We start from the raw sequence: 72089 nt of genomic DNA, 5'->3' as shown, positions 1-72089 counted from the left end.
TTCGTGGAATGTCAGAAGTCTATACCGCCCAGGAAGCGCACAAATACTAATAAACGAACTAGGAAAATACAAGATACAACTGGTAGCGCTCCAAGAAATAAGATGGCAGGGAACGGGATCAATGAAAATAGGACACGGGACAATAATGTATGGAGATTGCGGTCAGCGCCATGAATTTGGAACGGGCTTTTACATTCATAAAACAGCAATTGACACAATAAAGGAATTCAAATCAATTAATAACCGAATATCACACATTACAATTCAGGCTCAGTGGTTTGATATTACATTTATAAATGTTCATGCACCCACAGAAGATAAGGAAGATGACATGAAAGAAGAATTTTATAGTCAACTGGAACAGACATATAATTCAATAAGTAGACATAATGTAACAATAGTGTTAGGAGACTTTAATGCCAAAGTAGGAAAAGAAGAAATCTACAAACCAACCATTGGGAATTACAGCTTACATGATGAAAGTTCAGAGAATGGTGTGCGACTCATAAACTTTGCAATGGCAAATGGTCTCACATTAAGCAGCACAAAATTCCAACACAAACGCATTCATTTAGGGACATGGATATCACCAGATGGAAAAGTAGTGAACCAGATTGACCATGTCGCCATCCAAAGACGATTTCAAAACAGTATTAAAGACGTTAGAACTTTTAGGGGAGCAGATTGTGAGACAGATCATATGTTAATCATAGCTCAAATGAAAATAAAGCTAAAAAAGAAACAAAGTACAAATAGGGTTGAAATTAAAAGGTACGATGTAGAAAATCTGGCAGAAGAAAAAATAAAAGAAAACTTTAGGAAAGAAATGGAAATTAACCTATCGGAATCTAGACTGACACATAGTGACCAGCAAGACGTGGAAAGTAGATGGAGACACCTCAGAAACAGTATTCAAGATGTAGCTTCCAAAACTATAGGTAAAAGAAAACTAGCTAACAAAATCTGGTTTAATATAAAGTGCCAAGAAAGAGTACTGGAGAGGCAAAATGCGAGGAAGGCATGGTTACAAGACATGGACAATATTACACTAAAGGAGAGATACTATAAAATCCGCAAGGAAACACAACGAACTCTAAGACAAGAGAAGAGAAAACACTACAACAACATGGTAAGAGAAGTGGAGGATGATTTCAAGCATCACAGAGCAAGGCAGATGTACCAGAATATAAAAAAGTCCTTGGAAAAATTCACTAAAAGGGAACAGTTTATAAAGGACCATAATGGGAAAATACTTACAAACAAGAATGACATACAAGAAACATGGAAGACATACTTTACACAGCTGCTCAACTGCAATGATCCACAATATTACTTTACATTTGAAGAACCAGATACAGTTGATATACAAGTCACCACACCATCAGTAAATGAAATAAGACAAACAATAAAGAAATTAAAGAACAACAAGGCCTGTGGGGAAGACCAGGTATATGCTGAGCTTTTAAAAAATGGAGGACCACAATTGGAAATAGAACTACATTCCTTAATTGAAACAATTTGGGAGACAGAAAACATACCGGCCGATTGGAAAACTGCAATTATATGCCCCATCTTTAAGAAGAATGATCCCCTTGTCTGTGATAACTACAGAGGAATTGCCCTACTCGATGTCACATATAAAATTTTGTCGATGTGTATACTATACAGACTGATTCCCATAACCGAAGAACTGATTGGGGACTACCAATGTGGTTTCCGCACTAACAGATCCACTTTGGATCACTTATTCACATTGAGACAAATAACTGAGAAGGCATGGGAATTTAATTTAGATATCCATATTCTATTTATAGACTTCAAGAAGGCCTATGATAGCATACACCGACAGACACTCTTAAACACCATGAAAGAATTTGAAATACCATTAAAATTAATCAAATTAGTTAAAATGTGTTTGGAAGAAACCATATGCAAAGTTAAGACACCTGCAGGAGAGACTGAAAATTTTAAGGTGTACACTGGACTGAGACAAGGGGATGCCATCTCACCTATTCTATTTAATATTATCTTAGAGAAGATTGATAGAGAATTCACCAAAACTAATCCACAAGGGATCCAACTGCAGGGACAGAACATTACTAGACTTGCCTATGCAGATGATGTAGCCTTAATAAGCACTTCAAAAGCTGAATTAATCAGGATGATGCAAAATTATTACAAAATAGCTGAGAAAGCTGGACTTCATGTGAATGAAGAAAAGACAGAATATCTAGTCATAAGTAAAAAACTCCAAAAGAATACACCACTGACCGTAAATGGTCTCACTTTCAAGGCAGTTGACCACTTCAAGTACTTAGGGAGTCTTTTTAGCAGAGACAATAGAGCAGAAATAGAAATAGTCGCCCGTCTAGCAGCAGCTAATAGAACATTTTACAGCTGTATCAAAATTTTAAGGATGAGATCACTTATTCAAAATCCGTTTTTATCAGTCAACTATTGTACCAGTAGCATTATATGGATGTGAAGCTATTACATTCAGGAAAAAAGATGAAGAAAAACTGTTGATATTTGAAAGAAAAATACTAAGAAAAATATTTGGACCAATCTTCGATGAAAATGTCATGGAGTGGAGGGTAAGGAAAAATGAAGAACTACGGGAGCTGTACAAACATAGTACCATTGTGGAAATGTTAAGAAGAGAAGACTGAACTGGGCTGGTCATGTAGCAAGGATGCCGGAGAACAGACTACCCAAAATAGCATTCACTAAGAAATTAGAAGGAAAGAGAAGAAGAGGAAGACCTCGAATTAGGTGGATGGAGAATATCCGGGAAGATGCAGCTAGGATGGGCATCAACTCTGATTGGACAACAATTTCCCTGGATAGAAATAATTGGAAGAGGCTCGTAGAGCAGGTGTATGGTCGATAAGGCCTTAGCCACGTGTAAAGTAAAGTAAAGTATCTACAAGATCAGTTTGCCACAAGTCATCCAGCCCTTAAATCATAACATGCCTGCGAGGGTATGTTCTGCGTGCTGCGTTGTGCAGTTCTCGAGCTACGGTGTCCATACTTATTCTATGATACCTCTCTTTCGAAGCTCAGAGATTATCAAAAGAACCTCATTCGAATGAGCTGTATTGCCCACAGCAGCCGAAGCCATCAACAGTCGAAGTCTGTCTATTAGTTCATCTGGTTCATCGTAATATATATACTGCAGGACTTGATTGCTCACTCCTTTATGCTGGAACTCTACACTCTTACCAATGCTTTTAGGTTGTTCATTCAGTAAAGGTTGTATAATGGTTGTGTATTTAGAGTTTTCCGGCTTTCTCAATGTTCCATCAGGATTTTTATACAGATCAGTCAGGTGAAGTATTTCACAATAGACTTTGCGATCATGGGCAGTGTATTTTAATTTTTTTGATGGCCTTAGGAAGATTAGGTTCATTAAGCCTGGCGTTCTTTTAAACTCTGTATCCCCAATGCGTACTGTGCTATCAGATAAACTTATAGTTTGATAGCCTAGCATGTACGGTCTCTCCCTGCTGACACCAAATGTTCTATCTATCTTAACGGGAGGATACTGGTTGGTGAATTCTGCTATTGGATCATTGTCACGTGAAGCCATCTGGTGATAGATTCGGTAACAGGTTTAAAAGTTTCTTTTAGTGTTTGCTATTGATTGATATGTCCCAACTTAAGCAAACGTAATTTATGTCTTACTGCTTTGTCCACCTGAATGACTTTATGCTTTGTCAACATCTCGAAGGATACTAATCAGAGCTCTGAATATCACGTGGTTTTATATATGCTTTGTTGTTCTTCTTTTTCTTGTTTCCTACACTACCTTCTTCAATAACAACAGCCTCGGCTTCTATCTGCCACTCTATTGCGCTAATTCTGTTCTCTATCCGGTTTTGTTTAATCGCAAGAAGTTTCTGAGTGTCCTTTAATTCCCTTGCAACCTTAACGAGTGTCGCCTCAAGATTGTTAAATTTGATATCGGTGTACATGCGAGCATTCTGTCCCTGCACACCTAAAAATCATACTGCGCGTGTGCCATGCGTGCGAATTTGTGCATGCTGTAGTGTCAACTGACGCACTAAACTATTTTGCACGTTTATATATGGAGAAAGTCTTGGAAATTCCGGCTATTCCTACCGTCATTCAGTTTGCGAGTTTTATCAATAATGAGAAACCCGTATTGTGAGTGGTTCCAACAATCAGCGCATATCTTTACAAATTCATTGTATGACATGTTGGTCCCTACGTGAGCCTGGTAAATGTGCTTTAAATTGAGATTGTCTTGTCTGAATGCTATAATGACGTTGGCGATATCCCTCACCAACTGTTTTGGGATCCTGGAATACATCTGACTCAGATAAAATACATCAACACCCATATGATGACCGAAGCAGAAATAGTTACGGATTTGATCTTGCTTCTCAACAGCGACATCATCAAATATTAAGACAGTGTTAGGCTTTACCTCTTCAGGTGGTGGGAACGTCGTCGCTTTCACTGAATACTCTGTACGTTACACCATCTACTCCATCTAATATTTTCTTCAGTAACTGGTACTTGGGCTGAAAGAGTGCTTTGGAGAAGACGAAAAGGTGCTCGAAGCGGACTTCATCCACGTGCGCTAACAGAGCCATGGGGACATGTGTCTTACCACAGTTGGGAGGGCCTACAATTATCGCTCGTTTGCTGTCAGGAAGGAGTGGTTCATTCTTATTGATCTTCTGGTCTTCATCATCATCACAGGACCAGTCACCTACAACAAAGTCCCTGCGGCGACGTTGTTTCACCCACCCTGCCATGATACCTACTGTGCTAGGGCCTGGCATGCAGTAGGCTTTCATATGATAAACAATATGTATGTGTGTAGCCACTACAGTGCAGTCACCTTACCAACTGAGCTACAACGGCTACACAATAGAATGAACTCCAAGCAGTATATTTAAAGGGAAGGGTGTCATATAGATTAACGTAGGTGACATTTTGTCTTAACAAATAAAAACACAAAGACAAATTTAATATTGTAAATATATTTCTTTATTAAAATATTTACAAATATAATCAACATGAGAAAAAATTACTTGATTCTTTTTCAAACGGTGCAGCAGAAGCACATTATTTGGAAAATAACTGCTTTTTGTACGCTTCAAATTCAGTACGTATATCTCGTAATGTTATTGGTGCATTGCAATAGTCTGGTATTCCATCAGTAAATTTGACTTCAACTTTGTCAACACCTATTCGAGGAATAGCACAAGACTTGGGAACTGGTGTTATACAGGTACTAAAACAATGTTTTATATCTTCTATGTGGATGCTCCATGTATGAAGCCAGTTAATGATATCACTGTATACTGCTTGAAAATATGGACACCATCTATTTAGTCTCTCTATCGTACTAGTTACAGCCATGTCTACATTGAACAAGTTATCACAAATCGAGTGCTGCATGGAAATGCTATAACCGTCCACACTTTTAATTCTTACTATAGCATCATCATACATTGATAGAATACTCACAGTTAGAGTGCCGCAGTACATGTCCTGGTAGGATTAAGATAGATAATATTCGGTAGTCATATGTTCTTGATCTGTGTTTTTACATGACACAGTTCATGCCACTCATAGTCAGAACATTTCACTTTAATATTTTTGAGCACATTTTCCAGCACTAAAACAGTTGAAAGGTTACCGTATTGTGAAACTTCAAGTCCTAAATGAAGAGGTTTTGAAGTACTAGCTGTTAACACATAGCTTGAGGCGAATAGTAAAGGTTGAGGTGCACTGGCGGTCGGTATCTTCTCATCGATGACATCCCCACCATCACGGTTAGCCTGCTGTTCCTGCACTGTTGGCGACAAGTCTCTTGGGCGATAATCAATGGATGGTGTGTATGAAGGAGCCCAGTACTGTGAATCTCCATCAAGCGTAGCCTGCGGCACCAACATTAACACTTTGCTATCCTGCTCCAGCATGCTGAGAAGCTGCGCTACAGGATCCTGCGTGGACAATTCCGAGGTCTTCACGTGTGTGGACCAGGGCAGGTTGGAACCTGCTGATGCTGATGTCACGGGTGCAGCTACAGGACAGGACCGGGACAGGTTGGAACCTGCTGATGGTCACATCACGGGTGCAGCTACAGGACAAAGACGAATATTCATAAGAATAATATGCTGTTGGCACAGATATAATAATAATAATAATTTTGGGACTTACTTGTCTGCTGCTTCTTCCTCCTATTCTGCTGCGGCGAGTGACGCTTCATCTTGTCTAACTGACTGGAACAGAGGTCGAGGAGCTGCTGAGTCCTCCTTATATACAAGCCACCTACCTCATCATGATGCTGTGCTCCTATTGGCTAAATGATGTGACCACGTGACCTATCGAAATGTACTCTAGCAGTGAGCTCGTGAACTAGATCAGTTCTTCGCTCTGCTGGATGAGAGGCAGTCGTCTCTTCTGGGCTGGGAGCTTATATGTAGGCGTTAGAAAAGGCAAGCAGTTCCAACAGTACAGATGTTTCCATGAGATGGGTAATACATTTTTATAGCATCTTGCTGCAAAGAAGACACTACTTTTGTTAATATGTTCGAGCATCAATCAGCCCTTCCATTCCACATGTAGGAGGCTATGGAGGAAGTCGTCGACTGTATGCTTGCAACGGTACTTGAGTGGATGTGGCCCAATCGGCTTTCTTCCCGCCAAAATCCGCCATCTTGAATGACGTCATGGCGGCGCTCCCTAGTGGCTGAGATATGAACTAAGCCAGATGGACTGCGTACACATGTGCATGATATGAATAATAGTAAATAATAATAAATTATAATAAATGATAATGAATAATAATGAATAATAATACAGACAAGTACAGTTTTGCATACATTATCCTGTTGGAATTTGAATTTCGCGCCAATGTTTTCTGGAGGGTTAGGTTAGTGGGCATAGCCCAATTGACCTATTTTCCCGCCAAAATTCAAAATACCCGTAATTTTTATGAGGGTTAGGTTAGTGGACATAGCCCAATTGATCTATTTTCCAGCCAAAATCCGCCATCTTGAATGACATCATGCACTGTTGTCAAGTCTACATGCCGCCATCTTGGATTACTTCATCGCTGCCATCTTGAATAAATCTGGCAACAATGCAGAGTGTTCCCATACACAGGTAGTCCCACTATTGATTACTGCTTGTTTAGGACAGCTCTGAGCACAGCTCTCAATTTACCAGATTTCTGGAGGGGAAACCCTAGATGGCAAAAACGACCCAATTCAAGTAGGGTAGGGCTACAGCAAAGTCAGGACTTACAGCTGATGTAATTGTGCCTGTCATTTAAGGTTACTCTCAGGGAGGGAGAGAGGAGAGTAGAAGGGTAGGACGATAAGTGGGAAGGGAGGGCCAACTACAATACTTCAACGTCATGATGCTCTCAGCAAATCCTCACTCACTGCATTTGGTCAATAAGGATTATTTGAGGTCTGTGTTCTGTAATGAAACGATCGTCCCAAAGTGCTGTCAGCAAAGACCAGGCAAAAAGGAGAAGAAGACTGAAAGTAAGTATTCATCCTGCGATGCTACTACCTGAATTTACTGTATTATTATTAGACCATGCGGTATCAGATTTCCGAAAAGTGGCTCTTGAGTGTAATAGGTTTGAATAGACACCCTATGGTGATCAAACTACTACACGGAATTTTTGGAATAAATAATGATAATGACGCGTAACCAACTTATTTTTACGTCTATATTTGATTATTAGTAGCACTGATATTCACTTTGAAGTGACTGAACAGGGAGCACTTAATTCTGTATGTTTGATATTGCCTAACAGGAAGACATTATTCATTTAAAACAATACCACAGCCTGAAATCGTTTCACAATACATAAACACACATGATAAACACTTGAACTTGTTTTAGTTTAATGTAAACTACACAAATTGTAATTATTGAATTTAATGTTATTGAGTTGCATTGTGCTGAAGGCACAATGTGTACTGTGGTGGCAGCAGTTTCCTTTAACGCTTAATTAAAGAACAATATAGATCTGCTTGTCAATATAGTTACTGAAAACACTAATTAAGAATTATGTTGCTCGCCCGGAACCGAGTAATTTTTTACTATGGCAATGTCCTGAAGTGCCACCACATCGTGCTGGATAGTAAGTAAGGTGTCACAGTACCTGGCATCTTCCATCCGTTGCATCAAGCGGCGTCTGCTGGCAATTTCGGCGTTAATTCCGACTATTTTCTCTTGCAATATAGCTATGCCGATACGCACCATAACTTTTTTCTGATGTTGCAGCGCATAGAAATCACTGCATATGGGGTAATAATGAGGTATTTCTTCATATAACTGATTACACTCTGGGAATGGAATGTAAACCACAAAATTATTATTGCCTCCAAACTTTACACACTGTAGAGAACTTGATTTGACTATTACACAAACTGATTCACAGAATATAAATGTACTGGTAATGGCGTCGGTATAACCACCACTGTTCATAATAATATTCCTGTAAGATAACTTCTAGTTCGTTGCTACCGAAGTGAGCTCACCAATGGACCTCATCAGTTATTGAGATCACAATACGCCGTTGGATGCGGTTACTGGTCGCTTCACACCTTGCCATTGGCACAAGTAACTCGTCGCAATTAACGTGGCATTGCACCATGCAGTACCATGTACTCCAGAGCGGTGCCATGTACCTCAGAGCAGGAAACCGTACTATTTTGCCGCTCACAGTCCATCTCCGTCGAAATACCGCGTCTCGCATGCCTTAGTGTCCATTAACTTGTAGCCATACGATAAACGAAGTCCATATCTGTTTTCAGCACACTTCTAAATGGTCTGTTAGCAACGTTACCATAGCACACACCAGCAGTCACTTTTACGCCACTTAACACTTGTTCTGCCTCAGAGCTACGCCACCTTACTTCTACTGCCAATATTACACGCCAACCTGTACACCGTTCTCATTCTCGGGGATCCCCCCACACCTGCCTCAGAGCTACGCCACCTTACTTCTACTGCCAATATTACACGCCAACCTGTACACCGTTCTCATTCTCGGGGATCCCCCCACACCTAAACATTATTTTACATTACGCCACGTTCTCTATTTTCGAATTAAATATACCATAGCATTACAATATTCAATTACAGTCATTTTCATATATTAAAGTAATATTACACTTATATTTTTACTACATGCAACAGTATTATTTAGTTTAATTCTTTTGTTATTTCGCTGTCAGAGTGCAGCACAAGCCAGACACTGTCTCCCGCATAGCGTTTTTAATTTAGCTGTCAACAGGCGAGGTGGAAGCACTTCCGTTTTGCATTCGCTTCTGGCCCACAGATGGCATAAGCGTCCACTTTTTCTACCATTGCACGTTGACTATGCCTAAATGGCATGTTGTCACATTAAATATGCCCCTCTATTTCATCTCGGGTCGATTATACAATGTCGGGATGAAATACCAGCAACCCTCCTATCATTGTTACTATTGCTTGAAGCAGTTAGTTCAATGTGCTAAATTATTGTTGTAATTTGTCTTGGAAAGACAACATTTTATATGACACATACAATAATACTATAGTTAAACAATGATGATTAATGACTAATAAACAACATGATAATTTTCAGTTCAATTTGCCTATTCTAAATCACACAGCAACATGTTAATTCCTTCATTAAATGCAGTCTTATATTACACATTTATCTTTTGTTTCTTTTTGCCGCACCACCACAGTATCATAATCTTCAATATTGTTATAGTCTTTATAAATTTTCACTAATACCTACTACATATATACAATAGCTTTTTTTTACTCCTGTATTCTCTTTCTATACAGCTTTAAGTCATCTGTGTTCCTTACACCATATTTTTTCTTTGATTTAGGAAAAATTAAATAGTATGCATTGGTATGAGGTATGTCACCACCTCAAAGGGACCTTTGTATACATGAAAAAACTTTGAAATCTCTGAAGTAATTTTTTTGGATTTCTCGTGGGATTTGACCAACACGAGGTCTCCTACTTTTACTTTAGCTAACTTTCCTTTCCCATCATGTGTTTTCTTCCTCAGCAACATATGTTTTTCCATACGATATTTAACTAGCTCTTTCTTTTCCTTTTCAGTCATCTCCTTTCTCGAAGGGCAGTTAATATTCTCTTCAACTATGTTAGCCTCTTTTACTCCCATTATTATTTAACTTGGGGTAAAGCCTTTACTTTCATGCCCCAGATTATTCAAAACATTTTCAATGTCAGGTACATATTTTCCCCATCAGCTATGTTTGTCATGGCAGAATGTTCTACAGAGTCTACCTATCTCTCTCATATAGCATTCGGCCTGTTGCCCACTGCATCGTATGGTGCTATGTATCTTAATTCTACTCCTTGTTCCTACATACTCGTCTTCCATTTCTTTGAAATGAATTGAGACCCATTATCTGACAGTATAGCACCTGGTTTGCCTATTTTTACAAGGTAGTCCTCAATCCTTTTGTCATACACTGCTTTTCTTGTGGCTTTTCTCAGAGGGTATAATTTTACAAATTTTGAAAATACATCTACTGCTACTAAAATATAACAAAACCCTCCTACAGTCTTAGGTAATGGAGCATAGAAATCCAAAGCCACGATTTCTGAGGTATCTTAGGGTAATATGGATTGCATCTGACCCCTACTCTTCTGATTTGTTACCTTTTCCTTCTGGCAGAGGTCAAACGTCTTCAATCTCACATGGATCCTCCTTGCCATATTGTTAAAATATTCTGATTCTGTTAATTTCTCTAAACATTTCTTTGTCCCTCAATGGCCATAACTTAAATGTATGCAATCAATTAATGCTACTACACGTTTGTCTGGCCAGCGTACTCTCCACTCATCTGACATTTCCTCTCTCCTTCTGAACAATAGTCCATCAAAAACACAATAATACTTTAGCATTTTATCATTACCCATTTTTCTAAGTTCTGTTTTCACCAGTAGCAAAAATGCATCATTTTTTTTTTGTTCCCTTCTTAAATTCTTCCATATACTCTTGATTTCTTTCTGATTTTTCATTCCTTTTACGTAGTGGATTCTCTTGTAACCCTCTGCTCCTAATACTCCTTCTTCTCATTCCTATAGGTAGCCTGGACAAAGCATCTGATGCTATGTTCTGTTCACCTTTTTATATTTTATTTTGATATCAAACTGTTGTAAATACAATACCCATTGTGTCAATCTGATATGTACTAACTTACATTTGTTAATAAATGTCAATGCCTGATGATCGGTATATATTATTACTTTATGTTGCCCACAAAAGTTATAAAAATTTTTAAATGCCTAAATTATTGCTAGAGCTTCTTTTTCTGAAATGGTATAGTTACGTTCACATTTACTCAATGTCCTGCTTGCAAATGCTATAGATTTTATTTCCTCCTGCCCCTCCACACTGACTACCTGGAATAAGTGTGTACCTAATCCATATCCACTGCTGTCAGTTTCTAAGCAAAAGGGCAGACCTAAGTCTGGATGACTTAACATACTATCATCACAGTGTTTTTCTTTCAGATCTTCAAATGCCTCCTGATACTCTTTTGACCAAATAAAAGCTTTACTTTTCTTCAGTAACTCATTGAGCGCTGGACTATTAAATGCCTGATCTGACACATATTTTCTGTAGAAACCACATAATCCTAGAAAAGCTTTCAAATGTCTCCTACTCTTTGGCACAGGGAATTCCTTTATTGCTTTAATCTTCTCTAGATCTTTCTCAATTGCTTGACTACTAATTAGGTAACCTACAAACATAATCTCATTTTTCACAAATTCAGATTTCTTTAATCGTAATGTCATTCCTCCCTCATGCAAAGCATGAAACACTTCTCACAATATAGTACTATGTTCTTCCCAACTTTTGGTAGCTATGAGGATATCATCCACATACACTGTAATTTTGCTAGTCAGCTCCTTACCTAATACTTTGTCTAGAGCCTGTATAAATATGGATACTGAAATATTCAGACCAAATGGTACCACTCAATATTGGTAACATTTTCCTCCAAACAAGAAAGCCGTATATTTTCTATGCTCCTTTGCCAAGCCTATTTGCCAATATCCCACTGTTAAATCGAGACTACTTAAGTATTTAATCCCATTAAAATTTTGTATTATATCTTCTAAACTATCTGGTTTGTCACATTCTCTTTCAATTATTGAATTTAGCTTCCTGGCATCCAGTACTGCTCTGATCCCACCATCCTTTTTCTGTACACACATAATCGGATTACTATAATTGCCATTATTTCTTTCTATCACTCCCAGTCTTTCCATTCTGTCCAGTTCTGCGGCTACTGCCTTCCTCTTTGCCATTGCTATATCAAATGGTCTTCTATGAAAGGGTTCATGGAGTTTAATATGTAATTTACACTCAAAATTAATTACTCTTCCTGGTTCTTCAGAAAACGCCTGTTCATTTTCTACTAGCAGATTATATAGCTCCTCTTTATGTTGTTCATCAATACTGTCCACTGCACTCACCTTCTGATGGAACAACCTATTCTTGTTTAAACACAAATTCTCATTTTCACCAACATTTCCTTCCTCCCACTCTTCACAACATTCAACTACTGACCCTTCCACTATTTTAGACAACCTAGTGGTTCCTTATCATCCATGTGATGTCCTGCAAAATTCACTGTATATTCTATGCCTAAATACTTAAATATCTTCAGCCCTTGGTCACAATTAATTATTACTTGATTCTCCATCATCCAAACTGAACCTATGATCATATTTATACTTAAATTAGGAATCACTAAAACACACTTTCCATTTTACAATTACCAATTTTGAAAGACAAATACACTTGTTTCTTCATAGGTTTAATAACTTCCCTGTGGCACCTACTATCTTGGGTCCAGACACTGACATTACTGGAATCTCATATTCACTACTAATATGTCTCCACAAAGACTCAGAAATACAAGTTATCTCACTACCTGTACCTAATAATGCATATTCACTTACATCATACAACTGTACACTTATTAAGGGTTGGCCTAACCTAAGTGAGGATTCATCTTCCTCTTCTCTTAGCAAATCCTATTCAGTGGCTTCATTAGTCCAATCTGCTAACATTCCTTGAACTAATTTATCACTATACTTATCATGTGGTTCCTTCTTCCTCACTGGGACAAACTCTTTCTGGGGTATTTTCCTGTTCGTCTCTCCTACTGTGTTTTGACTCATTTCTAATGATGAACCTTCATTATCACCTTTCACACTATCATCCTCTTGGTTCTGTTCCCTTGTCTTTCAGCATGGGTGGGATACTCTCTTCACTTAGTTTGGCTCTTTGGGTACCATATCACCTCTCATGTTCTTGACTAGGTTCAACTACTATCACCATATCACATTTATCATTGAATACTTGCCCCTCTACACTACTAATTTCATTACCCATGTCTGTCAAGCAGTTACCTTCCTGGCCACTGCCGGCCAGGGTGGCCAAGCATTTCTAAGCGCTACAGTCTGCACCGTGCGATCGGTACGGTCGCAGGTTCGAATCCTGCCTCGGGCATGGATGTGTGTGATGTCCTTAGGTTAGTTAGGTTAAGTAGTTCTAAGTTCTAGAGGACTGATGACCTGAGAAGTTTAGTCCCATAGTGCTCAGAGCCATTCGAACCATTTTTTTTCCTGGCCACTATTTGAATTACTTCCTTTGAAACCCTCTCCTTGCAAACTATGCTCAATATGTGTACTCACACTATAGACTTCAATATTATCAATAGTAGCATTCCTTCCTATTACCTCCTCATCGCTCTCGTCACTACTAATTTCCTCATAACTATGACCACTGGTACTACTTCTCCTCCATTTCACTACCCAATTCTGGAATATCTTTTATATTCCCCTTTAATTCAATTCTACCCCTTTCTTCAACTTTCTTGTATCTACTACAAGTATCCTCTCCTAGCTCACTAACATACTCTAATATTCCTGTACCTAACTCATGTAAGCCATTTACCCAGTGATCATATACTTCCTCACCACTAGTATTATTGTGAGACTTACTCTCAATAACTACACTTCCTACTTCTTCTCTGGTACTACTACCAGAGAACTAATACCTTATCCTTTTTGGGTATCCCTTCTTTAACAGTGGTTATGTTATTACGTTCATTTTCTGGCAAGATATCAGCTATATCGACTTGATAGGCTTTTCTTAGCTTGTAATACCTATCTAGTTCCTTCTTTCTGCAAATTTCGGGTAAACCTTGTATGCATTTTAATTTAGAGTCCCATACTCTCTTCCCCCATTGCTTCATATCTATCTCACACCAAGCATGGTATTCCCTCTGTCCACTCTGATTGCAATAATTTAATTTCTGCCTATTGTATTGCCTATTGTAATTTTAATGCTTATTTTGGTGATAATGTTGGTTTCTATGATACTGTTGTTGGGACCTACCCCCATATTCCACTCCAGTTCAGCCCTCTACTGTGGCGGTTCTTCGTTTTCTGATTGATATTGTGGTCTACCATTGTAGTTACCTCTACCACCAAAACCTCTTCCACCTCTCATACCTCTATTAGTTCTCATTGCTCTCACCCCATATTCCTGCTTCTGTTCATTCCTGTTATTATTAGTGTTATTATGGTAATTACTATAATTGTGCCTGTTTTGGTTATTATGGTTGGACTTGTTTTTCATTGATTCTATTCCACACATCCTACCCTTCATAAGAAATCTTTCTGGTTGCTACTTGCTAAGCTAATGTAACCCTGTACATTCCAAGGTAATTTCCTATGCAACACATGTAGCAAGTGCTCCTCTGTTACCAAACCTCTTACATTATCTACTTTTCGACACAAGTCCTTACAGTATTCTCTCATGGTCTTGTTGCCACCTTGTTTGAATGGTGCAGCATCCAAGAAATCCTGGTACACTTTACTCTGTTTACTTTTGGACCAAAATTCCTCTTCAAATTTACTCAAAAACTCTTTTAAAGTTTCACAATCCTCTGCAGCCCTACTTGCCCAGTTCCTAGCTTCCCCAATCATCTTAGTTTCTGCTATCATTATTCTGTTTTTCTCAGGGAGTTCCCTGGCAATCAAAGTCCTACAAGCTTTCATAAAAGTTACAGGATGTATTTTACCTTTTGGGTCAAATTTTTCCAACTCAGCACCTACATGGTTGTGACATGCCCCTCCAAATGAATACATTATAGCTGACTTCTTCGCATTTTCCAAACTCTCAACGCTTTCAGCAATTTTAGAAGTTACTGTGATTAGCCCTTCTACCTCCTTCACTTTCAATTCAGAAATTTGTTGATGCACATAGTTAGCTAAGATTTTATTTTTACCATCTACATCTTGCTTTATTACTGCTACTGCATTAAAAATTTTGCCATCTACTGCCTCTTAAACTGCTTGAATTTTGGTTTCAGTGCTTGATTGCACTTGAGCAATTTTGGTATCTAATTTAGTAACGGATTCCTGTATTTCAGTTTTTATTTCCTGAGTTACGACCTCATGAGTTTCTTTCATCTGTTTAATTTCAAAGTTTACTAATTCTACACAATTTTCAAGTGCATTAACATGTCCTTCAAAGGTGTCTAGCCTCTCCTCCATTACTTTTAGTGATGCCTCCATATTTCTGTTTACAGTGTCTGTGTTTTCGCCCAGTGAGCCTATATTTTCATTCACTTCTTCTTTCAGTAAGCCTATATTTTCATTCACTTCCTCATTCATCAAGCCTATATTTCCATTAATTGTTCTTATGTTTCCATTCATTGTTTGCAACATGCCTACCAACATACTTAAATTCCAAGTGGGTTCCACTATGTGTTCCATTTTTACCTTTCCTACATGTACTGGGTATCCAGGTGCCCTTTTTGAACTACTTTTGTCACTACCTGTGACTTCCTGTTTTATGGTTTCGATCTTTACTTTCTCTGTCTTTTGTAAGTCCTCTCTGGACAACTCTCAAACATGTTCTGGTTTACTCTTAAATACTGTGCCATCTCTAGTTCAACTGTGCTATCTTCCCCATTGTTACTATTTGGAATTCCGCCATCTTGCTCTACCTTGTCCATCTCACTTAATAATTTTTGCTTGTAGGCATCTTGAAATTTCATACAAATTTAGAAATCGTGTTACTAAAAATACACCCAATTTTAAATGCAAAGTTCTGGACAGTACTTAAATTTACCGTCCCTATCGCCTACGGTCGCCACGTGTCGGTCAGATACCACGAAAATCTGGCTACTGTGACGAGTCCTGTCATGGCAAAGCCATATGCGATGCCACTACCCGAATTTACTGTATTATTATTAGATCATACGGCATCGGACATCTGGAAAGCGGCTCTCGCGTGTAATAGGTTTGAATAGACACCCTATGGTGATCCAACTATTACGCGGAATTTTTGGAATAAATAATGATAATGGCACGTAACCAACTTATTTTTACGTCTATATTTGATTATTAGTAGCATTGATAGTCTCTTTGATGTGACTGAACAGGGAGCGGCGTTAATTCCGACTATTTTCTCTTGCAATATAGCTATGCCGATACTCACGCACCATAACTTTTTTCTGATGTTGCAGCGCATGGAAATCACTGTATATGGGGTAATAATGAACTATTTTCTTTATATAATTGATTACACTCTGGGAATACAATTTAAACCACAGAATTATTATTCCCTCCGAACTTTACACACTGTAGAGAACTTGGTTTGACTATTACACAAACTGATTCACAGAATATAAATGTACTGGTAATGGCGTCGGTATAACCACCACTGTTCATAATAATATTCATGTAAGATAACTTCTAGTTCGTTGCTACCGAAGTGAGCTCACCAGTGGACCTCATCAGTTATTGAGATCACAATACGCCGTTGGATGCGGCTACTGGTCGCTTCACACCTTGCCGTTGGCACAAGTAACTCGTCGCAATTAACGCAGCATTGCACCATGCAGTACCATGTACCCTAGAGCGGTGCCATGTACCTCAGAGCAGGAAACCGTACTATTTTGCCGCTCACAGTCCATCTCCGTCGAAATACCGCGTCTTGCAAGCTTTAGTGTCCATTTAGCTTCTAGCCATACGATAAACGAAGTCCATATCTGTTTTCAGCTCACTTCTAAATGGTCTGTTAGCAACGTTACCATAGCACACACCAGCAGTCACTTTTACGCCACTTAACACTAGCTCTCCAGATGATGAAGAAATTGATGAAATGTGTGATGAGATAAAAGAAATTATTCAGGTAGTGAAGGGAGACGAAAATTTAAGTCATGGGTGACTGGAATTCGTCAGTAGGAAAAGGGAGAGGAGGAAACATAGTAGGTGAATATGGATTGGGGCTGAGAAATGAAAGAGGAAGCCGTCTGGTAGAATTTTGCGCAGAGCATAACTTAATCATAGCTAACACTTGGTTCAAGAATCATGAAAGAAAGTTGTATACGTGGATGAACCCTGGAGATACTAAAAGGTATCAGATAGATTATATAATGGTAAGACAGAGATTTAGGAACCAGGTTTTAAATTGTAAGACATTTCCAGGGACAGATGTGGACTCTGACCACAATCTATTGGTTATGAACTGTAGATTAAAACTGAAGAAACTGCAAAAAGGTGGGAATTTAAGGAGATGGGATCTGGATAAACTGAAAGAACCAGAGGTTGTACAGAGTTTCAGGGAGAGCATAAGGGAACAATTGACAGGAATGGGTAGCTTTGAGGGATGAAATAGTGAAGGCAGCAGAGGATCAAATAGGTAAAAAGACGAGGGCTAGTAGAAATCCTTGGGTAACAGAAGAAATATTGAATTAATTGATGAAAGGAGAAAATATAAAAATGCAGTAAATGAAGCAGGCAAAAAGGAATACAAATGTCTCAAAAATGAGATCGACAGGAACTGCAAAATGGCTAAGCAGGGATGGCTAGAGGACAAATGTAAGGATGTAGAGGCTTATCTCACTAGGGGTAAAATAGATACCGCTTACAGGAAAATTAAAGAGATCTTTCGAGAAAGGAGAACCACTTGCATGAATATCAAGACCTTTGATGGAAACCCAGTTCTAAGCAAAGAAGGGAAAGTAGAAAGGTGGAAGGAGTATATGGAGGGTCTATACAAGGGCGATGTACTTGAGGACAATATTATGGAAATGGAAGAGGATGTAGATGAAGATGAAATGGGAGATATGATACTACATAAAGAGTTTGACAGAGCACTGAAAGACCTGAGTCGAAACAAGGCCCCCGGAGTAGACAACATTCCATTAGAACTACTGACAGCCTTGGGAGAGCCAGTCCTCACAAACCTCTACCATCTGGTGAGCAAGATGTATGAGACAGGCGAAATACCCTCAGACTTCAAGAAGAATATAATAATTCCAATCCCAAAGAAAGCAGGTGTTGACAGATGTGAAAATTACCGAACAATCAGTTTAATACGTCACAGCTGCAAAATACTAACGTGAATTCTTTACAGACGAATGGAAAAACTGGTAGAAGCCGACCTCAGGGAAGATCAGTTTGGATTCCGTAGAAATGTTGGAACATGTGAGGCAATACTGACCCTACGACTTATCTTAGAAGAAAGATTAAGGAAAGGCGAACCTACGTTTCTAGCATTTGTAGACTTAGAGAAAGCTTTTGACAGTGTTGATTGGAATACTCTCTTTCAAATTCTGAAGGTGGTATGGGTAAAATACAGGGAGCGAAAGGCTATTTACAATTTGTACAGAAAGCAGATGGTAGTTATAAGAGTCAAGGGGCATGAAAGGGAAGCAGTGGTTGGGAAGGGAGTGAGACAGGGTTGTAGCCTATCCCTGATATTATTCAATCTGTATATTGAGCAAGCAATAAAGGAAACAAGAGAAAAGTTCAGAGTAGGTATTAAAATCCATGGAGAAGAAATAATAACTGTGAGGTTCGGCGATGACATTGTAATTCTGTCAGAGACAGCAAAGAACTTGGAAGAGCAGCTGAACAGAATGGACAGTGTCTTGAAAGGAGGGTATAAGATGAACATCAACTAAAGCAAAACGAGGATAATGGAATGTAGTCAAATTAAGTCGGGTGATGCTGAGGGAATTGGATTAGGAAATGAGAGACTTAAAGTAGTAAAGGAGTTTTGCTATTTGGGGAGCAAAATAACTGATGATGGTCGAAGTAGAGAGGATATAAAATGTAGACTGGCAATGGCAAGGAAAGCGTTTCTGAAGAAGAAAAATTTGTTAACATCGAGGATAGATTTAAGTGTCAGGAAGTCGTTTCTGAAAGTATTTGTATGGAGTGTAGCCATGTACAGAAGTGAAATGTGGACGATAAATAGTTTAGACAAGAAGAGAATAGAAGCTTTTGAAATGTGGTGCTACAGAAGAATGTTGAAGATTAGGTGGGTAGATCACGTAACTAATGAGGAGGTATTGAACAGAATTGGGGAGAAGAGGAGCTTGTGGCACAACTTGACTAGAAGAAGGGATCGGTTGGTAGGACATGTTCTGTGACACCGAGGGATCACCAATTTAGTATTGGAGGGCAGCGTGGAGGAAAAAAATCGTAGAGGGAGACCAAGAGATGAATACACTAAGCAGATTCAGAAGGACATAGGCTGCAGTAGGTTCTGGGAGATGAAGAAGCTTGCACAGGATAGAGTAGCATGGAGAGCTGCATCAAACCAATCTCAGGACTGAAGACCACAACAACAACAACAACACTTGTTCTGCCTCAGAGCTACGCCAACTTACTTCTACTGCCAATATTACACGCCAACCTGTACACCGTTCTCATTCTTGGGGATTCTCCCCCCCCCCCACACCTAAACATTATTTTACATTACGCCAGGTTCTCTATTTACAATTAAACATACCATAGCATTACAATATTCAATTACAGTCATTTTCATATATTAAAGTAATATTACATTTATATTTTTACTACACGTAGCAGTATTATTTAGTTTAATTCTTTTGTTGTTTCGCTGTCAGAGTGCAGCACAAGCCACACACTGTCTCCCGCATAGCATTCTTTAATTTAGCTGTCACCAGGACAGGTGGAAGCACTTCCGTTTTGCCTTCGCTTCTGGCCCACAGATGGCATAAAGTCCACTTTCTCTGCTGTTGCGCATTGACTATGCCTGGCCCTCACTAAATGGCACATTGTCACATTACAATCCATCAAGTAACACATAATATTGTTCCTATTATTTTTAATATATTCGAATATATTTATGTTTTGTTATTTTTTCCAGCAGCCCAGTGGGTCCCTGATCCAGTAGTAGTTGAAATACAGCAGTTCACAGATGATCTTTCAGATCTATCGGCCTGCTGTCATTTAACTAACAACAATTTCTAAATCCCTCTTCCTTTAGGGCAACTGCGAGTCAGGTCACTGTAATGAGCAGATCAGTACAACCAGTAGGGATCATTCGAGGACCGTAATTGATTTTGTCAATTGGCTTGCAGTTGTACCTGCCTGATGTGTTAAAGCATCCTTTCTTGTAGAAAAGATGCTTGCAGTACACATTCTAAATAATAAGTTGCTTAATGTTAAGATAACAAGTTAATTCCAACATTTGCTTTTACCACATGTCGTATGCACATCATACTGGTGTCGTGCCAATGTCATACTAAAGTCACATACATGTCGCCTCATGATACCCTATGCTGATGTGTAAATCCATCCATTCTTGTAGACAAGATACACACAATGCTCACATTAAAGAAACAGCTGCCTGATCTTAAGACAACAAATTAATTCAACTCTGCCTTTTGAGGCGCTGCATTTATACTCCACAGTGAAGCATTGAGTTCTTTCATAAATAGTAATAGTGGTGTATAACAAAATATTATGAGGTAAAACACTTTGGCATTATAAAATAATGATCTCGTAGCTTATTCTGCAAAATGGCGGTAAATATTACCATTAGACACACTGATGACGTCAGTAGGGGAGTAGGATATGTTCTGGTCCAAATCACTGATAGCATCATCCACTGCTCTGACAAACACACTTGCAGCATTTCGCAGACATTAGCATCAGCAATCCCAGAATTGATTATGTCAGCCTCAGCGTTCCCAAAATCCCCCCTTCCCTTCTCCCTCCTCTTTCCCCTTGTGGCCATCAGCATTACATGTTTGTGAGAGGACGAGGCTCCTCAGGGCACCAATGGTGTGCATGGTCAGTTCCTCATACTTCTAAGACTTTTAATCTTTATAATTCGATTGTGTGAATGCCATCTTTTCTTCACTGTGTGTACTTCATCCAATATAGAGCGCTACCAGCAGCGTCAGTAGCTTGGAAGAAGAGGAAGAAGACTATTAGTAATTATTTTATCTATTTATTTCTAATTATTATTATTTTTGTGTGTATCATTATACTTATAGCTCTGAAATTATTGTTACATATAAGGACACTCAGATATTCTTGCTCAAACTACAGCAGCAACAGCAGTCACTGTCCACAGTATGTTCTCCCAACATTTCCACAGTTATGAAGATGCTCTTGTTGGTCAGTAAAACATGTTAAAATAAAGAGAAAGCTACATGTGGCTGCTTCGCAATTTTAATTGTATTTCAAAGTACTTTGCAGAGCTGTGGATCATCAACAGTGTTTGTTCTTTCAGAGATGCACATAAATAGAAATTTGCTGGTTACCTGTTTACTTTGAAAATCAAGGAATAATTAGTTGATGGCTATATAGTTTTAGGAAAACCTTGTCAACTGTTGATGCTGTAGACTCTGTAGTTGAATACCTGCTTCAAGTGTCTGAGGATAAAGGCTTTGTTCAAGTCACTTTTTGTGGTCTAAGCAAAAACCCTTTGATTGTGTAGGGTATATACCACAACTAGAAAAGATGGACTTCAATGGCATTAAAGATAAACTATGAAAATCATATCTACAGAACCGTAAGAAAGTTGCATATGCTCATAAGGAAATGTCCAGTAAAGAACACATTAACATAGGTGTTCCACAGGGATTTGCAGTGGGCCCTTTCTTATTTCTGGTAATGATTAATGATCTGTTATCATTTATGAAGCCCATTACATTACTATGTGCAGGTGACAACTTATCTTCACTGTAGTAATGATTTCAGTAGCCTTAAACTTGTGTTGAAAGGACAGTTGCTCAAGCATTCTATTGGTTCAAAGCAGATGGATTACTGCTGAATGAAAGCAGAACACAGCAAATGGCTTTTGATAAAAAAAAAAAGACAATCATCCTTCAGATGATCCAAGTTATGTTAAGCTTTGGGGGGGGGGGGGGGAGGTATATTTAGATCAGGGCTTCTCAACCTTTTCAGCTGGCGGACCCCTTCTTCAGTTGAAAATCCATAGCGGACCCCTAGTCAGTCAAGAGCACAGTAACTTTAAATTTCAGAGCGAAACCCATGGGAACTGAAAGCTTCTTAATGCAAGTGCCATGTTCCCAATGACCCCCTCCCCCCCAAGTATCAATAGTATTTGATTTGGAGATGAATGAAAACAATTTGAAATTAACTATCCAATTTGAATCCCCACTGTATCCAGACACTTACTAGTGGATTTACTCCCTTTGTTCAACACACTATAGCCTGATTAAAATAACTTGGTAATTGACATTTCACCTAAGTTTAACTTCCACTAATGACAACACACACACACACACACCACACACACACACACACACATATCTGCTCAAGGGAAGACTCGAACCACCGGTGGGAGCGGCCGCGCAATCCACGATGACATGGCGCCCTAGACTGCGCGGCCATTCCCTGCAGCTGTGAAGAAAAGAGGCAGATCCCTGATTCGGGATACAAACACATCACGAAAGAAAAGAGGCCAAGGAATTGCCTTTAAAGGTCTATTGTTACATCTGTTGTGCAATGTGTGGGAATACATTCACCCAGTTTACATGCGTTTCCAAAACCGGATTTCGTAAGCCGATGCCCCAGTTCCACTTTTGGTTGGTCAGGTAAACACTTCAAAATCGATTCTGGAAATCTGCTTTTATAAAGCCGTTTTCCAGTTCCACAATCGATTTTCGTGCCCATGTAAACAGCTCGGAAAGTCTAGTTATTTTTACGTCTTTGCGTATCTGCTGAATGGCAGCTGTCATGCCATAGACGGCAGCTAGCAGGCGGCGTTGCAGCAGTGTACTGTCAGTTGGTAGCTGGCAACTGGCAGGCGGCGTGGCAACGGTTTAGCCACAGCTGACAACTTCAACTACTACTTGGACACTAGATCGTGGCAGTGAGCCTTGACTGTAAAGAAATTAGGAAAACAAACGAACAGACTCTGTTATTTCTTTATAAGAAGACAAACCATTTCACAGAACGTAAGACTTTTTGTCTCAAAGGAAACAATTCTGGCAGAGGAGGTTTACCTTTTACAAGGCGGCACATGAAAAGTCCTCATTTGTTTATGCATGTAGCCAGTTGCCATTATATAGTGTCAGAGTAATAGCAAGTAATTGTAATTGAAGTATAGGCAGGCCATGTTTTTAACTGAGAGGACGGAATATATTATAAAGAAAAGAAATTAACTTTAGAGATTATTTTAATTTTTGTAACAAAAATATCAATACCAACAGAATTCAATTAATAATTATTTTGTAAATGATAGAAGACAGAAACAAAATTCCTACAGAGCTATAGTTCAGGTGCGTTCACTGAGTATCTACAAATTAAATGCTGTTTTCTTTACTATAGATGAGTCTGTAGGAATAATAATGGAATCCTAATGTGATGGTTGAGGTGCTTCTGCTGATACAATTTTGAAAAGTTGGGTTCAGTTCTTGACAACTGGAGACGAATGTCTGATTCTGCATCTAGACAGCTTCGGTACTTAGTTTTGTGGCCAGCATAGATCGAGAATCCAGATTCACACATGTAAGTTGTGGCAAACGGAAGAAGTACACGTTTTGCCTTTTCAACAAGGGGGTAGTATTTCTTGTTATCCAAACGGATCCAAAAGTGTGAGTTACTGTCAATGTAAAAACTTGATTTCGAGGTAGGGTCTGTGGCAATTTCTATCAACAACTCATATTCATTTGATGATAGAATGTTCTGCTTTTGGATACAGTGAATAGGTTGACCACCATTCGTATTTCTGCAGCTTCTCATCTTCAGCTGTTGGTAAATTATGCTCCAGCAATGATATCAAGCTTCAGAGATGTTCCAGGATTTCATGAAAAAAATTCTTCCCAAGCGCCAATGTTTTGTTTTTCAAAAACTCCTTGAGAACAGGAAAACACTCGACCTCCCCCCTCCTCGACACTCTCTGCCCAAAAACTGATTTTCCTCTTGAATGCTCGAACTTTGTCGATAGCAGTGACCTTTGTTTCACTTTGCCCTTGGAGTGAAATATTCATTTCGTTCATTTTGGAGAAAATATCTGACAAATAGGCAAGTATACGCTGCCAATTTTCGTTATTAATAAGGTCTGCTAATTTGGTGTTATGCTCCAAAAGGAAAACCAAGACTTCCAATCTTAATTCGTACAACCAAGAGAGTGCATTCCCATGTGAAAGCCACCTCGCTTCTGTGTGGAGAAGCAGGGAACGATGAAGGCTTCCCACATCTTCACACAGTATTGTGAAAAGTCTTGATTTCACAACGGCCTTAATTTTATGTAGTTAATGATTTCAATGAATTAGTCTCAAACTTTCTTGAACGAAACAGGCATTTGTTTCGTAGCTAAAGCGTATCTGTGCAGAGGACAATGACTACTGCTGCAATTCTTGACGTTTTCTTTTATTTTCGTTATTGCTCCGACTGTAGGACCCGTCATAGCTTTTGCACCATCTGTGCACTCATCTATGCAAATAGACGATGAAACTTCGTTAGTCCTTAAAAAATCATGCAATAGACGGAATATTTCAGCACCTGTTGTGTTGGCAGGTAGTGGTCTGCACAATAAGAGGTCCTCATCAAAACATCCAGAATATTCATAACGGACAAAAGCCAATAAAATCGCTAATCCTGCAACATCAGTGGATTCATCTATCTGCAGAAAAAATGAATTGTGTTGTATGCGAGAAACAAGAGTGTCTTTCACATCATTTGACATGTCAACAATGCGTCTCTTCAAATGGCTCTGAGCACTATGGGACTTAACATCTGTGGTCATCAGTCAATGCGTCTCTTGACAGTATTGTTTGATAATGGCACTGAAGATACAAGCTTTACTGCCTTTTCGTCTAGCGTGCAAGAAACAATATCATTAACACATGGCTTTATGAGATTTTCTGCAATGGTATGAGCTTTGCCTGTTTTTGCCACTCGATAAATGACCAAGAAAGAAGTTTTTAATGAATTTTTATTAATTGTTTTTGCATGAGTTTTCATGCAATGCCGAGAAGCAGCTATTTCAGCACTCTCCCTTTTGAAAAAATCGTTATCTTTAGCCTGGAAATCCGGGTGAGTACTTTCAAAATGACGGAGCAATTTAACTGGAACCACTGAACTGTTCAGAAGGACTCGTTCACAATTACACACTGAGCTTTACCCTCCTTTGTCTCAATAAAGCCCATTTCTAAATAGCTTTCGTTGTACTTATGCTTCTTCCACAGGATATTGCAACCAGTGGTGTATTAGCAGCGTTTTCACATAATAAAGCCGGCTGTGGAATTTCTTGTGATTGTTCTTCCTTTGGTCGTCCTCCCTCCTCATTCATTTCAACTGGAAACTTCCCTTGTTGTGAATGCGATGGAGAAACTGCATCCTTCTTCAAAGATCCTGACTTCAGCCACCGATCCATGTTAGAAGTAATAAACTGGTCAAAAATCGACTTGTGAAATAGACAGTGCACTGAAAAAGCAAGTTTAACATTTAATTATGCCTGGGGCCGCATACATGCCAGCAAGCGCTGTGATTGGTCGACAAAGCTCGCTCCGCACATTTTTTATTTTTAGTCACCCAGAAGCACCCTGCCCCATACTGTATATCATCCTCTTGATCTTTTTCCAAGTTTTTTCTCTTTCTGGTCTCCTTAGTGGCCAATTGTGCTACATACTCTGCTTTATCAATGCAAACCTTGTCCCTCCATTCAAGTTCTCTGATGCAGTTTCCTCTAGGATTAATTCCCATATGCTCTAGCACTTTCACTCTACCAATGTTGCCATCATTAAAAGCAATAACAGCATCGCTGATCCCCCACTCTAGTGTCTTCATTCCAACAAAAACATTTTTTTGTAAGTGAGTCCATAGAAGATTATTGAACGACTCACTGAGATTTTGAGTCTGACCATGCAGACACTTCTTCAGTAATTCAGAATTTGCCAGGTCTCTGTAAATAGGTTTTATTACATCTACGACTGCTGCTGGACTGGAATGTTTATGGCTGTATGAACTGTTTGAGTACTGGGCATTGCAGTAATTGCACCTTGAATCAGGTCCAGAAGGGCAAAGGTGGTGTCCTGGTTTTTCATCAGTTGACAGTCTGTGGAAGAAGGTAGCCCATACTGCCTGCTTCATTTTCCACAAATCCTCAGTATTAATTCTGTGCTTCATTTTCAACAAATCCTCAGTATTATTTCTAATGGCCATTCCATAATATTACTGTAGTTCATCAATCATTTTGTCTATCAGCCTGCCTTTTAAGGTTTTACTATCAGAAAGTTTCTTGTCTCTCAAACTTTGTTTCAACTTCCTCAACCTCAACCATCTTCTTCTGGACATGACCTTTATAACACAGCAATCGACAGCCTTTTATATAAAAAATTATAGATTTTATTAGATCTTGAACTAATGCGCATAAAATTTTTTACATTTTCGACCGGTGTAGATTATATTTAAAAAATAAAATAAAATACTTCCCATGTGAGTATATATATATATATATATATATATATATATATATATATATATATATATTTATGGTTTTACAGTGTGTGTTATGTGAAGAACCAGTAATTACATTAATATATATATATATATATATATATATATATATATATATATATTTGTTAATGTAATTACTGGTTCTTCACATAACACACACTCTTTTGTGGACATATATATTGCAGTCATGGTTTTTGCTCACAAGAGAGTGGTTTACATGTGTGTTATGTGAATGTTTTAATATATATGAAGAAGAAGTAACCAGAACCAAAATGTAGAGAAAATCTACATTGTTACAACAGAAGAGACTATATATATACACTCCTGGAAATGGAAAAAAGAACACATTGACACCGGTGTGTCAGACCCACCATACTTGCTCTGGACACTGCGAGAGGGCTGTACAAGCAATGATCACACGCACGGCACAGCGGACACACCAGGAACCGCGGTGTTGGCCGCCGAATGGCGCTAGCTGCACAGCATTTGTGCACCGCCGCCGTCAGTGTCAGCCAGTTTGCCGTGGCATACGGAGCTCCATCGCAGTCTTCAACACTAGTAGCATGCCGCGACAGTGTGGACGTGAACCGTATGTGCAGTTGACGGACTTTGAGCGAGGGCGTATAGTGGGCATGCGGGAGGCCAGGTGGACGTACCGCTGAATTGCTCAACACGTGGGGCGTGAGGTCTCCACAGTACATTGATGTTGTCGCCAGTGGTCGGCGGAAGGTGCACGTGCCCGTCGACCTGGGACCGGACCGCAGCGACGCACGGATGCACGCCAAGACCGTAGGATCCTACGCAGTGCCGTAGGGGACCGCACCGCCACTTCCCAGCAAATTAGGGACACTGTTGCTCCTGGGGTATCGGCGAGGACCATTCGCAACCGTCTGCATGAAGCTGGGCTACAGTCCCGCACACCGTTAGGCCGTCTTCCGCTCACGCCCCAACATCGTGCAGCCCGCCTCCAGTGGTGTCGCGACAGGCGTGAATGGAGGGACGAATGGAGACGTGTCGTCTTCAGCGATGAGAGTCGCTTCTGCCTTGGTGCCAATGATGGTCGTATGCGTGTTTGGCGCCGTGCAGGTGAGCGCCACAATCAGGACTGCATACGACCGAGGCACACAGGGCCAACCCCGGCATCATGGTGTGGGGAGCGATCTCCTACACTGGCCGTACACCACTGGTGATAGTCGAGGGGACACTGAATAGTGCACGGTACATCCAAACCGTCATCGAACCCATCGTTCTACCATTCCTAGACCGGCAAGGGAACTTGCTGTTCCAACAGGACAATGCACGTCCGCATGTATCCCGTGCCACCCAACGTGCTCTAGAAGGTGTAAGTCAACTACCCTGGCCAGCAAGATCTCCGGATCTGTCCCCCATTGAGCTTGTTTGGGACTGGATGAAGCGTCGTGTCACGCGGTCTGCACGTCCAGCACGAACGCTGGTCCAACTGAGGCGCCAGGTGGAAATGGCATGGCAAGCCGTTCCACAGGACTACATCCAGCATCTCTACGATCGTCTCCATGGGAGAATAGCAGCCTGCATTGCTGCGAAAGGTGGATATACACTGTACTAGTGCCGACATTGTGCATGCTCTGTTGCCTGTGTCTATGTGCCTGTGGTTCTGTCAGTGTGATCATGTGATGTATCTGACCCCAGGAATGTGTCAATAAAGTTTCCCCTTCCTGGGACAATGAATTCACGGTGTTCTTATTTCAATTTCCAGGAGTGTATATATATATATATATATATGAACAAAGATGATGTGACTTACCAAACGAAAGTGCTGGCAGGTCGATAGACACACAAACATACACACAAAATTCAAGCATTCGCAACAAACGGTTACTTCATCAGGAAAAAGGGAAGGAGAGGGAAAGACGAAAGGATGTGGGTTTTAAGGGAGAAGGTAAGGAGTCATTCCAATCCCGGGAGCAGAAAGACTTACCTTAGGGGGAAAAAAGGACAGGTATACACTCGTAAACACACACATATCCATCCGCACATACACAGACACAAGCAGACATTTGTAAAGGCAAAGAGTTTGGGCAGAGACCTACTTACAAATTTCGAGCACCAGCCTTAAGTTATAAATCCAGGGATGTACTACAACCTCATACCTGTCGGTCCCATAGGAATAGCGCGGACAGAACATATTACAGAGTGCACAAAGGCATTTAAACAATCATTCTTCTGTTCTCCTCACGTGAACTGATGGGAAGAGCCCTATTAACTTGTACAGTGGGAAGTAGAGCCTACTCTCTACCATTGTGCTTTGTTGGTGCTGCACATTTTAAAGATTTTGATCGAGATAAACTCAGGCTGCAGTGTTCTTCTTCAGCACGCAAGTGTAGAAGAGTACACAGAATCAGCTAATTGAAAAACCCGTGCAATATGTATGTTTATTCATACATAAAAGCAGGCTTAGGAATTTTCCCTTATGTGAGACCGCGTGTGCCGATTTAAAGTTCTAGATTCGCATATTTTACTGTTCGCATCCTTTCTGCGTAATCTTTCATTGATTGTATCAATATCCATTTGTACTGTGATATATTGTGAAACGTCGAACATTCACGAGAGCCGCGATAAACTTTCTGTTATCTTCAATTGTAGGGTTAAACTTAATTCTGCTCTGTTAAAATTTTTGAGAACAGTAGACCAATCCTCTCTGAAAACAATGTTTTTTCCAATTTAATTGTACAATTACGTGAGAAATAGGTTATTCTGAAAATTTTCGGATGCTTACATTACTATACTTTCGCAAGTTACCAGTACGAGTATTTTGGATACGTAGTTCATTTCGTAGCATTTATGGTTCGCAGCTCTGCCAAAGAATACATCAGACTTGAACTTAATTGTACAACAACGCAAATAATCCCGCGTTTTTGAGAACTTTCGGAAGTTACCACTGTCCTTTGCATAATCTATGAGCAATCTGCAGCAAATCGGAGTTTGTGATTTGCTTAGTGTAGCAGATTTTCTGATTGACGTATTCGGTTACAACCTGTTCCCTTTTAAAGAAGAGAAGCCCTATATATTATCTGCATTTACGGTAAATTAACTCTGTTTTCGAGTTTGTTAACAACTGTAATAAACATCAGAACGTTTTAGGAAACTAGTAATGTTTACCACAGGTTTTTGTGTTGCCTTAATAGAACTCTCGTGTTTTGTATTTGATTCAATTCTTACAGGGAATTAGCAACTTTTTAGCACAACAGATTAATAGATAATCAATGGACTTAATTTAAAGTTATTTGTTCACTGTCTTGAAATACATTGCACCAGCCAAAATGGAGCCCCATTGTGAATGCTATTCTTGAACACGGGACAAGTTGGTTGACGTTTGTAAGCAGTTGGAAATCGCCCTAACTACTATCAAATGATTGCAAGATGCTGCGAATCGGTGTGTTGGAAGTGCTCCTGAGAATCGTTTACTTGTGATACTGCATCTGTGCCAGAGGTACCTCAAGTACTGTGCTCTCCTGTGGATCCTGTGTCCTCTAAAGAAAGTACAGGATCTGTCATCAGTTGTCCACTTGATTGGGAGTGGCATGTCAATGATAAATCTAGGCATCCTTTACAGGGTGGGTGGGTACCAGAGAGCATTCATCATGTTGTACCGATACCCCTAACCAACAAGTTCGAGGTGTTGTCTTTCCCTGAAACTAAGCCAGTGGAACTCACTTCACCTGTTTTGGGGAAACCTGTTTTGTCCACTGTCAGGAGGAGGTAAATGCAAAAGGGTAGGAGTCTAATAATAGTCGGCAGTTCAAACATATGATGTTACCCATTAGGTAAAGGGCAGGGACAGGAAAGGACACCAGGCCGCACTCAGTGTGTATGACTGGGGGCCTCATGTTAAAAAGGCTATTCCAGCAGCCACTGAAGGAACAGGGTGCAACCAACTGCAGATTAGGCGCACACTGGAACAAACGATACCTGTCGTTTGGGCTCCAAGGTCATTCATGGATCATTACAGCGACTGGTAGAGAAGGTTGAGAAGACGAGCCTTGTTCATGGAGTTTCAACGAAGCTCACACTTTGCAGCATTTCCCCAGAACTGATTGTGGCCCTTTGCTTCTGACTCAAGCGGAAGGACTGAACAAGAGACTTAAGAAGGTTCTGTGACATGCTAGGCTGCGACTTTCTGGACTTGCGCCATAGGACTGAGAACTGTAGGGTCCCCTTAAATGGGTCAGGTGGGCATTACACATCAGAGGCTGCTATTCAGGTAGCTGATTGTGTGTGGAATGCACACAAGGGTTTTTTAGATTAGGCAGCTCTCAATTAAATCCAGATAACGACAGCTGTAGGAAACCCAGAAGGATCAGTTTAAGTTCGAAAGAAATGCCTCCCACAGATGACAGTATTAAAATCCTATTGGTAAACTGTCGAAGCTTTCTCCATAAAGTGCCAGACCTTGATGTATTTGAAACTCACATAATACTAGCTACAGAAATCTTTTTCTAAACATGAAATTGATAGCAGTGAGATTTTCGGGGAAAATGTAAGTGTATATCAAATAACAGGCAAATGGGAAATGGAAGTGGTGTAGTTGATGCAGTAGACAAGAAACTCAAATCCACTGAGGTAGAAATTGAAGCTGCATGTGAGAACTTTTGGGCAAGACTCAGTATCAGGGGTGGACATAAAACGATAATTGTTTACTTCTATCACCCACCAAACTCATCTCCTGCTGTAACGAGAAACTTTACAAAAAAATCCAGGTCACTTGTATGTAAGTTTCCCAATCATACTGTAATTATCAGTGGAGACTTTAATCATCCAACAATTGTTTGGGAAAATTACAGTTTTGTTAGTGGTGTGAGTGATAAGACAAATTTAATAAACGCCTTCTCTGAAAACTACCTACAACAGTTAGCAAACCCACTCATGACGCAAATATATTGGAGCTAATGGTAACAAACAGATCTGACCTCTTTGAGGATGTTCACGTCGAAACTGCTAACAGTGACCATGACGTAGTTGTGGCAACAATCATTTCTAAAATACAAAGAACAACTAAAGCAAGCAGAAGATATAAATGGTCAGTAAAGCAGATAAAAAATCAGTAGTGTGGTGTTTTAACGAGGAACTTGAAACTTTAAGCACAGAATGTAGAGGAACTTTGGCTCAAGTTTGAAAGAATAGTTGGCCATGCACTGGGTAGATATATATCCAGTAGAACAGTTCATAATGGGAGCGAACATCCATTGTATACAGTCACTGTGAAGGAACTTTTAAAGAAACATAGATTACTACATAACAAGTGAAAGCCTAGGGCTATAGATATAGAGAGATGCTGAATGAAACGCATTTGGCTGTCAAGAGAGTGATGGGTGATGCCTTCAATGACTACCGTAGCAGAATATTGTCAAGTGATCTTTCACAGAACCCCAAGAAATTCTGGTTGTATGTAAAGGCTGTTAGTGGCACCGGAGTTTGTGTCCAGTTCCTAGCGATTGAGACAGGAACTGAAATTGAGGGCAACAAAGCAAAAGCTGAAATGCTTAACTCCGTTTTCAAAGTGTTCCTTTGCAGAGGAAACCCCAGGAGAATTGCCCCAATTTAATCTTCGTACCACAGAAAAGATAAATGAAACAAGTGTTAGTGTCAGTGGTGTTTAGAAACAACTGAGATCATTAAAAATGAACAAAGCTCCAGGGCCCGATGAAATCAAGGCGTTTTGCAAAGTGTGGATGTAAATGCATTTCACAATGGTTTGTGGAGTATGTATGTAGATATCTTTCATATGCTGTTCGAACAACACCATTAGACCTGTTTCGCGAAGCCTACATTCATTCAAAAATTGTGGCCGATTGCAGTTCTTTCATCGGTAATTGTAACAAAAACATTCGCGGTGTTCTTAAACTATCATAGATGAAGTAACTACTATACATTGGTCCATTATTCACTGCAGTCTGCCCCTTGTTATATACGGGAATAACTTTTTTTGAAGTGTCAAAGTTTTTGTATGATATGGCTGCATCATAGCCCAATCTACACCCAGCCTGTTACTACTAAATACGAGAAAAAGTTCCGAACATGTAATGTTGGCACAAGTGTTTAATGTGAAAACTTTGGTCGGAACAGCACAAATATTATCTGTGGATACAGCATTATTTTGGTGTCCGTGTATTGTTATTGGATGGTAGAGGAGAAGCATAAGGCTGTGGAAGGTGGTATTTTTTGACCGAGTTTGCGCTCAAGTGTATTTCAGCTATTAGGTACAAATAAAAATGGGTGTTATCAACATACAGACGAAGACTGAATTCGAGGATGTTGCAAAGTGAGTGTGAAACCTTCCGCAGTACAGATTGACAAAGTTTGATCTCATTAATGTCAGTTATTATCTTATTATGGATTAATTGTTTCCCTCGAAACGATGTTGAAATGAAGTCGTTACCATTAATTTTGGTCCAGTACTGATACATTGGTTTTTGGTTCATTGTAGATTCAGGAATCTGTCAACATATGATGGCGCTCGTTAGCAATAATTTTCAGTACTTAAGACAACAGTATTAAATACGTGTGCGCGGGCCTAAAGTAACCATGTATTTTATTTTCCTAACAAGTAATTCAATTACCTAGAAGGTAGGAAAACAGTAGTACACAAATATTTGCAATATGCTGAATAGTAAATTAGTATGGTTAGCATACTGTAGGCCAATTTAATAAACTAAATAGTAATATGAAAATCAGATTTTGATTTCTCCATTACTAAATTACCTAAAAAATTATTGGGCCAATGTAATTGAGTAAAGGAGATGTGGTGTTGTGGCCTTCACTCCAAAGACTGGTGTACCTCTTCATGGTACTGTATCTGCTGCAAGCCTCTTCATCTCTGAGTAACTGCTGCAACCTACACCCTTCTGCATGTGTTTACTGTATTCATCTCTAGGTCTCCCTCAAAAGTTTTCAGTCCACCCCGCTACTAAATTGGTCATCCCTTGATGCCTCAGAATGTGCCCTTCCATCTGATCCCTTCTTCTAGTCAGGTCAGACCACAAATTTCTTTTCTCCCCAATTTTATTCAGTTCCTCCTCGTTAGTTATGTGATATACCCATACGGTTCTTAAGAAAATAGTGGTTGCATAGTCTATATCAGTTCAGGCAGGATAAGGTAAAAAATCTTAAATTTATAGCCTTGGATGTTATCGAATTTAGCATGTGTTACATCTCAGGAGTAACTAAGAAACCTGTAAATTTACATTTTGTCAAAAAATCCCTGGCTTGAGATACAAGCCGCGAAAGATGCCTCGACCACCATTTCGCACATGCGATTTTCTGAGAAAATTTTAAAACACTTTATCTCTGGAACAGTTTCAATATTTTGTTAGTTTATTTTAATTGATCAATATTTTGTTAGTTTGTTTTAATTGAAAGGTGACTATTTTGTGATTACAATGTTAGCTTACACATTGAACATATGTGTCAAAGTGCTTTTGCTGCAGTGTTCTGATTTTCGTTTAATTTAAGAAAAAACTTTTTCTCCAAAAAATACTAATCCCCCTTTTTCTTTTTTTACTGTTTATTAGTATCACATAGTACTAAATACCCTGCAAAGGAGCACCACTGTTAAGTTGAACAGATTTTACAGATATTGAAAATTTTGCCTTGCATTAAACCAGTTTCCATAACTGCATTATCCCATATTGAGTTAATGAAACCATATTTTTATAACAGTGAATTTGATTTCTTCTGAAAAATGAGAAAGAGGCATATGTTTTAAACATATTAAATGCTTCTAAAATATATGTGAAAGATGTAAAATGTGGCAGGTTCCAAAGCATACAACTTCTGTGCATTCTGCTTTGAACTGAAATCAGCTATTCAGTGAACAAAGGTGTGTTCCACTGCATCATTATCATTCCTTTGATATTGAATGATGCCTTCCTGTTGAACCAAGAGGAACTGGGGAAGTCACAATCTTCAAAACATTGTGAATGGGAAGTGAACACTGTGTCATTGCTGTCATAGAAATGGAAACCCATATCCAGGAGCCAGATTATGTGGTCGGAATAAGTTCACAAATATTTCATTTAACTCATAACTGATGTCTTTAACCTCTGTGATCCACCAGTCACAGCCACACACACTTGCCACAAGCATCCCTTTTCTCAGGTTGTGAATCTGAATATTCTCATGCTGTTTCAGAGATGATGTCTGGACAAATGATATTTCTTCTTGAATTTTGCTTTTTAAACTGCATTCAGCATAATCATTACTTTGAGTGCAGCTATTGGTCTTCTGAATTCCTTTCATAGGAATATTGGTTGGACCAGTTGTGCTTTTATGCTGGCAGAATTCTTCAATTTCCTCTTTGGACAAAAGAATAAGGGCTGTAGATGTGTATGATTCCATTGCTCTTGTAAAGTACTCAGCATTCTAAATTGCAGTTGTGTTGGGCTGGAAAGATTGTTTTGTAACATGATGCTTCAACGAGCCTCCTACACTATCAAAAGGCTCCTTCCCATTACCAGCAGCTTTGTATGTCCCCGTAACAATATTTGAAGTGACTGGAAGCACCATCGGAAATTATGATGATCTTTTCTGCCTTTGGCTGCAGTTGTTGTAGGATTTTGAGCATTGCCAGCAATGTGTGTGCCGAGTTGTGTTATGTGTCGTAACTTATAACTGCAACACTTATGGTTCTTTTCTAAAAATATATCACTCCTTCAAAAGAACTTGCTCATTACTCCAGTGGTACCCTTGTACTTTTTTTGGGAGAATCATTGACCAGTTCTTGGCAAAATCGCGAAACATAGTCCTTCAGCATGTACACATCCCTTCACTTCTGCAGTGTGTTGTTGCAGTTTCTTCATATGTTGGTGTGTTACTGCTTTCACTGTCCGTTTCCTGAGTTCATCAATGGCACAGTTAATGGCAACAATTTTCTTAGTTTATTTTCCTCCTATGTTGCATATGTGACTTCTGAAGAGTCATCTTCTATGTCATTCAGACTAAGTGTTTGTAAAGAGAATCCTCCCTTTCCAAGACAGTCACCACATTCCTCAAACAAACAAGACTCACACTTTATATTACAAACTACTAATGACTTCACATGCTCAAAAAAGGTGTTGTATGTCACATGTTCACATAGGTTCTCCAAAGTTACCACACTAAGTTCAAAATTTGTACGGTGCACACATAAAGAGGTTGTTGTGGAACCACCCACTTGGGATGTAGTGCATAAAATTTTGATCTTGAAGTGTCTAATGTTGTATATTCATTCTTGTATATGACAAAAGTTTCTTATAATACTGCGAATCATTGTCTTTCAACTGTTACAGTGTCCTTTTTGTTGGCACTGTGCTGAGAACAGTACCATTTATCTCTCAGGTATAGTGACTGTGCTGTTTGAACGTGTGCTGCTTCTACAGGATAACCATAATAGGGATCTGGTCTTCCAAACACTCCATTTACCGATCTCACATTTGATTTCTCCATGTATTTTGGTGCTGATGGACTATGATGCAAAATTGTTTTCTTTGATAATAACTCTGGGATGATAGTTAAAGCTTGCACCTTTTCACTGTAGGATGCACACAATTCAACAGCTAAATTGATGTGTGTGAAAATGAAAAATTTGTGGCAAGTTGTGGAAGCTTCCTTTTGTTTATTTTCTTCTGCATATGGAATTTCTACTTTGAAGTTTTGCTTTGGTGTACTCCCTCACAGCTTCAGTAATTACTCTGCACTTTCTTGATGGATGGAGCTTATGACTTGAATTCACCCATCATGGTTTCTTAGCGGGGGTAACGTCTACCTCTGTAGCTGACTTATTCAGGGAATGTAGTTCTTTCTCTACCTATGGAAAATCTACACCATAGAGGACATCACTTTGTTCTTTTACTGTCATCATATGTATTCTGTCAGAGTATTTAGAACATAGAAAGTCATCACTGGAAACATCTTGACTTTAAAACAGCCTTGAAATGAGCACAACTATTTGCAACCTGAAGAAACTCTTTGTTATGAATGTGCAAGTAATCAGCACAATTCTCTCTTCTGTGGCCCTGTCAACGTTCATTTCAAGCACCCTACAATATATCTATCAGCAGAATCCTCACAGACACAGAATTCCCTGGATGGTCTAAGGCTCTACAATAAAGAAATTAGCTATGAACAACTGCAATACAGAAACCAGCAATGAACAACTGCAACAAAGAAATTGACAAAACAACTCAATAAAGATCTTAAAAATAAGCAGAGCAACAAAGAAATAAGTAATAAAATAGAAGGTTAATTTTAATCTTCTTGGTAATAAACACCCACAGTAAAAAAATTAAGCCTTGGAAGTTAAAATATGAACATTGTTTATTGTAAAACCTATTTAACTTAGAAGTGAAAGTTATCCTTTTCAGAGAATGTAGCACTGTATGGCACAGATCAACAAAAAATAAAACTTACGACTGGCATTTTTGAAAAAGATGCTTGAATTGAAAAGAAACCATTAGAAGGCTACAGATTGACAGACATGTCCAAACTGAGGATATCATTGTAATAATAAAGTAATTATCTTACAAAAAAAAAGCCTGCCAAAATATCTAGAACTGATTAGCCTAAATTTTTTTCCAAGATTATGTGCAAAACAATGTTTGAGACCATCTGTTATGGACAAAACAAATATACAGATTAACATAAGCTAAATTCAATAAATTTGGGAGCTATGAAGGTAACTTCCCTGCATGAATAGGATTATGCAGTGACTTGAGGCATGATGGAAGGGATGGTGCCAGAAGATTCCGGTGAAATCTTCGACATTAAAGGTGGGTGAACAGTAATAGAAAAGGAAAATTATGTAGAGAATGACTGCAGTGTAAGACTACGTAATAATGTGGCCACTGTTCCACTTAACAAGAGAGACAACATTAAAAATGTACATAGTTCTGTAAGCTGCGTATAAATAATGCACAAGATGTTCACAAAATGAGCACTAGGGGAAAAAATCATATTTAACCAAGCAAATAACAAGCTGTAAAGGAAATTTTACAATGGAACATTGCATATGAATCACCACCTTGTCTGGGACTCACAGATTGAGAACTTTTGTCTCAGTTTCCACAAACTGTAGATTTAATCATGACAGTAAGAATTTCATAATTGAATAGAAAATCAGGCAGAGAGATTCCACATTATCATAACTATTTTTAACACTCCTGTAACAAGTTTGTAGATCCCTGACATGAGAGAAAGGTGGAGGAATACAGGTTAATAGAATGTACTGAAACACTGTTGTGGAGCTAGATAATTAGCTTTATTGCATCATAAACTAAACTGTAACTCATACAACTCTGTTAAAAAGCACAGTAAACAACAGACTAAAAGATATATAAGAATGAAGAGAAAACAGAAGTTAGTGACTGCACCAAAGATAATCATTAAATATCATTTGCACAAAGCATTACACAGCACATAACACTGCACTTCACCACCTCGGGCATGTCGTCCGGACCGGGTAACAAAGGGTCATGCACAGACTGCTGATGGCACATGTGAGGTCACCTGCGATGTCCATTGTGGCTGATCAGTAACACATGATAGAGTATTTGTTGAGTCCTTGATTTGTTAGATGAGTGCGGAAAGCAGGTTTAAGCCTGTCAACAGTGATGGTGGTTGGCGTACGCCTCATATCAACTTTGAATGTGTTGTCCGTATTGATGACATGGTAAGGTCCATCATAGGGTGAGTGCATTGGGTTGCATACTGTGTCATGCCAAACGAAGACATGGTGGCACTCCCGTAACTTGTTGAAAACAAAAGTGTGGTGGGTCTTAGTTGCCGGGTTTGTGTATGCAGCATTTGTACAAAATCTGACCGGTCTGTGCAGTCATCTGGCGTGTTGGCAAAGAACTCGTCAGGCAGTTGTATCAGCTGACCATATACAAGTTCTACAGTTGTGACTTTCAAGTCTTCTGTCAGTGATGCAGGGAGGCCCAGGAGAACAATGGACAACGTCTCTGTCAACCGCTGTGTGTCGTGACATCGAAGTGACACTTTCAGTTGGCGTTGCATGCATTCAACTACACCGTTCACTGCTGGGTGGTCAGCTGTAGTTCTAATCCACATTTTACCTAGTAGCATGGTGAGTGCATTTAACAGATACAACTTAAATTGTCTTCTCTCGTCTGTTGTAATTCGTAGAGGCACACCGAAACAGGCAATCCATCCTCAGAAGAATGCAGTCACGAAAGTTTCAGTGGTAATGTTGGCAATAGGCGACACCTGGGGCCAGCATGTAAAATGATAGATGGCTGTAGGGCAGTAAATGTATCCTCCTGATGGTGGGAGATGTCATATGAGATTTAGGCGGACAATGTCAGATCGATGATTCAAAGGAAGAAACATGCCAACAAGAGACCTAATGTGCCAGGCTGACTTTATTTTGTTGACAGGTCACACATTGTTCCACATATTTCTTGCAATCTTTGTCCACGTGTGGCCAGACAAAAGCTTGCTTCTCCATGTTGGTAGTGGCTCATACTCCATGATGCGACATGTTATGTAAACAGGCAATTGCCTGTTGGTGAAAGTCAATAGTCACAGATGTATCAGTAATGAAGTACTATTTGAAAGAAGCTGCATAAATACTCAGACAGATCTTAGTAAGATTTCAAAGTGGTGCAGAGATTGGCAACTTGCTTTAAATGCACTTCACAAAACAAAAAACCGTGGTGTCCTATGACTATAATATCATTGAGTCACTGTTGAATCGATCACCTCATACAAATACATGGGTGTAACACTTTGTAGGGCTGTGAAATGGAATGATCACGTAGGTTCAGTCATGGGTAAAGCAGGTGGTAAGACTTCGGTTTATAGGTAAAATGATGGGGAAGTGCAATAAATCTTCAAAGGAGATTGCTTACAAATCACTTGTGCAACTGGTTCTAGAATATTGTTAGTGTGTCTGGGACCCATACCAAATAGGACTAAAGGGGATATTGAATTTGCATTACAAATGGTCACAGATTTGTTTAATCCATGCGAGAGTGTCACAAAGACACTGAAGGAACTGAACTGGAAGGCACTTGAACATAGACATAAATTATCCTGACAAAGTCTGTTAACAAAGTTCCAATAAATGGCTTTAAATGATTATGAATATATTACAATCCCCTACATATTGCTCACATAGGGATCATGAGGATAAGATTAGAATAATTACTGAACACACACACAAAGGCATTCATTCAATCAATCATTCTTCCAGCACTCCACATGTGAATGGAACAAAAAAGAAACCCTAATAACTGGTACAAAGGGATGTGCCCCTCTGCCATGCACTTCATGGTGGTTTGCAGGGCATAGATATAGAAATGGCTGTGGTTTATTAGCAGTAATGTCACAATATAGCAGCACAGTTGTCAGTGGCAGTGTAATACGGCGGTTGTAGGCCTGAGGGTAGCACTAACAAATCTCATAATTCAGTATCTGATTGATGCAGTGTGGTGAGAGCATCAAAATCAACTGCATCAGTGATTGCTTCAATCCAAGAGAGAGCATCGGCTGGCTTGTTTAGTTCTCCATCAACATGAACAATATTGGTAGTGAATTGTCCGATATAGTCTGGATGTTGCAGCTTAGAAAGTGACGCTTTCTTAGGATGCCGACAGAAAGCATTTGTTAGTGGCATGTGATCTATGATGATAGTGAACTGCTGTCACTCCAAATGTGACAACATTTCTTCAGAGCAGCATAGGCAGCATCCAATTCACAATCATAAGTGGACCAGTTCTGTTGTGATGGCAATAACATTTTACAGAAAAAGGCAGAGGGCTGCCAATGCTCATTTATTTGCTGTTGCAGTGCAGCATCAATTGCAGTGGCAGACACGTCAGCCATCAGGGCAAGAGGCATCTGCAGAACTGGGTGCACTAACTGTGTAGCTTCTGCAATGGCAGTCTTCAGCTTGGTAAATGCCAACTCGGCCTCACTATTCCACTGGAGTTTGTCCTTTGGCTTCAGTGAACTATGCAAGAATGTATTCAGTGGTGAAGTTAGGAGAGCATGATTCCAAACAAACTAATGGTAAAAATTGGTTACACCAAGAAATCATCACAATTCTTTGACTGCCGTAGGCTGTGGAGAATTAAGTATAACGTCTTCTTTCTCTTGCGGTCATTGTATGCCGTGCATATTGATAGTATAGCCTTGGTACTGTACTTCAGGTGCTCCAAAGACACACTTTGCTGGGTTGATGAGCAGGCCATGTGCACATAGGTGAGTGAAGATTTGTCATAAGTGACAGGTGTTCTGCCTCTGAGTTTGACACGACCAGGACGTTGTCGATATACACATAACAATAGTCCAACTCACATTTGACTTTATCCATGAACTGCTGAAATGTTTGGGGAACATTGAAAAGTCCAAAAGGCATTTAGTTATATTCAGATAATCTGAATGGTGTACAGACAGTCTCAGCAATGTCATCTGGTGCCACAGGTATCTGGGAGAATTTACGAATTGTCCAAAGTAAAAAATATGTGCTTGCCATGGACATTGAACATAAAAACCTTCAATATGCAGAACTGGATATCGATTTGGAATGGTTCTGGCATTGAGCTGTCTATAATCACAACATGGACACTATCCATTACTCTTTTTTGCGATAACATGTAGTGGAGTTGACCAACTACTGCTTGATGGGTGGCAGATTCCTTGTGCAAGCATTGACGAGAATTCCTGCTTAAGTATCTTCAGTTTCTGGGGTGTCAAGCATCATGGTCAAACATGAATTGATGGTCTAGGAGTAGTCAAACTACAGTGCACACTAGCACACAGGCTAGTGTCGGATTCTGTCATGTGATCTGTGGGAACTGTCTGTGGAGCTCTGCGAATGGAGAATCACCAGTAATCATCCGTGCTGCTGTCTCTCCCACAAAACACACTCTACGTTGGCTTACTAGGTTGGTAATAGTGTCCAGAAAGCATAGGTAATGGAGGTCAGGCAGAAGTCCACTAAACGATAAAAATTCTGCCATGAGTATCGGGTGTGTCGCATCTGCTGCGATGAACTGCCATTCAAATTTGTGCTGCAGGCCAAGTTCAACAGTAATGTGACATGACCATACGTCTCAGTTGTAGAACCATTGGTGGCAAAAAGGTGCAGTTATCACCGTTGGGACTTGGCAGGTAGGTAGACTGACAGTCAGCACCCATGTCTACTCACCCATGTCTACCAAAAACTTAAGCTTTGTGCCATGTTCTGTTACGTACCGTCGACGGCTGCTGTCTGGAGAGCCAATTGCAGTCATCACTGACTTCCTGCTAATTGACCTTGTTTGTACAGCAGGCTACACTCCCGTGCCTCAGAATCGTACAATTGGTGGTACTAACAGACTTGCTGACAAAGGCGAGTGGCTGCATTTTCCCATTGAGTGGTGGTGACGAGATCAGCAACTGTCAGTCTGGTTCCGTAATGCAGCAACTTGTGCAGTGAGCTTAGCAGCCTGTGCTTGTAGCACGGCAAGGGTGTTATCTGCCTGAGGCTGTGGGCAAGCAGTTGAGACACATATGGACAGATACATTTCCACTGTGTGATCTGTGGTTCGCACGAGTGCATCTAGATCACTGCTGCACACAGTCAATATCTTCTGCGCGTTGACTGTCAGGTGCAAAACCATATATTCCACAGAACGTTGTCACTGACTGCATTGCTCGCTAATGTATTCAGTTGGCATAGTAGCTGCAATGGGGTGCGATCATGTTGCTATTCAGTGTTCGAGTAGTTTCTCCAGTTTCTTTGCCACGAACTCCAACAGCTGGGTAATCAGGGTGTTCTTGATGGTTGAATAATGATCAGTGCTGGGTGGTGACACCATAATGTCTTGTGCTTCCTTCTGTGGCCTCGCCTTCATTGAGTGCAGCAACTATATGAATGTCATCTGCAGTTATATGCATTAGCACAAACTGACTTTCTAGTTGTACAAACCACAGCATGGGATTCTGTTGCTTTACTGTCGAGCATTTAATTACTGTGTCAGTAGACACGTCTATAGTTGGTGGTTGGTCTGACATCGTGGAGTTACAGTGAACTCGGACGTGAAAGATGTGCGACACAGTTCATATGAATGTTCGTACTTAGCATGACACGAAGTATCAGTGACCATCAAATTTCATGTCAGTAACCATTAGATATCGCTTCGGGGTTATCAATTGTTGTGGAACTAGACAATTAGCTTTATTGCAGCATAAAAACTAGACTATAACTCATACAACTTATTACAAAAAGCACATTCAATAACAGAATAAAACACATACAAAAACAAAGAGAAAACATAAGTCAGCGACTGCACCAAAGATTATTACTAAAAATAGTAATCAAATGCAGGTAGCATTACACAGCATGTAACAATGCACTTCACCACCTTTATTTTGCTGATGACATACCGCTGGCCTCTAGTGCAAATAAACTTCAGCTGGGAGTAGAACAACTAATTGTGCAAGTCTGACTTAGGTCTGGTAGTCAGTTACAAGAAGACTAAAATAATGTGTAGTAAGCGTACAAAAAAAAGGTAGTACAAATTAACAGTGAAGTCAGAGAACCAGTTTTCTAGATTTTGTATTTAGGGCAGTTGAAGATGAAAGAATGTTTTGCAAAAGAAATAAACAGAAGAGTAAGACCCAAAATGCTTTTGGTAAATTTTAAACAATGGAAAGTCTAGGATGAACTAATTACAGTATTATGAAAAGGATAGATTGTTACTCCTCATATAGATGAAGTGTTGCCTCGCCGACAGGCAGAATCGAAAGGCAGTTAAACATTTAAGCCTTTGGCCAAAAAGCTTTACTCAGAAACAGGGAACACACAAGCACAATTTTCACACATGTGACCACTGTCTCCAGCAGCTGCGGCTGGATTGCAGGCAGCAACTGCATCTTAACAGGAGCAGAACCTGGTGTGGTGGCAGGGAGGAGGCATGAGAGGAGAAAGGAAAAGGATAGCTGGTTAAGAGTGGGGGGAATATAGTGCTGCTTTTGGGAGTGTGCAGGCATGTGGTGGGGTCAGAGTAGGGCTGCTAGTTACAGTGAGGAGGTTTGGGGGAGTGGAAAAGAAGAAAGATGGAAAAAAAGACTAGCCTCTGTGTCTTGCTGGCAGCATAGGTGTCTGTGATCTGGAAATGGACCAGAAATGGGGATAAGTATGGGGAGGACAGGGCCTAGTGAAGGATGAGGCGAGGGAGAGTTCCTCCTGTGCAGTTCAGAACAGCTGGTGTCGGTAGGAAGGGTCTAGATGGAGCAGGCTGTGAAGCAGTCTTTGAAGAGAAATATGTCGTGTTTGGTAGCACTTTCAGCTACTCGGTGTTCCAGCTGTCTCATGGAATAGTTTGGCAGTGCCCATTCATGCCTACAGATAGCTAGTGTAGAAAGCAGCACAATGGTTGTAGTGTGTTTTGTAGATCACATGACTGCTTTCATAGGTAGCCATGCCTTTGATGGGATAGGAGATGCTTGTGACCGGACTGCAGTAGGTGGTAGTGGGAGGATGCGTGGAACAGGTCTACCACCTAGGTCTTATTGCGTGAATGTGACGGTGTACACACCCCAGGACAACCAGGAAATCAGGGAAAAACTGGGGAGTCTTTCCATCTGGGAGAAAACCGGGAAAAATAAAGGAATTTTTTAGAATTACGGTAGTTTTGAGTTAAATTTTTGTAGTATTGAACTGATAAGAACTGATACTCTAACAAAGAATTTTACTTTAGCCCACTACTGCAGAATAATACTGCAGCAATAAAATGTAAACGAGAGAAAAACACCAATCTAAAACTTAATTTGCAAAGAAAATGTGCCATTTACAGCAACAAACCACAGTGCTCACACAAGTGTGCATCGACAGCAAAATGCATCAAAAGCTGTGGGACGAAGACTATGCAATACTTTGTAACAACAAACTGCTTTTGATGAATGTGGTGTCACAACTGTTTAAATCATAACAGGTAGCAGGAAAATATTGTGAATAGTGATTCAGAGAAGCTTTACTTTCAAAATAAATTTCCTTTTGCGCAAGATGAATTATGCTACATGTGAGAATGTGCTGTGAATGTATTAAATCACAGAACATTTGATTCTTATTCAAAATGTAGTACTTTGAAAACCAGCCACTTAAAAAAATTTTTGGTCCCCAAGACCTGACATTTATATCATCACTTAAAATTTTACTGGCACATTTGTGTTTTATGGATTTTAAAGGATAATACATGCAAAAAAGATCAATATTATATGTGAAAGCTTGGCTTTCTTGTAGCTATACTGTATTTATATTAATTTAAACCTTGAAGTTTTCCTATTTGTTTGTTTATGCTATTTAACAGTGATGTTGCTATCTGACATCACGTGTCCTATGCTCTAAATATCTGCTATCATTTGCTGGCAAGACAAGGTGATGTGACCTATGATTGGCTGACAAAAGTGCATTGGAATTTAAATTTCAGTGCTTCTGAAACTAACATGCTGTGTTCAGCGGAATTCATATTTGTAAAATAAATATGTAGCATACATGTTGCTGTGCATCGAAGATCTTTCCAAAACATGTTATTTTTTCTGCTGAGTTTCAGTTCCTAAAGTGCAGGAAAGTTCTGTACCAGCATGTAAAACCTTTTTACCATTCAGAGGATAGATAAGTTTTACGGTTCAGAGAAAAAAAATATGCCGTCATGTAACACAGATAATGTTTTTCACCTGGGAAAATGTGTGTTTTTGCCAGGGAAAAAGTGTATTTTTAACCAAGAAGTCTGGGAACTTTTTTCCTTGTTCGCATATACACCCTGTATGAACAATGAGGCAAATGGTTGGGAGCATGGGTGGAATATGGATGGACAAGGATAGTGCATAGGTTGAACGGGTGACAGAATACCACCATGGGAGTAGTGAGGATGATAGTGGGTAGGATGTTCTTCAGTTCTGGGCATCTACATCTACATCTACATTTATACTCCGCAAGCCACCCAACGGTGTGTGGCGGAGGGCATGATGAGAGATAGTCAGAATCCTGGCGGATAATGTGATTCAGTTGCTCAAGTCATGGGTGGTACTGAGTCACAAGGGAAGCTCCCCTTTGTAGCCAGATGGTGGATATATGGGTGGTGATAGATGACTGGAGAGACTAGGCTCGGGAGATTTGTTGCTGTGTAAGGTTCAGAAGGTAATTTTGATTTGTGAATGCCTCAGTGAGCCTCTTGGCATATTAACACCCAGGACACCCCATTGGAGCCCGTTACTATGCTGGTACTGAGAGAATCTCTGCTTTTGTGAGCCAGTACCTTCAGCCTGTTACCTGTATCTATCATCCTATATAAAAGGCACCAATCATTTCCTCCACAGACTACCACAGTTCCTGTTCCTTTACCACCTGTCACCTGGCTTGTCATCGTTGATGCCATCTCCCTCAATGCCAAGATTCCCAAAGCCCATATCATTGACACTATTGAACACTTATCTTTCCCAAAACCCATCTGGCTCCAGACTTGTAATCTCTTTCCTGGTCACTATGACCAACTTTATCCTCACTCACAATGACTTCTTGTTTGAAAGCATCACCAACACTAAAATCTGTGGTAGAGCAATTGGTGCCTAATGGCACCACCCTATGCCAACATATTCATAGGCCATCTAGAGGAATCTTTCCTAACTACACAGAATCCTAAGCCCCTCACCTAGTGCAGTTTCATTGACGATATTTTCATGGTCTGTCTCAAAGGTGAGGACACCCTATCCACTTTCCTCCAGAACACCACCTTTTCCCTCATTTGCTTCACTTGGTCTTCTTCAATCCAACAAGCCACCATCCTTAATTTTAGCAGTCTTTCAAAGGTGCCTGTCTGCGACTCAATGATTCCTTTTTTGGGAAATCAGTGTTTTGAAAACAGGGCTTCTGATGTGTGAGAAATTAAATGCAGAAAGAGGGTTTCAAGAACAGTCTAAAGTTGAAGAATAATTATGACTAATGAACACGAATTGGAGGTAGGTGGTTTGTGGAGCCAAGCATATCGTTGGTAGCTGGACTGAAGAAGTTCTTTGCTAGATTTCAAAAGATTAGAAAATATTGAGGCAACAACCTGTTGTCAAATAGGTGTATAACATTAGAAAACAAACAGTAGCAATATACTGCAGAAGACTGCACTGCATAGAGAGAAGACCTTCATCGATTATTGAATGTCAAATGGCTGATTTGTGATTACAGATGAAATTCATCTGAAATAAGAAATGACAGCTGCAGCAGAAAGATTATTTATAGACACCCTACTTTCCAATATATTTGTGTGTTGTTATGCTGATAACTATTTGTTTTCTTCACAATAACCAAGTTAATGGTAAAAGAGCAAAACAAGTAATGTGAAACGCCCACCATTAAGTAGAGACCAGGAATTGTTTGCAAGCAGATGTAGTTTCACAAAATTAATTGTAGCTGCAATAAAACTAAATACGTAGCAGTTAATGCACAATAAGTCCGTAGGTTTCTGTAGCTAGTGTCAGTTTGAATAAAATTCTTTAGTGTGTTGGGCCACATTGTATAAAGTACAAAAAGTCTGTAAATCCAACATTTTGTCCACATTTGTGGAATTAAACTGCTGGGTTCTGGGGCACTTAATAGCACTTCTAGTCCTGTCCCACTTGCAAATAGAGCAAGGGAAAAACGACTGTCTATATGCCTCCGTACATTTCTCGTATCTTATCTTTGTGGTCCTTATGCGCAATATTTGTTGGTTGCAGTGGAATCGTATGGCAGTCAGCTTCAAATGACGGTTCTCTAAATTTTCTCAACGTTTCTCGAAAAGAATGTCACCTTCCCTCCATGGATTCCCATTTGAGTTCCCGATGTATCTCCGTAACACTTACATGTTGTTTGAACCTACCGGAACAAATCTGGTAGCCTACCGCTGTATTGCTTCAGTGTCTTCCTTCAATCCAATGAGGTATGGAAACTGAACACTCGAGCAGTTCTCAAGAATAGATCTCATCAGCCTCCTATGTGCAGTCTTGTTTACAGGTGAATCGCTCTTTCCCAAAATTCTCCCAATCCGTAGCCTCGGAACAAGCACACAGGCAACTTGAAAACTGAAAGGTCGGCCACTGTCCGGGTGGTGTAAGGCTATTGCTGACTTGCTATATTCACAGTGACCACAGGATCTGAGGAGGCCCACAAAGTATTTTGTAGCCACACTCTATGCTGCAGGCCTTTATGATCTGGCATGTGACTGCAGAGACATCTGTGTTGACAAAACTGAGAGACTTATTCTACTATCAGTCCCATATTGGAGGGTGAAGATCATGTGCAACTGGGACAACACAGCTGTTGGTTGGTTGGTGTGTGGCTGATGTACAAATTTTCAAGAATCTTGTATGCTTAAAATATAAGAAGATATTGAGATAAATGCTGTGGCGCAAGCCATTGGCAACCTTACTGCCAGTGAATCCAGTTCACCCAGCTTGTGTCCTTGCCAGCCAACAACTCTTTAAGGCTTGGGTTCAACAGGATAAACAAGTGACCCAAGAGATCTACTGTATGGCTGCAGTAAACTGCTGCCTCTGTGCTCGAGCTGCTGACATTCTGTTGCTTGCCGATGAGCTGTTAAATTAACACGGCAATAGCGTTCTGTGCAACAAAGTGATGTCGTTTAGGGAAGACCACCCCCAGACCCCAGTACTTATCCTGAAGATGATTGCTACAAATATTGCACTTGGACACATGAAGACCTCTGTCAAAGGATAGGGGATAAAAGTTTTACATTCTTATAAAATCAAATAATATACCCGTAAATAGTGTTTCAATTACTGTATCTGTATGATGACATTCCATCCCTTTCCTCATAACACCAAAAACACAAATTGGGCAACAGAATAGATAGAATTTAAATGTTTTTCAGACGATCTAATGTGTCGATTATAAAATAGTACAATACGTCCATCCTTTTAAGACTTAGGTCACTTTAAGACTTCTGATACAGCAGTATTAGTCAAAGAAAGCCCTTTGGCAACAAAGCTGCTGAACCAGTGCAATTTCTCTAGCTGTAAATTTGTAAGCTGTATAAGTATAGTTTATAACATAATTACTATAAAATTTTTATTAATACAAGTGATGTAGATTGCACATGTAATGCATAAATAGTGTTTACAATAACAATCATGAAATATATGCAAATAACTTGCCCTATTTTTTAAAATATAACAGCACTCTTAACTTTGAGAGGGAGAAAAGAGAAACTCTAGTGAAGGAAAATTCCTCCTACGTTAACCATTTACATAAGCTGCTAACAATATAGCCACTCTTAGCTGCATTAAAAATGTTGTAGTGTTGATAACATTACCCTGAAATACGAACTTTATAATCAGACTTCATTGATTTGACTATTAACTTCACTAGCACTATTTTTTTAATCACTGTCAAGATTTTCGTCACTTTTCTCCTTAAGTATTTTGCCCTCGTGAGCATCCAGGGCATTAAACACAGCACTTTTCGAACCCTTTGATGAAAGGAACTAGTGATACTTATGCCATATTGAGAGAATCCACCCACAGATAAGCAGTGTTGTCCATAATGAGAAGTAATGCCTGAAATTTGGCATTCTCAGCACACTCTTGACACCATGAATCTCAAAATATTAATTTCCCTAACGATTTTCGAAATGGAATGTTTCACTTAAGACGCTTTTTGACATGAACCACCTGAATAAAAATGACATCCCTGCCAATACACTACTCTTTTGTACTTTGTGTGTGCAATACTGGTGCAATCTGTTGATGTGCACATCACTATCCCATAACTTTTGTCCCCTCAGTGTTTGCTGTTGTTCTAAGTTGATTATTATTCTGCATACAATATATTCAGTGACTAAATTCCTTCAAACTCATTCTCTTCATAAAATATAGTGTTTCCAACTCCTTCTGAATTGAGGAATATCAAGAAAACAACATATGTGGTGTTATTAGATGTAAGAATTAACGTCATTTGTTAGCTGATATAAAGGTAACACACCTATCCTAGTTGAAATAATTTTCATTCAAGAGGAATTACGTGTTGAACGTACTATGTGCTTGATAACTTATGATGTAGTATGTTAATGTCTTTGTGGTATTTTGCCATGTATTTACATGGTTTAGTTGAGTGTAAAATTCGTAATACACTACTGGCCATTAAAATTGCTACACCAAGAAGAAATGCAGATGATAAACGGGTATTCATTGTACAAATATATTATACTAGAACTGACATGTAATTACATTTTCACGCAATTTGGGTGCATAGATCCTGAGAAATCAGTACCCAGAACAACCACCTCTGGCCGTAATAACGGCCTTGATACGCCTGGGCATTGAGCCAAACAGAGCTTGGATGGCGTCTACAGGTACAGCTTCAACACTATACCACAGATCATAAAGAGTAGTGACTGGTGTATTATGACGAGCCAGTTGCTCGGTCACCATTGATCAGACATTTTCAGTTGGTGAGAGATCTGGAGAATGTGCTGGCCCGGGCAGCATACGAACATTTTCTGTACCCAGAAAGGCCCTTACAGGACCTGCAACATGCGGTCGTGCATTATCCTGCTGAAATGTAGGGTTTCGCAGGGATCGAATGAAGGGTAGAGCCACGGGTTGTAACTCATCTGAAATGTAACGTCCACTGTTCAAAGTGCCGTCAATGCAAATAAGAGGTGACCTAGACGTGTAACCAATGGCACCCCATACCATCAAGCTGGGTGATACGCCAGTATGGCGATGACGAATACACGCTTCCAATGTGTGTTCACCGCAATGTCGCCAAACACGGATGCGACCATCATGATGCTGTAAACAGAACCTGGATTCATCCGAGAAAATGACATTTTGCCATTGGTGCAGCCAGGTTCGTCGTTGAGTACACCATCGCAGGTGCTCCTGCCTGTGATGCAGCATAAAGGGTAACTGCAGCCATTGTCTCAGAGCTGATAGTCCATGCTGCTGCAAACGTCGTCGAACTGTTCGTGCAGATGGTTGTTGTCATGCAAACGTCCCCATCTGTTGACTCAGGGATCGAGACATGGCTGCATGATCCGTTACAGCCACGCGGATAATATGCCTGTCATCTCCACTGCTAGTGATATGAGGCCGTTGGGATACAGTACAGTGTTCCCTATTACCCTCCTGAATCCACCGATTCCATATTCTGCTAACAGTCATTGGATCTCGACCAACACGAGCAGCAATGATATGATAAACCACAATCGCGATAGGCTACAATCTGACTTTTATCAAAGTTGGAAACGTGATGGTACGCATTTCTCCTCCTTACACGAGGCATCACAACAATGTTTCACCAGGCAATGCCGGTCAACTGCTGTTTGTGTATGAGAAATAGGCTGGAAACGTTTCTCATGTCGGCAAGTTGCAGGTGTCGCCACTGGCGTGAACCTTGTGTGAATGCTCTGAAAAGCCAGTCATTTGCATATCACAGCATCTTCTTCTTGTCTGTTAAATTTCGCGTCTGTAGCACGTCATCTTCATGGTGTAGCAGTTTTAATGGCCAGTAGTGTAATATTATCAATGCAAAAATTTGTCTGTTACCTTTTTATGACAAAACCACTTAATAGATTTCAATCAAATTTAGTATGGAAATAGCTTGAACCCTGAGGAAGAATATAAACTACTTAAAAAAAACCTAATAGTGTGAAGTAGGGAATAGAATGTCTTTTTTTTTTACATCAGTGGACATAAAACTACTTTAAAAATTATTAAATTTGGTACATAATATACATGTTGTGTAATGTATAGCTAGTTCTATAGCAAGACGCATAGATGCACGCATGCACCGCTTGGCGGCCGTAATGTGCATGCCGTCGCGTTGTGCGCTGGAGTAGTTAGGTGGGGGGGCATGCACATCACAAGCTATGCTAATCAAAACACACAATCATCATAACAACATTACTGATAGGCAAATGCAGCTGCAGGCAACAGCTAGTGTATACATTACGTAGGAGGTGCTGCTATCGGTATATGTTATAACAATGAAAACAGTCAGTCTTTGACAATATAACTGGATAGATAAAAGAAAATCTCCTTCACCAAGCAGCGTCAGAACACACACTGAATGTTATAATTAGGCAACCTTTTGGAGCTAGTGGCTCCTTCTGGCTGAAGAATGAGCCACTGGCTCTGAAAGCTTGCCTAATTATAACCTTTAATGTGTCTGTTCTGCCATCGCTTGGTGTGTAGAGTTTTTATCTGTCCAATTACATATATCAATGTATGTTGGCAGACAGTGTTAACAAAAATTCTACTTTTCGTTTAGCTATTGATATTTCCTATATGTATAAACTGTTTTAAATTCTGCTGTTTTGTGTGCACTAAAGTTAAATTATAAGGCAAGGCACTTGTGACTGTGTAATAATCCAATAATTCATTTCAGATCTAATAACCTGGTTGTGGTTCACTTTTATGCCAATTGGGCCACGCAGTGTGAAACAATGAATGAGGTGCTTGAAGAGCTAGCAAAGCAGCCAGAGTTAAATGTAAGTTAATATAATATAGCCTTACTTTTAAGATGGGCACTAAACTCTGTCAGTCATGTGAGTAGCCTTTGAAAAAAAACCTAGGTATTAATATTCTGCACTCACTGTGATTGGTTTTCATGGGTACAATGTTTCATTAAAAACACAGTAAAATTAATGCTTCTCTGCGAAATATATGTTAAATGCTTCATTCAGGTTGGCAAAACATTGATTTCTTTTTCATCATGTTTTCATATTTACAAAAACAGAATTTTCATTGTATGTGTATCTGGTATCCACCTATAAATACACTAGATCTTGGTGTTACCTGTTGAATTCTTTTTATATTTTAAATACTCAAGACTTTCAGGCTAGCAATGTTTTTTTGAAAAAGTTGTTTACTGTAAAATGTGTGATATTATCTTTGTGACAGTATATGTTATCTCCCATACCTGTTATAGAGAATTAGTAAATGAAATAAAATTTTTGATTCATTTTTATTTTATTCAAAATTTTCAGTGTATTGTTTAATGATTGTGACTTCCCAGGGAGTAAAATTTGCTAAATGCCCTGCTGAAGATGTTCCAGAAGTTTCAATGAAATATGATGTATCATCTGTACCAACATGCCTGCTGCTAAATGGAGACATTTTACTTGATCGAGTTGATGGAGCCAAAGCTGCAGAATTGACAAAGAAAGTGAACCAATTGGTTTGTACCATTACACTTAAATGCTTGTTGAGCTGCTACTGGAATCTGATGATTATGCTTTGGCACCAAATAATATCATAGATAACATTTGTTTGTGATTATTTTGTCTGAAAATTGCAAAATGTGATACAAACTACGTATTAAAATTTATTTTATTTATCTATTGCATGTTCCGGTGACCCACATTGTGAAAATATCGCAGGATATGCAATGTGTCAGTTTTAAAAGATTGTTGTGATTAAATTGTGTGAAAGTATGTCAGTAGTGCTAATCAGTGTCAAATTAAATTAGCTACAGAAATGTCGTTATGGCAGAGTACACCCAAAAAGTCTCAGCAATTTATCAGTAATTCAATGTAAACAATATTTTCCTTTTGAAAATCTGGGACCGAACTCTTGGGGTACAGGGTGTGAAGTAACAGAAGGTTTGGAATTTATGTAAAAGTCATGTTCGGTGATTAAAAAAAAAAAGTCAACCAACATTTTTGTTGGTAAAAGTACAATTTTGTCAGATTAAAAATTAAGGAAAATGCTGATTTTTCCAGGTTTCGAGTCAGCCATTGTTGCCACCAAAAGTTGAAGAACAAAGCTCTAAAGAAGAACTCAATACAAGGTTGAGGAAGCTGATAACAGCTGCACCAGTAATGCTTTTCATGAAAGGAACACCAGAAGAACCAAGATGTGGCTTTAGTAAAACGATAGTAGGCATTTTGGACAAACATAATGCCAAATACAAGTCTTTTAATATACTTGCAGATGAGGAAGTAAGGCAGGGTCTAAAAACATTTTCAAATTGGCCCACCTACCCACAGGTAAACCATTAGTAGATATGTATATTTTCAGAACCATGTAAGAAGTATTGTATATTAAGTAGCAGTCCCTCAAGTATGAGGTGGTATCCAAAAGTTTCTGAGATGTATTAGTTAAACTTAAGTCGTATAAAGATCTTATTTGGTACCATCACACTCAGAGTGGTTCCCATGGGAATAATACACCAATCATAATATTTTGCCACCTTTGGAATTCATCCTGTAGGCCTATGTTTGTAACAATCTTCAGTACCACCGGTGATTCTGCTTCAGCCACCTATATCAAATCTCTGCCCCTTCAGCTTGATTTCCATTTTGGGGAAGAGTAGAATTCACATGTAGCTAAGTATAGTGAGTACAATGGATAGAGAACAAGTCTCGTGTTTGCAGAAAGAATTTTCATTCTGCAGTACAGTGTGCCAACGGCTTTGAAACTTCCTGGCAGATTAAAACTGTGTGTTTGACCATGATTTGAACCTGGGACCTTTGCCTTTGTGGGCAAGTGCTCTGCTGACTAAATAGACAAGCATGATTTGTGACCCATCTTCGCTTCCACCAGTAACTCATCTCCTACCTTCCAAATACTTGCTGGTAAAAAGTGAAGGTCCCAGTTTTGATTCCTGGCCTGGTGTGCAGTTTCCAACTGTCATCCTGCTTTTAGTAAGAAATTCCTGAATAACTTAGCCCATTTGCAGTTGTGCATTGTGTTGGTGGAGTACCCAGTCATTCCTACAACACTTCCGTGAACTTTCTCCTCGAGCCCTCCTTCAAACACTTCAGAACATCGTGATAGAACTTTTTGTTCTTGTCTGGCAAGAAGGGGCAAACTTTTTATTAACAGTCCTGTTCACATCTTCTGTCTGAAAAATTCCTAGACTGATTTTGTTCCATTTATATAAGTGATGTAGCACAATAACTATGGTGGCAGATTGAACTAACAACCATAAACACCACAAGGGCATTTTACTGGCCAGTTGTGAGCAGACAGTGTTAAGTAATGCAGGTGTGGCTGTAATGTTGTTTTGTCACAAATTGCAGTGGAGCTATAAACCGGGCTAAAATTCCATGTTTTAATTGGCGAAATGGCTAAGGAGACATATGAGACCATTAAAAAGGTTACAGTGATAATTGTTGAAGTCGTGGAAGAATATTTGAATGGTTCAAACATTTTAATGAAGGACAGGTGGTGTTCACAGATAACAAGAAGTCAGGGTGCCCACCTCGATTTAATCAAACAGAAACATTGAAAATTCATGACCTTTTGAAAACTGAACATCATCTCTCATGCAGCGCTATCACTGAAGAACGTATCGACTTTAATCAATTGTGCAAGAATGTTTTGAAACAGAAAACTGTGCAGAGTTTGTTCTGCATACCTGAGACAATGATTCATGGATTCCAGCTGTGAAATGAAAAAAGGAGGCAGTTCTCTTTTGCAAAAGTCATCAGGGGTGATGATACTGAGGTTATCAGTCTACTACAAGATGACACAGTGCTGAATGGGTTTCCGATTGTTTGCCAAGACTGAAGAAGGCGCAGAAGGTAAAATCAAAAGTGAAGGTAATGCCCATGGCCGTTTTTGAGGCTCAAAGCATTATCCAGAGGTCCACTGGCACCACTGTAAATTCCCAGTTAGATTTGGACGTCACTGACTAATTGCGGAAGAGGATTGAGACTGCTCATCCAGAACAATGAAGCGGAGGTATCTCTTCTTCCTGCACAACAATGTGCCTGTTCACAAGGCTGCAGTTGTAGTGCAGTCTCTAGTGAAAGAAGTAGTGCCAGTTCTTAACTATTCTTCATATATGGTGCCAAGTAACCTTCTTTTTACTTCCAATAATAAAAATTCACATAACTCAACAATTTACAAAATAATCAATATTCAAGTCATTGTGATGCACGAGTTGAACAACATCCCAAAGGAAGGAATTTTCTAACAGTGTCGCATGGCTGTATGAACGTACTAGGACTTAATGTTACTCTTGACTTGCCAAGAATAGGATAACACTCCATTGCAATAATTGCTACTTAGTTTCATCAATTCTGACAACCTTTGAAAGTAAGTTTGGACTCACCTTAAATCAGTTGTTTTAAGTATCCTGCAGATTTCTATGTAATGTTGATTCTGATAATCTTGTAGCAGTTGTGGCACAAATCTGCTCATATTCAATTCTTCTTACAGAATTCATCCTCATGTGCCATAACTTACTTCCACAGTGTTTTAGAAGTTTTTAATGGTCTGTCTACAGTCCTGCAGAATCATATTCCTCACATACTGAACATTTTCTAGAATCATATCCCTCACTTACTGAACATTTTCTGGTGTGATGCCAGTTGACAGCCGGCTGGAACGGTTATCATCAGTCAATATTTGCCAGTTTTCAAAATGCTTGTATCAGTTGTACTGTATGTTTGTATGGTGCCTGATGAATTTCTCCAAAAGATTGTTTCAACATTTGGTGCACTTCCACAGTGATTACGGAGTTCAAACCAAAACTATATAAACTTGCTGCGTCTCAAGTTGTCCTTTGCAGAATCACAAATTAACGGAAATATGGCAGTGGAAATGTACTCACAAACAACTAACCAAACCACTCATCTAGTAGCTACTAGCCACACTTATTCAAGAAGAAAGTATGACAAGATACCTAGTAGGATTTTCATGTATTCACAATCATTTGTGAGCAAAATTCAAATTCTTGGAACTTTTGGACATCCCATTGTGTTAATAGTAAGACACCTCTAATGAACAGGAAACCTGTGTTGTGTGTAACTCCAGTGTGCTGCTGTGTGTAAGATCATTGAGTACTAAGCAAAAAAATGGACACCTTTTAGTCAACACAACTGGTGTAATTGTAGACTGTTGATGGAAGGACAGTTGTAACCCCCCCCCCCCCCCCCCCCACACACACAGACACACACACTGCTACAGTGTCCCAATTGTGCAGTCCGACTCTGTTGGCCTGCAGTGCAAAGCTGCATTCACACTGGATGTGCCGTGCACAGACGTATGGTGCAAAGCTGCACAGAATGGCACAGGCCAGGGCAGAACTGCAGAATGGAGCAGCATTTGTAGGTGCATTGCAATGTTCCAGTATCCCAATAAAAATTGAAAGCAAGAAACAGAAAAACAGAGCATGCATGAATGGTCCCTTTCGTTTGATGTATTGACAATGTGCTATGTATTGACACTGTGTGAAGTTGTTTGTTGTTGCACAGAATGTGTGTGTGTGTGTGTGTGTGTGTGTGTGTGTGTCAGCTGCTCAATCCCTTAGTTATGAGTTTTTACTTATACTCCTTCCATTACCTGTATTACACCAGGACTTCCAAGTGTAATATTAAGGATTTACAGCAAAGAACTTTTAATGAAATATTCTAGTTGTTGGTACTGCCAAAATTGCAATGGGATTGCAAGGATCCTAAGATATTTTATTTAAGAAAGCATTTTGCCATTTCAATTCCTGACTTTTATGTACAATATTATTACATTATGTACTAGTAATGATTGCACTAATATACACATAAAGCTTTCATTACTGCAAGTACACTTGCCAGGATAAGTGATACTTAATGTAATGTAGTATCCCTCTATCACCAGAGGTTTCATTCAGAGTAAAGATGTAACATTCAGTTCTTATGTTGTATTGCAGGTAAATTCTGTCTCTCCTTTAATTATTCTTGTGACCTCTCCAAAACTTTCATCTGTTGTTGGGACTTCCAAAAAGTACGAAAATCTTCTGCTGACATGGTAGCACTCAGTGTGTTGTCTTTGTCAGGAGTCAATGAGATAAGATGTATTTCCTGAAAGACCAAAATATGTAACAGTACCACCCATTTATGAAAATGGAAGGAAGAATGATACATCTAATTGTAGACTAATCTCCATCTTTCCCATGATTTCAGAAAGTCTTTAGGAGAAGCCTTATATCAGTATGTTGAACATCCTTTCTGATATTCTTTTACTGACAATGTAGTTAGCCTTCTGTAAAGCTTCTCTATGTAGAATACAATGCATGATCCCACAAACTCAGTTCTAGCAGAACTAAACAAGAGTTACCCTGTTGACATGTTCTGTCGTGTTAAGGGTTTCAATTGTAGAACCTAAAACTCACCTTGGAAAATTAAAAGGATATGCCATTAAAGGCAGTCTCCTTCATGGATGCAGTCAACCTTAGACAACAGAGGGCCACATTAATAATTGATATCACAAGAATAAAGTTCAGAGAATGGAAACATTAAATATGGTGTACCGCAATATTTTGTACTTAGCTTGCTCCTGGTCTTTTCCTACTTCAATGGTTGGTCCAAGACATTGGAGGATTCTTCAAAATGTATGCTGATTTCACAATAACCCAGAGATTAATGGAATAGGCTTACAAGTGGTTCACAGCAAACAACTCAACTCTTGATCGTACAATCAATCATTATTATACAGTTGCAACTCATGACTTGAAGATATCACATCTAGATAGCAATGGGCATGCACTGGATGAGGCTCCATTTGTGAAGTTCCGTTAAAAATGCACATTTGTCAATAAATACAGTCAAAGTAAAAAACAAATATGCCTTTAAAAATATTCTTTCTTAAATATACTGTGCAATAACCTGGGAGATCAGTTTTGTGACTGTGCACTTAATTCTTTTCTATTGGAGGCATATGTCAATGACATGAACATTTTGTGCCAAGTAGTGTTGTCTTATAGGGTGAAATTCTCACCTACTTAAATTGGCATGCATAAGGACATGCATAAGTGTGAAAAATATTCTCTTGTTAGATTTACACAGTTCCACATAAAAACCATGTATGACTTTGCGCACACTTAGAAGTTACCACTACTCCACACCACACAAGCTTGGATACCTCCCCATCCAAAGCAGATCTTTCTGGTTGTTCAAGGTGTGATAATGAAAACACATCTGCTGCCATTTTGCATGCTTTAACAGAACTTTTTCTATAAGAGAACTAGTGTTCATTGATCTACAGTCCAGTATTCATAGTGGCATCCCCACTTCATTTCCTCTCTCCGGTTGGGAGTGGTACTGGTTGCCTTGCATACACATGACCTTTTAAAGCCTTATGCATTTAGTTTTATTAGCTTTTGCTGCGGCTGGCATAGGTGCTGATCATAATTTGAATGTGATCATGGTTGTATCTAAGTTTTAAAGTGCATCACAGAAAATATTGGTCATCACTGCATGTTGCAGCCCTAGTCTAAGCCTATTTGGTAGAATACCTAAGGTTAACAATGGTTCTCACACTCAGTGAACAACACAAGGAAGAACATTCGATCATCTGAACATCATTACTTGAGTATGACTTCTCTGCAGTGTGGAAGTGGCTCATCTTTGAAGTTTTGAGTGGTGACCAATGGCTTGATACCGTTCAGTCTAATTGGCTGTATTAGCTACCATTTTTCTCTCAGCATCTTACTCTTCATTTTTAAGTTTTCTCCTCTTTACTAATGTCACTAACAGACTGCAGTATTGCTGGTATATGCAGTTCTAATGTGGCACCGAAATACTAAACATACGTGTCCATTGCTTTGATATCTTCAAGTTTACCATTTTTCTGTGAGGTATAGAAACTGTTCGTTAATATTATTGTCAATTGAAATTACTATTAAGGTATTCTAGTATCTTCCAAATATTATTGAATGCAATTGTCTGGTAGTAATTGTGATTCATACACTGGAGCAGGAGTCATGGTTTCTTGGCTTCAGAGATTTACAAGTTATAGGCACAATGGAAGTGAAGCTTTTTTATAAGTATTCTATAACAAATACATACAATTGAAATTACTTTATCAAATATCAGTAATTTATTTCCTGGAAGCATTTTTATGCCATTGAAATTAGTCTGCAAATAACCAAATTGTGTAATGGTTCCAGCTGTACATCAATGGTGAACTTATTGGTGGCCTAGACATAATCAAAGAAATGGAAGAAAGTGGAGAGCTAGCTGGTTTGTTACCAAAGAAAGTTGATGCGAATAGGTAAGTGGCAAAATATACTAAATAGCTTGCCTGTACTTATTTCAGGAGGCAAAATATCAGTACTGCCAATAGGTACATATAAAAATACCTGGTCTGTCTTAGCTTTTGGAATCAGTAGTTCATTCTTCTAGGAGGAGAGAGGGGTAGGTAGGGGAAGGTTAAAGAAGAAGGGCAAGCCACTCAGACCCCATTATGAGAGGGACCATCCTATCCTTAAGAGGTGGCTCCCTCTCATGCTGGGGTCGGAGTGACCAGCCCTTCCTTTTTAACCTTCCCTGGCTGATCCCTCTCTCCTCTGCGAAGAAGAAACTATTAGTTCCAAAAGCTAGGATAGCATCACGTTTTGTATCTGCTTATCAGCATTACTGACATTTTTGCCTCCTGGCCATAAATTCTGTTTCATAATTGTATAGTTTTCTGGAGGATAATTTTATTTTTGATGTAAAATAGACTTGTCTCCTGCTTGATAGTGAGAGAGCATCCTATCCAATGTTGGCCTGCTACCTGGACACACAACATATGCAGTGCAAATTGCAGAATTCTGACACTTGCATGTTTGTGCTCATATATGTTTTGTTAATAATAGTAATTGTTGAACATCAACAAAAGCAAAATGAGGATGATGGAATGTAGTAGAGTTAAGTCGGGTGATGCTGAGGGAATTAGATTAGGAAATGAGACACTTAAAGTAGTAAAGGAGTTTTGCTATTTGGGGAGCAAAATAACTGATGATGGTCGAAGTAGAGAGGATATAAAATGTAGACTGGCAATGGCAAGGAAAGCGTTTCTGAAGAAGAGAAATTTGTTAACATCGAGTATAGATTTAAGTGTCAGGAAGTCGTTTCTGAAAGTATTTGTATGGAGTGTAGCCATGTATGGAAGTGAAACATGGACAATAAATAGTTTGGACAAGAAGAGAATTGAAGCTTTTGAAATGTGGTGCTACAGAAGAATGTTGAAGATTAGGTGGGTAGATCACGTAACTAATGAGGAGGTATTGAACAGAATTGGGGAGAAGAGAAATTTGTGGCACAACTTGACTAGAAGAAGGGATCGGTTGGTAGGGCATATTCTGAGGCATCAAGGGATCACCAATTTAGTATTGGAGGGCAGTGTAGAGGGTAAAAATCGTAGAGGGAGACCAAGAGATGAATACACTAAGCAGGAGATGAAGGGGCTTGCACAGGATAGATTAGCATGGAGAGCTGAATCAAACCAGTCTCAGGACTGAAGACGACGACAACAACAACAACAACAACAACAACAACAACAATAATAATAATAGTAAACAACACACTGTTACATTTTTATACAACAGTTATTACTAAGATCTATTGCAGAGCTTCTGATTGATTTGTATTTCGGCATTTATGCATGTCTCTTGGAACCACTAACAAGTGGCACTTCAAACATTCTCGTTATTCCTTTTTTTTCTGTTTTTCCTAAAATACGTATAATAAATTTAGGGAATACCAGGACATATACCTCAAGGATTATGCATATTAACAGCAAAAGTCTGAAATCTGTGAGCACACAAACAGATAGCAATTCGAGCAACACCTGTAACAAAAATTATTTTTAGTGTCTCACTGGGTGAATTTGTTCATTCCATGCAGTTTTTCATCTCTTTGACACCTGTCACTGACTTAAGTATCAGTACAATTATACAAAGTATTTTTCACTTCCTTTCTTTCCCTCAACCTTGGGCAGAACTCGTGGAACACACTACATTCACTGTTTTGGATTCTAAAATGGAGAAATAGTGAAGCACAACAGCAATGAACAGCTGCCATGCTTTAATCTCAACAGTGTTTGTCAAAATACTTTGTGTCACAAGAGATCAAAGAGATAGTCTCTAAGTTATTTGTTAATGAGAAACTTAGCAGATGATATGATAATGTGGAACTGCAAAGTAACACATAGCTACCACCCTATTTGTTACTAGTACCTCAGCACAGGAACTTAAATGTATGATTGGATTTACCTGATTTTGGTTCGTGGGATATAATCTATAGTCTGATCACAATCACTTGTTGCTTGACACTTCACACTTTGTAGCAGGTTTCCTCCAACCTGAGCGCTCAGCTGTTCACTGTTGTCAAAATACCAGAATAATTTGTTAGTTTACTTGCGATTCTGCGCCCAGCTTTCTTTCTTGACATGTTTGGAATTTTGTATCCTGATTCCTGGGCCTGCCCCTTTTATTTTGCATTTCACTAGACATGTTAACACACGCAATGATGCTAATGAAATACGCACTTTTCGTACACAACACTAACCAAACACTACTCAATCCTTTTGCACAAGATGTGATTTGCCGTCATATACACAAATATTATCATCACAGGGATCAGCTTAGATTAGATAAGCTTCATATAAGATGCCAAACTTTTTGAAGGTGGCACATCAGCATTGTGACTGCTATGGAAAATCATAACTGTATCAGTGTAAAGTGTAATTCAGAATAGTAGTGTAGCTCAATGGTTAAGATAAATTTTTGTCTTCTAGAAGGTCCTGGGTTCAAATCTCATCACATGCTTTGAAATTTATTTCTAACCTTATCAGAATTACTTTGATTATTGTTTTTATTCAGTAAACTGATGTATATAAAATGTTTAATGGAAAATCTCATATAAAGATGTGAAACAAATACTAACAAAGAGATAGAGGGGCTGGCCAGTACTTACCTCAGCTCAGTACAGCCGATAGATACACAAAAAACAGAACCGAAAATTTACGTTCTTAGCTTTCGGAACAAATGTTCCTTCATCAGGGAGGAGAGAGGGGAAAGAAAGGGAAGAAGGGAAAGTGGAGTCAGTTACTCACAATCCAGGTTACAAAGCAACAGGGAAAGGAAAACAGGGAGTGACTGCTGATCTCTAACTGACAAAAGTCTTTCCTGAACTATCATGACGTTGCTATCCAAGTCGCTAACCTTGAAGCTGATATTGAACTGGGCCATCACCAGTTGATCGTGTCACTTATGTCCTCTTCTCATAGGGGCCGCTGCTGTCACGTAGGGAGGTCCAGTCAGCGTGTGACTGGCTGATCTCACAGCCTTCTCTGCTTCTTTGTTCCCAACTGGTGTACTGGCATTTTATTGGATGAAACAAGGATTGCAATGGCTTGCGATCTGTTACTAAGTAGAATTTTCTGCCATACGAATAGTGGTGGAATTTGGTGACACAATACACAATAGCCAATGCTTCTTTCTCTATTTGCGAATAGTTACACTGTGCTTTGGAAAACGCTTTTGATGCGAAAGAAGTCTTTATCACCAACTCTGAATAAGCACTGCACCGATTCCATAAAAGGAAGCGTCAACTTGCAATACAACTGGTTTGTCAGGATCGAAGTGAACCAAGCATCGATCACTGAGCAATTCATCTGTAAGTTTTTGAAAAGCTTCTTGGCACTCATGTGTCCAAACAAAGGGAACATTCTTGCAATGCAAGTGACGCAGTGGAGTTGCGATTTGTGCAGCACTCAGTATGAAGCGAATATAATAGTTCATTTTCCCTAAGACTCACTGCAATTCCATGACATTGTGAGGAACTGGCAGGTCACATATGGCTAACAAATGTGACTGAAGAGAATGTACACCTTGACTGTTTATCGCATGACCAAGATACTGCAACTCAGTTTTTAAAAAGTCACACTTGTCCAGTCAATACTTTAGTCCTGCGTCGGATACACACGAAACAAAGCATGCAAATTTGCAGTGTGTTCTTCAGGTGTACAACCTGCTATGACAATATCGTCCAAATAGATTGAACAGTTGGTACTTGAGCAGTCGGCTGTTCCAAATACCATTGGAAAATGGCGGGTGCGGAAGTACTGCCAAAAGGCAGATGCAAATGTTTAAACAAGTGCAAATGGGCGTTCACAACACACACTTTTTGAGATTCTTCGTCTAGTGGTATTTGAAGATATGCGTCATACAAATCAATTTTTGAAAAGTAGCGACTAGCCCATAATCCGTCCATGAGATCCTCTGGGCATGGCAAGGGATAAGTATCAATCACAGTTTGTGGGTTGACTGTAGATGCAGAAGCGAATGAGGCCTGTAGATTTGGGGAGCAAAACCAGTGGACTTGCCCATCGACTAGCTTGTATGGGTGCAATAGCTCCATTATCTTGCAATTCTTTAAGTTCAGCAGCCACTTTGTCCCGTAATGCAGTGAGTATAGTTCTGGCCTGGCAAAATTTCAGCTGAGCATTGTCTTTCATAGTAATATATGCAACAAAATTGTTAGCTTTGCCTAAACCTTCAGAGAAGAGTTCAGGGGGTTCTTTCAGCAAGCTAGCTACACTGTCTTTGGCTTGAATGCAGTCACTGATAACACACTGTCCTGAATTGAATTTTAAAGCCAAACGAATCAAGGCCAAATATGTTCTCACAATCACGTGATTGTAGCACAGTGAAAGTTACAGTTCACGTATGCAAGCGCTACATGGCAGGCAAGGTACATTTTCCGAGAATGGGAATGTCTTGTCCATTTTAAGCCGCCCAGGTGCGTGCTAGTTTTAGACAGGCGGGGGGGAGTCTAGTAGTTCATACGTGCTACGATTCAGCAATGTAACAGAGGCACCCATGTCCAACTGAAATTTCTCACGTTTTCCACTAATACACAAATGAACAAAAAGTATGTTGGACTGGCATAGCACTGAAGAAACTGTTTGCTTGCTAGTTTTTCTAATGTCTGCAGCAGGTTTTGAATAAACTGCATTGATTACACGGGCCTCGTGACTAGATTTTTAGGAGTGGGCAGAATTCTTATGTTCGTCCCATTGCAAACATACAGATTGTATGTGACCTTTCTTGCCACTATCGTAACACTGTGCTTGTCGGAACAGGCGATATTGGTGTTTGTGCCATGAATAGCACCAAGGGCATGACTTAATTCTGTTCACCTGTTTAGAGAACTGTTTATGTGGCTTGGCACATGCGTGTGTTGGTGCTTACTGGTTCGGTTGTGAGCAAATTGTTGGCTGCTCAAGTGTATCAGCCACTGTGGCACCTGAATCATACTATCTAGAATTTGCACTATGTGATGAAATGATGAATCTGACTGTTTCAAAATCTGTTCTCTAAGTTTGATATCAGTAACATTGTACACGATCGCATCACGCCAACAAAACATCTGAATATAAAGCACCACAAGCACATTTGAATTTGCATTTCCTTATCATACCCTGCAAATATGTTACCCACTCACAGTAAGTTTGTTCTGACCTTTTCTTGCAATCATAGAATGGGTACCTAGCAACCACCACATTCACTTGTTGGCCATAATAATTAGTTAGAGAATCTACAACCTGATCATAGGAAAGTCACTTGGAGTGACATTGGGGAACAATTTCTGAATGAGGCAAAAGACTGCCCTTCCTACGTTGACAAAAAAAGTAATGTAGTTTCACAGTGCCTGATACTTTGTGAGCAATAGTGTGGGCTTCATACATTTGCAACTACTTGAGTCATTCCTCTTCTTTTTCGTTAAACTGGTGAAAAGGAGATGTAAGTGTGGCACTTGGAGCTACAGTTGTTGCATGCACTGTGTTCGGTCCTTGGCTTGCGAGTAACTGCTGTGCCATGTTTAGAAGGGTTGCAGTCTGCTGCATCTGAAACTGAAACATCTGTGTTAGCTGCGTTTCATCTGTTGCTTGCAACTGAGGCGTCTGAGCAGGGGGCGAGGTAGGTGGGTTGCTCATTTTGGAATAGACAAATGCAATAAATAGACAATGGAAGCAATAAAAATAAGCACACAAGCAAAAAAAAAAAAAAATTCTACAATGCCCACTTGAAAACACTGAATAGAAAAAACACTGAGCCACCATTAAAATGTGTAAACACAACCCTGCAAAGCAAAGTCAAGGAAGAATTAAGGCGCCAGCAAAACACAAAAGCCCACAACAAACAAAACTATATTAGCCAGGCTCTGGGTGTCACTATGGGATTTGTTCACCTCGTCACCAAAGTTTTTGTGTCTAGGAAGCCTTCATACACGGTTCACTAGACAATCAAACAAGTCATATTAATGATTTTTATTACAATAAGAAAAGATAAAATACTTAACTTTGACAATTACACAGATGAGTTGCAAGCAAATGGCGACATATGAAATAAGCAATCTTTGCGTGACTGCTGATCTCTGACAAGTCTTTCCTGAACTGCTATCAAAGTGCCTATCGTGATGCTGCTATCCAAGTCGCTAATCTTGAAGCTGCTGTTGAACTGGGCTGTCACCAGTCAGTCGCGGCACTTACGTCCTCTTCACATAGGGGCCACTGCTGTCGCATTGTCATCCTGAGGTCCAGTCAGTGTGCAGTTGGTTGATTTCTTCTCGCAGCCTCTCTGCTTTGTCATTCTCGACTGGCGTGCCGGTGCTTGGCTTCACGTAGTAACAGTTATGAGTTGTATCATTCATTGACCTTGAAAGAGATGAATTTAGAAAACGCATACAGTAGAAGTGGGCAAAGGCTCCCACTTTGCATGTCTAAGAGTTAAAAAGCTTTGTCAGCTACATTTGGCAAACATGTTATTGATGTGAATATAAACACTCAAATTTTATGTACAAAACTATGCAAAAACCTTTCATCTACAGTTTGTTAAATTTATACTTTTCTGGTATAGAGTCTTAATCACTATATTAACAAAAGTAAGCCTGCTGTGGCTGTGTGTGCTGCCAGAACTTTGCAAGCGAGTGGTAACCCTCCGTGCCCCATGCGTGAAGGTGATTTTGTTTTGGAACTGCAGGGATTAATTATGAAGATATGTTTGTCTAAAGAGGGCATTTGTTCGTAACGACGTAATGAATGTAAGTGCGGTTTGTCTGTGCCACACCGCTATAACTCCGCCACACACTCCTGCAGACTCATTAGGGTTATGTGATATGGTAACCTTCCATCCCCTATCTATGAAGAAGGTGTGGTTTGAAGATGTGGATGTCAACTTAAGGCGTTACACCAATGGACTCCATATGAGAAGATAGTGAAATAGCTTTGGAATCGAGTGTTGAAGTGCCTGGGGACTAGTCAGAATGTTCCAATGATCTATCTAGAATATTCAAAAATGTTACAGAATCTTTCAGTAGATTCAAGAATGTTCTAGATCTTGGAGGTAACCTGGAATTAATGGTAGGTGCGTTACTTACACATTCTGGAATTTTTGGCAAACCCTTCCACTTATTCAAAAATGTGCTCTAGCAGATTCATTGATTTCATGTTGGAAGAAATCATTTCTTTGGTCTCTAGTAAGGAAAGTACAATTAAGAGCAAATATGAGAGTTCAACTTTCCAATGATGAAGCAGTGAAACATTTTGGCAATAAACTCATACAAATTAGTGAAGGCACTCGCCCAGTTGATTTTGTAACTTGGCCAAATTGAACTTATAAATAATTGATGTAACATTGTCAGTAGCTCCAATAAATTAGTGGATAAAGTTAGTCGGTTGGTTATTTGGAAAACCCATTTCATCAGTAAGAAGTCGAGTAGTTGATGCTATTAATTCATAAATCAAAACAAGAAATGGTCGTGAACAGTTATCAAACAGAGTAATTGAAGCAAACACAATATCAGGAGAAGATAAAGGAAAAACAGCATTTATTCAGAGGATTCAACTTGCATCTACCTAGCTGCCATTTCAAGTCAGGACTGCAGTATCCAGTAAGATTAGCATTTAGTGTCACTATAAATGAGGTGTTATTAATATAGAATAATCATACATCATGGCCAATTAAAAGTATGTAGCTTGGTCTAGGGATGGGAAACTCAAAGAATTTATGCATCCACTCTTCAAATAACAAGGTGACAAATGTAGTTCACAACAAGTATTGTGGTGAGTTAATTAAGTATGGAATATAGTGAAACCAAAGAAATATTTTCATTCCCTAAATTGTGTCTAGCTGTATTAAAATGTTATGAATTAGTATAGTTTTATAATTTCTGACTTCACCACCTACCACCAGTCACTGGTTTTTGCATTAGGTGCTACCCTGGATTCCTCTGTGTACTGGTGTGGTTGTGCAGTGATAGATGATGTGTTTCTGGAGATAAGATTGTTGGAAGTGGTTGCTATCATATTGTGGTGGTCACCAGGAATCTTTTGTTCCTTTCATATCAGCATATATATTTTAAGGGAAAAAGTTAGAGATTTATCTTGGTTGTTGAGCCTTAGTGAATACCTTTGAATGTTAATGAATGTTTTTGAATGTTCTAAAATATTCTCGAATGTTCTAGATTCAGTATGTTCTTGAAAGCTCCTGATTTTTTAAATGTTTTGAAATGTTCCCGGAGATCTGTAAAGAAGTGATTGACAGAGTAGTTTATTTCAAATTAGGTTATTGTTGAACATCTTAATGGATTTAAAAGTGCTGGAGTGTGTTTTTGAGCATTCAAGAGTCTTTTTAGCGTGGCATTCTAATGTTTTTTACAGTTTTTTGACTGTTCATTTTTTCTGTGTTTTTGAGTGATCTGGAGTGTTTGCAGAAAACAAATGAAAATAAAAACCATGTGAACCAGGTGTTTGCAACTGATTATAATAAAATATAGTAGTCTTCTAAATGATGCCTTTATTTACAGGTTAAAACAGTTGATCACACGAAGCCCCTGCATGGTGTTTATGAAAGGTGATCGATTCGTGCCACAGTGTGGTTTTAGCAAACAACTGGTTGATATCCTCTCAGAGATAGGGTAAGCTCTGTCCTCATACTGTGTGTGTGTGTGTGTGTGTGTGTGTGTGTGTCAAATTTCACTTGTATTTACTTGAAGTACTATTAAAATGCCCACTTTGTAGGTATTGTTATTTCTAACAATTTTCCTTCCTTTTAAAGTTGTTCTGTGTAATTATCAGTTGTGCCCAAACAAAAAGTAAGCGAAATCAAACGGTATTCCTTTACTAACATCCATTAGCAATCCCCCTTGTTAGTTTTGAATGTTTTGCCTGAATTGTAACTTTATGGCACCTTAGCTTCCACCTCACCAAGAGATGGAAAGCCACGTGGAATAATTCCATACATGACAGGGTAAGGAAAGTAGCTGAACTGGGAATCATTCTGGTGAAATGGGTCACAAATAGGGAAAGCCACAGATGTAAGTGACTTTCAAAGGGCAGATTGTTATTGTGTTGTGCCTGGGAACAGGCATCTCAAAAATGGTGAAGCTGATTGACTGTTCACAGTCTACAGTTGTGAGCATCTACGGAAATTATTTGAAGAATGCTGAAACCACAAGTAGGCTAGTTGGGGAAGTCCATGCTTCATTATCGAATGTGTAAGTCAGATGCATGCCCACTTTGTAAGATGAGGTATCTTCAAGACTGGATTGTGGAACAATGGAAACCTATTGCCTAATATGATGAATCATGTTTCTTTCGTTACACCAAGTGAAAGGCTGTTTCTGGATCTGCTCTTGGCTGCACTGTCATAATGGCTGTTCAAAAATGTACTGTACCAAACACATTATTATGCTGTTGGGACATTCCATGAGGTTAGTGGTAGTGATTGAAGACAGCATGACAGCAGGGGACTGCCTGCATCCCTTCATGCTCGATACCTTTTTGACAGCAATTACATCTTCCAACAGGGTAACTGTCACAAGACCCGAATCATACTACATTGGCATGAGGATTATAGTAGTGAACTCATGTTCATTTCTTGGCCACCAAATTTGATTGATTTGAAATTGATGGAGCACATGTGGATTCTATAGGGCACCAGCTCAGTGTGCACTAATACTGGCTCATAATTTGTGAGAACTATGTGTAGACCTCTGGTGTCCCATACCTAGAGAAATCTACCAAGAGCATGTTGAATCCATGCCATGCTAAACTGCCACTGGCATGTGTTCAAAATGTGGACTAACACATCATTAAGCAGGTGGTCATAATGTTTTGGCTCATCATTTTATGTATGGGGGAGAGGGCAATCTGTCCAGTTCAGTCCAAACTGTGCAGAATCATTATTCTATAATTAAGTGTATTGAAACATTTGCATGTATCTATCACATAGCAAGAAAGTTAAAATAAACTATCAGATAAGTCATGTAAAATACTTTGTACACTTTTGCAAGCAAATGCATCAGTGAGACATGTACCTACAATTACATCTTCCTGTTGTTTCGGTGAATGTTATTTGCAGTTAAAATACATACTGCATCATTACAAAATAATGTTGATTTGTTGTGCCATGCCAAAACTAATAATAGGAAGTTGTTTTATTTTCACTAGATGATTTCTGAAATAACATGAACATCTTCTCGTTTTGTTTCAGAATTGATTACGATACCTATGATATCTTAAAGGATGAAGATGTTCGCCAGGGTTTAAAGGAATTCTCCAAATGGCCAACGTATCCCCAGGTGTATGTGAAAGGAGAACTTATAGGTGGTCTGGACATAATAAAAGAACTGAAAGCAAATGGTGAACTAGAAGCCACATTAAAGTGCTAGGAACAGTTCTTTGCTGTATCTTTTATTGAATTTGTCATCAATTATACAGCCAAAAGATGAGTGTGTGTTGTGCATTATAGCAGCTGTGACTTTTAAATTTAATTTCCATATTAGGTTCTTTCAAGAGCAACACTGTTGAGATCCTATTCATATCCACCGAGCATCAGGTAGAAGAAAATGATTAAAAGCTAAAGATGAAGCTGAACCCTACTGTAAGAGTGATTAAATTATCATGCTATGAAGACTTCAATGTGCTGCTTGTGAGACTGTGCAAACCCTGTCTGCTGAATTTTCCAGTGACTAAAACATATGTACAAATCTCAAAAAGAGTGGTTAACTTCACTAGTCCCATACTATCACCTGTGCAAGTTCATACTTTAAGTGTGTTTTGTGGAATGAATAAAGTGCACCCAATTAACTGAACAGGTGTGTTACTGCTTCACTGTGACAAGCTCCATAACCCTAAAGCTCTAATCAGTTTACCAACTCAAACAACTTAAATAATGCTCACTGAACTCTTTATTTGGATGAATTCAGGAGTACAATGGTTCAAACCCACATCCGGCCATCTTGATTTAGGTTTTCTGTGGTTTCCCTAAATCACTTTCGGCAAATGTCAGAATGGTTCCTTTGAAAGGGCACAGCCAACTTCCTTCCCGATGGGACCGATGACCTTGCTGTTTGGTCTCCTCCCCCAAATCAACCAACCATCTTTATTTGGAACAGGGTTCGAATTCCCATCCAGAATTCCTGGTATATGTTTTCTGTGCTTCCTTAACCCTTTAGTGGCCAAATTATTTCCATAAGTTATAGACTTTTTATGAACATTGTATTGCGCTAAGGAACCATTCATAAAATCATAGTTTAAATCTTAAAAGTGAGAGTTTAGCCTAAGAGTATAAAAAAATTAGTGGGAACTATTCTTCCCACCGACCTCTGGAGTAACTTCTCTTGCTAATTTAAAAAAAAATGTATATCCTTTTTTTTAGTACAAAAAGCATGTTAAACATTACATTTATATTAGTATTTGTTCATATTGTCCTTAGAGTTCACTAAGGTGATGTACTATGGAACTTAGAGAAGCATGGCGCTACACACAAAGGTACCCGACAGTTGCTGCACATTAGTTTTGTTCTTTTCTTTGTTCTTGGTGCTACATTGGCTGCATCTTTTGTTTGTTGTTCCTTTTGTAGGCAAATGAGTTACAACTTTCTCCAGACGAACTTCATCTGGCACTCCAGACCTGTCCCCTTTCTGGTGTTTGAAAATGAACAGGCCTTCCTCTTCGCTTATGACCTGAGATTTCAGAGATAAGCTGCCTTGCCAAGTGCAATCTAAATGTTAGCTGGTCTGCTTCTGTCTTCTGTAGCTTCCACATAGTGTAGGAATTGACAGCTGCCAAATCTACAAGAAAGAAAAACAGTCTGTGCCACCACTTCCATGAACGATAGCCTACAGCATACCGTTCACGCAGGTGATCAAATCTATCCACTCCTCCCATTATTTTATTATACTCTGCCACAGCCAATGGGCAGAATACTTACTTCAGTTCTGCTTCCATCTTTGTTTCTTCTCAAAACAGTTGTAATGTGTTTGGATTGTGGTAATTTGATGGTATACAAACAGGTTTGCTATCCTGCCACTTCACTGCAGCAACACATGACCTGACAGAAAATTCGAATTCTCCCCTGCTAAGTCTAGAATTTTTTTTTCAGCATATCTGTGAAGTATTTGGTGACTCAAAATCATCATCAGAGTCAGCATCAATATCTGAATCTTCTACATCTTCTGGTAAAGCATACAAAATTTTGAAAACATCTTCTGCC

The 72089-nt window shown here is 39.3% G+C and overlaps 1 protein-coding gene across 1 annotated transcript; it reads left to right on the top strand.

Moving 5' to 3' along the window:
* Positions 1-32928: 32928 nt before the first annotated feature.
* Positions 32929-70686, top strand: LOC126175401 (glutaredoxin-3). Its single transcript, XM_049922193.1, has 7 exons — positions 32929-33122; positions 52224-52326; positions 52854-53015; positions 53560-53826; positions 59712-59815; positions 68398-68508; positions 70086-70686. Exons 1-7 carry the CDS (start codon positions 33073-33075, stop codon positions 70261-70263), a joined length of 975 nt encoding a protein of 324 aa, XP_049778150.1. The 5' UTR covers positions 32929-33072; the 3' UTR covers positions 70264-70686.
* The last annotated feature ends 1403 nt before the right edge of the window (positions 70687-72089 follow it).

Source organism: Schistocerca cancellata, chromosome 3, assembly GCF_023864275.1.
Source record: "Schistocerca cancellata isolate TAMUIC-IGC-003103 chromosome 3, iqSchCanc2.1, whole genome shotgun sequence".
NCBI classification, from domain to species: domain Eukaryota; kingdom Metazoa; phylum Arthropoda; class Insecta; order Orthoptera; family Acrididae; genus Schistocerca; species Schistocerca cancellata.
This window is presented reverse-complemented; position numbering and strand designations above follow the sequence as displayed.

Bases quoted from the DNA above. Each gene is read 5' to 3' on its own strand.
- LOC126175401 (XM_049922193.1), top strand. From the start codon at position 33,073: ATGGGTGTTATCAACATACAGACGAAGACTGAATTCGAGGATGTTGCA. The intron at 33,123-52,223 runs GTGAGTGTGAAA...AATTCATTTCAG, and splicing joins GAATTCGAGGATGTTGCAAA to ATCTAATAACCTGGTTGTGG. The intron at 53,016-53,559 runs GTTTGTACCATT...TGATTTTTCCAG, and splicing joins CAAAGAAAGTGAACCAATTG to GTTTCGAGTCAGCCATTGTT.